Below are 71,204 nucleotides of genomic sequence, written 5' to 3' on the forward strand. Positions count from 1 at the left end.
CACAGCACCACACGCACTCTGTTTATTTGCACACTTCTTATAATTTCTTTCTTAAATTGTTTATTTGGACATCCTATTTTTTATCTTTATAATTTACCTCTAACTCTTAGTTTAGTCTTTAATTCTTAGGTTAAATTCTTAATTTATTGTTTACATCTGTTAGACCCTTTCTTATTTAACTGCAATTTTTTTTTGTAATTTTCTCTAAATTTCTAAATGTAAAATTTGTAATTTTGTAAATTTTCAATTCAATTTCAATTCAATTTTATTTATATAGCGCCAAATCACAACAAAAGTCGCCTCAAGGCGCTTCATCTTGAAAATTTCTGTAGTGTAGTTTAATGGTCGGGCATTGCACAGCAATAAGCATTTCACTGCATGTTGTACTGTGTATGATTATGTGTGTGACAAATAAAATTTGAATTTGAACTTCAACATTTCAAGGCCTGAAGAGTCATCTATGTGCATGGGCAAGACAACCTGTTGCAAGTCAGACTGAGAATCAGGGTGAAGATTAAAGCTCATTTAAGTGACTTTGGGCATGAAAGTAAGGTTTAAAGTAAGGTGACTTTGCCCCCCCTTCTTACACCCCTGTTTCCTGCACCTTGTCTGGGGCTGGGGTTGGCTGGGGATCTGGGGATGGGGACAATTCTAAAAGGGAGAGCATATTTTCCATAGTGTCTTCTCTTCATTGGCTCCCTGTTAAATCCAGAATTGAATTCAGAACTGCTCATAGAGGGTCATTGGATTGTTGGGGTTTCTTTGTATTATCTCAGAGCCTTTACGGTACAATATAAAGGGTTTTGAGGCGACTGTTAAGCTGCATTGATTCATTCACAGACACTCACAATTTTATACTCTTCTTACTGTACTGATATTCATTTGTGTGTGCATATATGATCTAATAAATGCATCTAATTCAAACGGACACACTATAAAATGAGGAAGAAGGTACAAAGCAATGTGAAAGCTAGGCAATTATTGCCAAAAGCAAAAGAGGAAATATACTTGTCAATTTTCAGTAACAGTTCATCACCCTAACAGCAGCTCAAAGAAAACGCTAGTCAATCGAGCATTTAGCCATTTGTCAGCATCCTGATTTCATTCAGCACAATGGAGACTTTAGTGGGACTGTTGCTTTTGCTTCTCACTTATTCAGCCTCAGCAGGTATGTATGCTTACTATCCAACAGTTTTTACAGCTGTAACACTGAACAATGTATGTTTTTTCTAGTGTAAACATCAAAGATTTTGTATATCCAAGGGAATTACACATCTTTAAAATGTGCGCAATATAAAGTAAATGTTTAAATGGACGTAGGGTCCGCAACAAGTAAAAAATATTTAACCAAAATATTTAGAATTGTGAATCAGTACCTTGATATTTCTCTCAATATTTCAACAGCTCCATCTGTCAGTGCTACAGCAGTCAGTGCTACAGCCGTCAGTGCTTCTGCTGTCAGTTCTTCAGCTGTCAAGGCTCCAGCTGTCAAGGCTCCAGCTGTCAGGGCTCTAACCATCAATACTTCAGTGGTGGATGGAAATACCAGTAAGAGCATTTTATTGAACTCAATTTGTATAATTAAATTTAAAAATGTTTTTAAAAATGAATAGAATGAATGAAAATAACATTTATCCATGTTTTACCAGTTATCTGGGTCGAAGTCACAGGGGCAGCAGTGTAAAGCGCTCAGCAGGGGTTGTAAATGGGAAATGGTGTGTGTGTTCGCACAAGCACATTTTTTCTAAGTGCTTTCCTCACTATTATCCACATGCATTCATATACCGATGGATGCATCGGAGAGCAATTTGGAGTTAGTATCTTCCTCATGCCTATTTGGCATTCAGCCTAGGGGAAGCCAGGAATCAAACCACCAACCTGCCAATCAGTAGATGACCTGCTCTACCGCCTGAGCTACAGCCATAGAACAGAATGAAGGCTGAGATAACCTTTGGAGAAAACTAATTCCCCACTAACATCTAACCTTATTTAGTTATAGTGTTAGACTACAAGTAGTTCAACAACAGATGAGAGTGAGAAAAGGATTTTAGTAGTTAAACATTTCTCACATTGTTTCAACAGCTCCAAGAAACATGTCAAAAAGTCTAAATTTACTCTGATTGTGGTATTTTTATTTTTAAATATTAATAGAGCAGTTATGACAACAAATTCTTCTTTTTGTGAAAAAATATTATTTTACTTTCAGTGTGATCCCAGCAGACATTAAACAGATGTAAGTGTTTCAGTTGGTGATCCAAAACCAACAGGAAGTTTAATTAACTATGTTGGGAAACCACATTATTTATATATTGAGGCAAAATAAAAATAGTAATTGCAATATGTATTTATTCAAATAATTATTAAGGAAAATATACTTGGCATAAACTGAATGTATTCCAGTAAAGTAAATATTTAAACAGAAACCAGAATATTTGGTTTCATTTGATCCGATTCCATGAAGTATAATATTTGACATTGTGCTTTTGCTACAAAATTACATAGAAAATTTATACGTAATCAGATTAATTGCATTTAAGTAAAAAGTTTATTTTCCAGCCACTTCTTACATATATTTTTCAGGTTCTCAAGCTAACACACGCCTTAACCTTGCCATCATTGCTGGCACTGCCATTGCTGCCGTTGTGGTCGTGATAATCTTCTATGTAATTGCCCGGGGATTTGGTAAGTTTATTCTTGCATTAGGGAGATTTTTTGTTGTTGCCGTTGTTGTGTGCTAAATGTGTGCATGTTAACGACTTTGTTATAAGTAGAATTAAACAAGCTAAAAAGGAAAAAAAAACATGCAAAAGAATTACAGGATTATATGCCATGATATCAAATACACAAAATAATACATATTCATATTTTACCAACATCACTAATATGAAAAAAAATACATCAAAACAAAATCACTAAGTTATTTTGTGATTATTATAAGGTAACTTCTAAAAAGTATCCAACTGTGCTAACCTGCAACACAGTGAATTTTACCTTTTTTAGAACCTGTACAAACTAAAATACACCGGCTTCTTTGTTGCAAAGTAATATTCACCTTTTGGCTAAATTTGACATTTTGAGCCTTTCAGATAAATCTCTCATTTTAATTGTGCTATGAATGATTATTTTTAAGCTTTCTGTTTATCCAAAATAACAAGCTACTATAAAATGTCCATGCATGACTTTTGACTGTCTGTGTGTGTGTGTGTGTGTGTGTGTGTGTGTGTGTGTGTGTGTGTGTGTGTGTGTGTGTGTGTGTGTGTGTAGGTGCAACGAACGAGCAAATCTTAGAATCTTGTGGCAAACCCTTTTTTAAGCTCGCAATGGCATGCTGTGAGCTGCTTCAAAAAACTGAATAAAAGGGTTTGATCTTTTCTCTTTTGGATACTAAAGATTTTTCATTCATACTGTTTTTAATATCTTTTAGCACACTTGTTATATCTGTCTTTCTTATATCTCTTTTGACAAAAATCTGTATGCTTGAATGTTGTAGTCAACCAATTTTCTGTTTATGCTTAACCTCTTAAGCCCCAAGCTTAACTGATCTCCTGCATTTTACCCCCGTATGAGGGGGCGTTTGGGCTTAAGAGGTTAAAAAAATGTTCTGTTTAAAGATATTCATGAAAGTGGATGGTATGTATAACCTGCTTTTCTATAACTAATGAGCACTGTGGTGAAAATGGTCACTTCTGCTTGCGTGACGTTTCATCAAATAGACCAAATCAAATGTTCCTCACATTACATATGATCAATAAGACTGAGATCCCTCGGCTCAAGACAAAAGCTTGTATGTGTGTTAGGATTTAGCCTAAACAGCAGGCACAGATACACAGAAATAGGAAGGTTATAACAATGGGAAGAAGTAATTTGTGTTGTGATTGATAAACACTAAAGTTCAACTAAAGTTCAATAATGGGTGTTAAAAAGAGACAAAGATAAAATAAGTACTCAGAAAAAAAAAAAAAATGCATAGAATGACGGAAGGGGAATAATAAATTTCTGTTTGAGATTATAAGAAATCATGAAATGCAGTTATGCATAAAATGGGGGGGGGGGACGATGATTGTTAACATCGGCTGTTGTTCGTATCAGAGGATTCATAAAAACCTCTGCAGTTAATGATTATTCGCAGTTTCCCTGGGGGCATTTTCAAAGTCAGCAGAAGACTGGAAGACTCTGGTTGACATAGTTGTTTTTTTTTATACCCACTAGAGATACATTTTTTTAACTTTTCTTTAAACTCTTACATTTTGAATGTGAATATTATTAACTGATTGAGCTGTTTCATTTGTTGTTTCTAAATTGCTTAATAAAGTATCTTTTTTTGCGATTAAAGTTAATTTTGTGGACATTCCATTCTTTTGACGTAAAGATCGAACTTGGGCATGATTATTAACATCTACTTTTTTAAGGTTCTTATAGGTTATTCTAGTGTTTTAAAACTAACAGATCCCTGCGGTCTATTTTAGACCGGGGGGGAATAATGAATTATGCTAATAGTGAGTAAAAAGTAAACAGTATAATACAGATGAATAAAAAACACTCCCAAAACAGAATAAATTATTACAAATAAATTACAAAATATTAATAAAAACTATAAAAATGGAGGCAACTTTGCCTGTGTTTTGCTGCAGATACTAATTTTGTGTTTTAAGATTTATGAGTTTCATGCTTTCATAGTGGCACATGGGAGAACTGACATTTTCTCAGGTGGTGCACACTCTAAAAAGTTTGAGAAACACTGATAAGGTAAGTGTATGTGTGCTTTTGGAAAACATTTAAAGCTGCAGTACAGAATCTTTGAAACAAGCTAGCATAAAACATTTTTAGAATATAAAAAGAGCACTCTGCTGTAGCTCCTCACTCCACCAGGGCTCTGTTTGGCATTTTCTGTGCAAATGTGATGTATGTACTGCGGCAGTCATAAGTTTTAGTAGAGTTGTTGCTGAACCACATAAAAATATATCATTCATTTTAATCTCCCCAATCAATGATAATGTTATGTTGGAATGTTGTTAAATAGGGTCAAAATGTTTCAACCCAGTTTGTTTTGCAGATTCTGTATAGCAGCTTTAATATAGGGAGGACACAACTTCCAGATTGTATGAGGAAAATCAGGTTTTTTTCTCTTTGTCAGTTCAACAGTTTCTGTTGTGCCTGTCACTTTTCCCTGTCTGTTTTCTTACCTGGTTCTTCCTGACCTTGTACTTTCTCGTCACGTTCCCCTCTTTCCTCTCTCCCTCTTTGGACTGACAATCATACACAAATAGACTCTATTCAATTAGATGAAAAATTACATTAATATGAAAAAAAAAAACTATTAAGATCACTAACAAAAAGTTCTCTCTCAGTGTACTTTAAACCAAAAGGCAAATAACCAAACCACATGTACATCTAATAAAAAAATCTAAATATTGAAACACTGATCCAACATTATTCTTGAGAGACAGATCATTTGACTTCACACTTTTACCTGAATGTGGCTCCTTTTTTTGGAAAAAACTTCAACACACACACACACACACACACACACCAGGGGTTATAAGGTTGATGGGCATCCAGTCAGTTAGCTAGTTAGCATCCATTTCAAACAGGACAGTGGTAACAACAGTAGGCTATGGACAGTTTTAAGTTTTAGATTTTAAATAGGCTGTATACATTTCAATGGGAGCAACAAGACGGTCAAATGTCACTGATTTTACTACCGAGTAAGACGGATTGTAGGGTAGCAAACATCGTCGTTACCTGGGTGTAATGTTTTTCAGCTAAAAAGAAACATGGTGTGACTCCTACCTAAAGAGTAACTGAAGGTTAAATGCAGCTAATATGTCCTGTTTTAAGCCAGGCACTTACACCTCCGCTCCGCTGCGTCTCAGCGGACGACGCGAGCTGGCTCCTTATTGGGAGCCGTGGGTGGTGTTTTTTTTTTTTTTTTTTTCCTCTTCCTTCTCTCACCCTCTCTCTCGCTTCCGCTTCACTCCGCATGCTAGCCTTGTGCTTTGCGCTGGGATGAGGGGGGAGGGGCGGTAGTTACACTCGCAGCAGCACAGGAACAGAGTGGGAGGGAGAGACAGAGAAAGAAAGGTATAGTAATCATCCACATTTTCAGTTGCGGATGATAAAGGATTCAGAAAGTTTATTCATGCAGGCCCATATGACAGAGAATGTGCATCTTTTTGTTTTCATATTATAATTTATATTCAATTGTGTTGTGGTTTGCAGTGTTTTGTGTTGTTTAAATTTGTTTAAAAGGAAAAAGCTGAAAATTTAAATAGTTAAAAGTTGAACTGTGAATAGATGGATTTTGTATTACATGATTTATTTATTACATTTTATGTGGAGTGAATAAATAAAAGTATATTTACGGTGGCCCCTACAGACAAAGCACATACAAACTCCGAAACACGTACAAACTCCGAAACACGTACAAACTCCGAAACACGTACAAACTCCGAAACACGTACAAACTCCGAAACACGTACAAACTCCGAAACACGTACAAACCCCTAAGGACGTACAAACTCCAAAACACATACAAAACACAACAGAAGTGCCCCAGAATGCTAGTTACAGTGTTGAACTTTTGTTACCTAGTGGCTACACAAGCCAGCAAGTACCAACGACCAGATCTGGTGTGTGGTAGTAACAGGTAAATGAACATTTGTTTAAATTATTTGAATATATATGAGTGCTTGTGCATAAATACACAAACCATACACATATGCTTTCAATTGTGTAATTTAAGTGATCTAGGTAGCTCTGTTTTGGAAGTTCAGTTAATGCTAGAAATGTGTTTTGGAGTTTGTACATGCTTTGTCTCTAGGGGCCACCGTAAATATTTATATACAAACATATGTAAATAAAACCACTTGTTTTTACATTAGTAATTCCTTTTGTGCATAATTTTATATTATTGTTAATAATAAATTAATTAAAGCAACAAAACAACCTGAAGAGCCGGTTGGGAGCTGAAAGAGACGGCTCTTTTTAGTGAGCCGATCCGAAAGAGCCGGTTCTCTAAAAAGAAATCCCATCACTAATCGCTCTGGCAGCAACAGCGCTAGAGCCAGAGCAGGGGGGAGCTGGAACAAACCATTTTGGGAGGGGGGGGGGGGGTTATCTATGCATTTGTTGTTAAAATATTACAGCTCAACCAGGTATTGTATGCTTTTTATATTTTTAGTAGTGTCACACGAACAGCAAATATTGTCAAAAAAAGTAAGAAATCTTTGGGGGTGCTTAAAATGTGCTAAAATCGCCCCTGGTCAGAAGCGCTCCGTCTTCACTGGACTCAGTGCAAAAAGAGATACAGACTATTAAAATAATAGAGAACAAAGAAACATTTCACAAAGAGTGAAAATAATATCACAACCAAAACCTTCATGTTGTGAATGTTGCTACCTGTAAACTTCATGTATCCAGTGGTTTATACAGTATGAACATTGCATTTAATTTTACTTTGTGTATGTTCTTTTTTTTTTTTAATTAACCTTATATATTTTTAGATGATTTGTTATGTCTCCTACAGAAGAAAAGTTTAAAAGATGGATGTAGTCATAATTTCAACACATGCAGTGATAAGTAGGATGTATTCTAGATGTTGTGGTAAAAACTACAATTACAGACAAAAACTTCTACATGCATGGGCCACTTGATTAGGTACAACTGCACATTAAACTATACTGGAAGTCACTCTCAATTTGCCTATAAAAAAACATAGTTGCACCTGTCAGGGAAAACACTTACTGTGCCAAAAAAAAACCAGACTTAAAATAAATAAAATAATAATAATAAATACAAATAAATAAATAATAAAACTTTTCTTCATAGTCAGCAAAGAACATAAATTATGGAAACATAGTAAAATTAATGAGCATGAGAGTACAGTATTTTCAGCTTTGCAATATATATGAAATATATTCAGTTTTAGAATTTATATTCAGTGTTAATTTTAGCTAGGCTCAAAGTGTTAATGCTAGCTTATTTAAATAAACGACATACTCACATGCAAAAGTGGGGAGGCACCAAGGGTGGAAAGAAGCTAATTTAGGGTGGCACATGCCACCACTGTAGATCTGGCCCTGCTTAGTACATTACTCACTTGATCATGTTTTAGCTACAAATTTGTTCTCTTTTGTAATGGAGACCAGGGGTTCCATTACCTGGTTGGTAGTGTTAGTGATTAATTGTTGGATTAGGAATTTAAAATAGGGTAATAAAAACACATTCGTTCTTATGGAGTCTTTTATTAGGTTATTTGACATACGATTAAATTGACAGCTTGTAACGGAAAAGAGACAGTGGGACTGGCCATCCTACCTGTGTCGGAGAAGAGCCAAAGTTAGAGCTGCTTGCAGTTAATCATTTATCAATAACCTAAACATATGTGAAATGAGAACTTGTAAAGGTACTCACCTGTCCTGGTTGCTTCTTGCAGGATGTGGAGCAAAAGAGTGAAAGCGGCTCAGTCACCTGTTTAAGAGCTCTTGGAGCAGACCAGTGTGCCAGGATAGGGAGTATGGTTAAAGAGGGTTTTAATTTAGATAGAAATGGCTGAAGCTTATGTTATTGGTTTGTTTATAGTACGTGTTGGAAATATTTATATGTATGTGATGTGCTTTAATGTTATTGTATGTTTGTTTGTGTGGAGGGTTATGTGTTCATTTTGATTAGTTAACCCCCATACTTGGGCTATTCCAGATGCTCACCTGAAAAGGTAGAGTATAAAAGGAAGCCATTTTGTTTAGTTGTAGTTAGTGTTTGTGCTGTTATCGCGCTCCTTCTTTAATAAAGTGCCAATCCATGGGTGTCTTTTACTCCAGTCTCGCGTCATATTATTGGACAGAACCTATGACCACCGGCCAAAACTGACATCTTTGTAGAACGTTTGGCGCTCATGAAATGTAGTAAATGTGTCTGTTTGTTTACCAATTTATGAATTCATTCATCCTATTACATGAGAGATGATATTGCAAGATAACTGCACACAATGGCAGTAATTTGTGTCGTGCAATATCTCCAATCACTGCTTGCCTTTAGTTTCTCTAGTGTGTATACAAATGTATTGTAGAATAATTTGGGGTTTAGATTGAATGAACAGAATCCCTGTGTTCATAGTTATTCTAGTGCCTTATGTTATTTTTTACAGTTCATGTTTTCTACTTGCTTTCAAGTAAATCACACATCTCTCACAGGTCCCGTCACACCATGATTCACAGTTGATGGTCAAGCCATCGCTATTACACTCTTTTTGTAAATAAAGTCTTGTAAATCCCATTCAGCAGTGCCTCCGTGTGTGATCTGCATTTGAGTCCGTTTGTCTGGTTCGGCTTTCAGACGTGACCAAAAGACCCCCCTTCTCTAAGGATTTGGGGGGGGGGGGTTGTCTCTGCACTATGGTACGATAAGGTACAAAAGCATGTTTAAACACAAGAGTCACCATAAGTGCATGTGGCACCAGGACACCCTAGGTCACATGTTGATCGGTTTTGTAAACATATCATCAGATATCCGACCGTATGTTCTGGACACTTGAGTGATGAGAGGTGCTAAGCTGTCAAAAGATCCCCACCTGGGGTGAGATAAATCAGGCAGCGTGGGAGGACACTGGACAGACCTAAATGTATAATGATGGTGTGTTGGGAATACTTAGTAGAGGCATCTTCAACTCTCACCTACGGCAGAGCTTTGACAGGAGTCTGTACGACACTGGGGACATTGAGACTGATTGGACCATGTTCAGCACCTTCATCACTGAAGCTGCATTGAGCTGTGGCTGTAAGATGGTTGGTGCCCTTTTGTGGTGGTAACTGCTGAACCATATGGACACCGGAGGTGAAGGGAGCCACCAGGCTGTAGAAGAATTCCTATTGGGTTGGGGTAGCCTGTGGGCCCTCGGAGGCAGCCAGAGGGCACTGATAGGCCAAGTGGAATGTGTAGCACTCATTTTTAACATAAATGGTTGCTTTGTTGTGTAGTGTCATCATGTTTTTGTGAGAGTTTGCTCTTTTTGTAGGGTGGCTACAGTCCGCCTTTCCTCTACAACCGACTCAGATGAAATTCTCTTCATGTGCACTAGTGACTGTAAAAAAACGTAGATGACCTAATAGCTCCCAAAGAATGAAGCCAATCTATATTGCCACCCGGTGTCTCGCTGCAGCATAGGTTAAACACCCGCCTTCTTCATGATAGCAGATGGGACTGGGGCCAGACTAAAATAAAAAGATTCTCCTCAGATAACTTTTCCTAAAGATTTTTTCATTCATTATCAGCAGTTCTCATGATGCATATTTGTCCTCAAGGGCTCTCCTTTATCACATGTTTGATTCTAATTACTAGCATAATGCTGTTAAATTGGGCTGTGACGTCAGCTTTAACTGGCAACTGCAGTCACAGAGAAACTTGAGCCTCTCTGTTTGGGAATAGCAGATAGAGCGGGGACGCTGAGAGGAGGTCCAGTGTTTATGTTACAAAACCACGACCGACTGTTTCAACCTGACAGCCTGAGGTGTTCTTCAGTAAACTGGACTGAATATGTGCAAACAGCAGCATGTTTTCTGTCTCTTGCCACATCTGTAAGGACAGTAACACCAATTTGTTTTATTTTTTTAAAAGCCTCCACTGCAGTAACCCCTCATTAATCATTAACTATGGATTAAAATAGCAAAGCCCAATATTTATGTGCTGAAACCAATTACAGCCATTTGGCAGCTTAAGTTAAAAGTTATGTAATAATCTTTTTTACACACACACAAATCTTTTTTACACACACACAAATTCTTTTTACACATACAAATCTTTTTTACACACACACAAATCTTTTTTACACATACAAATCTTTTTTACACATACAAATCTTTTTTACGCACACACAAATTCTTTTTACACAGACAAATCTTTTTTACGCACACACAAATCTTTTTTACACATACAAATCTTTTTTACACACACACAAATTCTTTTTACACATACAAATCTTTTTTACACACACACAAATTCTTTTTACACATACAAATCTTTTTTACACACACACAAATCTTTTTTACACATACAAATCTTTTTTATGCACACACAAATTCTTTTTACACAGACAAATCTTTTTTACGCACACACAAATCTTTTTTACACATACAAATCTTTTTTACACACACACAAATTCTTTTTACACATACAAATCTTTTTTACGCACACACAAATCTTTTTTACACATACCAATCTTTTTTACACACACACAAATTCTTTTTACACATACAAATCTTTTTTACGCACACACAAATCTTTTTTACACATACAAATCTTTTTTACGCACACACAAATTCTTTTTACACATACAAATCTTTTTTACGCACACACAAATCTGTTTTACACATACAAATCTTTTTTACGCACACACAAATTCTTTTTACACATACAAATCTTTTTTACACACACACAAATTCTTTTTACACATACAAATCTTTTTTACGCACACACAAATCTTTTTTACACATACAAATCTTTTTTACGCACACACAAATTCTTTTTACACATACAAATCTTTTTGACACACACACAAATTCTTTTTACACATACAAATCTTTTTTACGCACACACAAATCTTTTTTACGCACACACAAATCTTTTTTACGCACACACAAATCTTTTTTACACATACAAATCTTTTTTACGCACACACAAATTCTTTTTACACACACAAATTCTTTTTACACACACAAATCTTTTTTACGCACACACAAATCTTTTTTACACATACAAATCTTTTTTACACACACACAAATTCTTTTTACACATACAAATCTTTTTTACGCACACACAAATTCTTTTTACACATACAAATCTTTTTTACAAGTACAAAATATTTATGACCACATTTTGAGCCCATATACCTCATCAAGAATAATTCAAAGCTACATGTGCAGTACGCCATACAGCTTACATCCTTAGAGAGTAACCACTTCAAGCATTAACACTTTGAGGTTCACACCAAGAAAACTGCAATTTAAAAAATATTTCTTTGCATTGTTTATTCCTTTAGAACAACAGCAACAAAGTTGGGTTTTTTCCTTTAATAAGCATGGATGCAGGTAATTAGTCTATCTCTTGTGTGAACCTGGAGCTGTGCGAATGCCTCATATAAGCTGTGCTATTTGGCATCTTTTACTTTTCTATGACAGCTGTATGTGGGTCCCATAGCCTTCTATTGGAGCGGTAGGTCACAGAAAATGTTCCACTTGCGTTTTGGTAATTCGGTAGAGGTTTAAAGTTATTTGTACCCCTGTATGAAGAAAATATTGTTTTATTCCCGCGGAGAAGCTTGTAGTGGACTCCAGTCACCACTTGCCATTACCCTAACCCTAGATATGAAGCAAGGTGGGAGGGATATTCCTGCTGTGGTCAGCTGTTCAGTGTAAGTGATGTCCTGCTTTAATTTAGAGATTGCCGAGCTGCTGCTTTGCCTGGGTGGATTTCTGGCTGCTGGGCCGAGGTCCTTATACACCGGTGGCTATTTTCATTTGTTTTAAAATCGGTTTAACTTGACAGGAGCTGAAGGCTAAGATGGAGTAGATGACCTGCTCCACCTCCTGAGCTATAGTCACCTCAGTAGTGTTGCTAGCAGAAGTTGAAGTAAATTATGTAGAAATATTCATATTCATTCATATTCTTTTCTACTCACAAAAAGCATGAATTCAGTCTCCTTGAAATTAAGGGACAATTTATTGATATCAAACCACATCTTAAAAATTTCCAGTTCATTTTCAATTGTATACAAGAGATCCTTTACATTTTATGTCCAGAACACAATAAATTTGTATCATCTGTATAAACAACACAGTTGTCCATTTTCTAACCAGGAATAGGCTACACATCTTATTCCATATCTCTCTAGTTTCCTGAATAACTGATATGATCTACTGTATGAAAAGCTTTCTGTAGGTCAAGATAAAAACCATCAGAGAATTCATCATTTTATTGATTTTAAAAGACTATGAAACTTAGATTTACTCTCATCAACACAGCGTCAAAGCGGTTTGAGAATTATTCACAACGTTTAATCTATCAGTTAATTTCTGCCACAAACTCCCCTCCATCAATCTTACTCAGTTCACGAGACATCACACACTGGACTGACTGAGAGACATGAACTACTTTTTGTGGTACCTTTTCTCTCATGTCACTCTGATCTGTTCACAAAGATTCAACAGAGAAAAAACGCTGCATTGATTTTTATACAATTTCAGGTAAATTTACGGGTAATTACAGACAATCAATCATAAGATTTAAGATACCATAAAGTGATCTCTGTGCAGAGAAGAAACAGCACAACAGTGAACTCTCCACATCAAAGATAGACAAGAACAAAAAACTGGAAGCTCAAAGATCTATTTGACTTTAATCAACTTTGCAGTGTCTCCATTTTGATAAAAACCAACTCCAGCATAGAGCGGCTGAGTGAATGTGGTCTGGACTCTGTGGAGGAGAGTCATGGTTTCAGAGACGCTGTAGAAAGACAGAATACCTGCTCTGTGATCCAGGTACACTCCTACTCTGGAGGACCGAGGACCTGAAACTGGAGTTTGGACTTTGTTGTGCCAAAATTGAAAACTGTTAGTGTCACAATATAGTGCCCAAGATTTGTCATTAGATCTAAATTCGCATTCATTACCTATCCCTGCTCTGCTGATATTCTTGTATGCAACTGCTATGTCTAGGTTTCTCCCTCTCCACTCCACCTCCCAGTAACAACGTCCAGTCAGACTCTCTCTACTCAGGACCTGAAGCCATGCAATGAATCTGTCTGGATGATCAGAATAAGATTGTTGTTGGAACATAAATGTTGCTTTTCTGTTCCCCTCAGATAATAACAGCCATCTGTGTGCTGTGTTTGGATCCAGTGTGAGTTCAAATGAATATTTTAAGAATTCAGCTCTGGTCTTTGGCTCTGGTGGTGACAGTAAAACATCCACTTCAGTGACTGTCAGTGAGATGTTTGTCCATTCCTCTCTCAGAATGTCCTGTAGCTTATCTCTGGTCTCTGACACAGCTGCTGTCACATCCTCAAAGTAGCTCAGAGGACGAAAATTGATGCTGGATGAGTGTGTAGACTCACTGAGTGCTGACAGTGAGGGGTAGTTGTGTAGAAACTGGTTGTGATCCTCTGTGTGTGAGAGCTGCTCCAGCTCGCCGTCTTTCCTCTTCAGCTCAGCGATCTCCTGCTCCAGCTTCTCCTGAAGCTCTTTGACTCGACTCACTTCAGTTTCCTGCTGGGATCTGACCTGCTGCTTCACATCAGAGCTTCTTTTCTGGAGAAGACGGATCAGCTCAGTGAACATCTTCTCACTGTCCTCCACTGCTTTATCAGCAGAGCCATTGATGGCCTCCACCTCCTGTTGAAGAAGCTTCACATCTTTCTCTCGCTCCTGGATTCTCTGCTGGATGTTTAGTCGTCTCACCTCGAGCTCCTTCTGCTTCTCAGTCCTTTCTGCTGCAGCTGGGACTGTTTCATGGCCTTTATGTTCATCCATTGTGCAGAGATAACAGATACTCTGCTGATCAGTACGACAGAAAATCTTCATCACCTCATCATGACGAGAGCAGATGTTCTCCTGGAGCTTCTTAGAGGGGGCCACCAGCTTGTGTTTTTCAAAGGCAGGAGACTCAAAATGAAGCTGAATGTGTTTCTCACAGTAGGAGATCAGACACACCAAACAGGACTTGATGGCTTTCAGCTTCCTCCCAGTGCAGACATCACAGGCCACATCTTCAGGTCCAGCATAGCAGTGATCAGCTGGAGCAGCTTGGAGTCCAGTCTTCTTCAGCTGCTCCACTAAAGCTGCTAACATGGTGTTTTTCTCCAGGACAGGCCTCGGTGTGAAAGTCTTCCTGCACTGAGGGCAGCTGTGGATTCCCTTCCTGTCCTCTTCATCCCAGAAACTTTTAATACAGTTCATGCAGTAGCTGTGTCCACAGGCTGTAGTCACCGGATCCTTCAGTAGATCCAAACAGATGGGACAAGAAATTGTGTCTTTGTCCAGCTGAACTCCTTTCTGCGCCATTTCTCCTCTCAGTTTCTCTCTGGCAGAAACGAAAGTATTCTGACCTCTGATCTCATAACATACTTTTCTGTAGTGAATGGAGCCTGTCGGCTCTGAAACGTTACAACATGTTTGTTACACCCATCTTCAAACTGCAGATCTAAAGGGGAGGGAACAAGGAAATACATTTACAGTGTTTCAGGAAGAAGAGGGAGGAGTTATCAGGCTTTGACACAGTGCAGGAAGTGCAGCAGTTTGACGTAGACACTGTTTGTTTAACCCATTGAACATGAACAAAGGAGGCTGATCAGTTTTTACATTTATAATATACGAATGATAAGTAAATAAAAAAGCTGCCACATTGTAACACCATGGCACATATTATACCATGAATTGTTTTTCATTTCAAAAATGTTTACATTCAGACACAAAAATCATTAAATATCACACAGTTATTAATCCTTCAAATATGAGACATTTGGCTTTCAGACACAGAGCCAGTGTCTTTATCTTTACTGCAAGTATTTTTGTGTTTCACGCCGTTGAATATCAAGTTAAATATGCTGCAAAATGTGAACATTTACAGAATAAAAGTCAGAATGTGTAGAACAGTTTTTTTCACTTATAAAATGTTTTCACATTCTTGTCTTTTAAACTCGCAGATACAGGAAAAAATATTTGCAATCAACTGATATTTTCAGTTGACTTGCAATTCAAATTTTACTCTTATTTATTATTTGTACTACTTGGAACCACAACTCTGTTATTCCAGCCTCTCAGATCAGTGAATACAAGTGCTGGTGTCATGATCCAGGGTGTCGGTGGTGTTTTGGGGAATGTTTTCTTACTCTGTTCAAAGCTCAGGTCCTGCCTCCAGGTGAAGTTCTGGGTCCACATCTGCCTCTCTCCACATGTGGCTCATTGTCTGCAATCAGCGATGAAGTTTTAAGGACCACCTCAGAGTATTTATCAGATTGTCATCTAAACAGTAGTTTTAAATCAGCCTCCATGTTCTGCTTGCTCCAAGCAAGCTCTGTTTAATTTCGCCTCCTTTGTGTCTCCTGTTTCCTGCACCTACAGATCATTATCCACTCACCTCGACTCTTATCTGGATTTCTTCTGTCACTGGTCCTTCCCTCCAACCAGCTGCCTGCCTGAATCTTACCTGCCAGGAACCGTCGCTCAGTTTCACCCAACTTCCTGTGGAGAATCTGTAAACCTGCCTGCTTTCCTGCTCACTTTTGCAGCTCTTCTTAAGAGAAATCTGGTACAAAACTTGCACTTGTAGCTGAAGGGGGACAGGTGGTGGTGAGGGGGTTTGTGTGATTGAAGGCAGAGAGAATAGGAATGGAGGTCAGCCAATCAGAATATTGATAACTGGCACGCATTGCAGCTCTTTGTGTTGTGTCTTTCTGGGGGTGTCAATCAGAACAAGCAGCAGCCAATCAAATGCAGTGCAGTCATTTATTTCGTTGGCTCAGATATTTACACAGCACAGTAATGAAGGGCACAGTACAGGTTTTACAGTCTTTGTAATCTGTGAGTGTGCATAGGTTTGCTCTGAAAATGAAATAAACAACAAGAAATAACATTTAGTTTCATGTCATGTCTGTAGGTTTATATAACAGTTATAATTAATTAAACTAAATGGCCTGCATTTGTATAGCGCTTTTCTAGTCCCTAAGGACCCCAAAGCGCTTCACACTACATTCAGTCATTCACCCATTCACACACACATTCACACACTGGTGATGGCAAGCTACATTGTAGCCACAGCTGCCCTGGGGCTCACTGACAGAGGCGAGGCTGCCGGACACTGGCGCCACCGGGCCCTCTGACCACCACCAGTAGGCAAACATGGGGTTAGTATCTTGCCCAAGGACATTTGGCATGCAGCCAGGAGGCAGCCTGGGATCGAACCACCGACCCCAGGCTGACCTGCTCTGCCACCTGAGCTACAGCCACCCCAGTAAACTAAAACTCGTACACATATTTCTGTGTTAAACTAAGTAGATCCTAACTCTGACGTTACAGCGTTCACAAAGACAAACACAGTCCAACAGCACCATCTACTGACTACACAGGTTTACAGCAGAGTGATCATGTGACTCCACATTTGCACAAACATGACTATCAAGCTAGTTGCAAACTGTCTGTATCAGTGTTTCCATTCTGAAAGACGTGGAGAGGTTTTACAAAATAAAATACGTATGAAATAAAATAAACTAATAAATCATAACACTTTTAGATTCAAATATTTGATTGATTAAGCAATTCAAGATTTCCAACTTATGAGGACAACATAAAGTTTATTCATATATTTTAATGACACAGTAAGTATGTTATATTACTGTGAACATTTAAATATTTAAAGACATGATTAAAGAGATCATCAAGAAATCCTTATTGAACCTCTTTTAAATGTAAAAATGCTGCAGATGTTTGCTAAAAGTAGATCCACAACGACTGCATCCCTGCATCTGTTTATTTCCTGCAATAATTAAAGCAACAATAATGATGATACAGTTAACAAAACAGTAAAAACAAACCAAAAAAACGATAAAAACAGAAATGCTACTCAAAACATAAACCTGCTTAACAGATGCTGATCAGTACGACAGAAAATCTTCATCACCTCATCATGACGAGAGCAGATGTTCTCCTGGAGCTTCTTAGAGGGGGCCACCAGCTTGTGTTTTTCAAAGGCAGGAGACTCAAAATGAAGCTGAATGTGTTTCTCACAGTAGGAGATCAGACACACCAAACAGGACTTGATGGCTTTCAGCTTCCTCCCAGTGCAGACATCACAGGCCACATCTTCAGGTCCAGCATAGCAGTGATCAGCTGGAGCAGCTTGGAGTCCAGTCTTCTTCAGCTGCTCCACTAAAGCTGCTAACATGATGTTTTTCTCCAGAAAAAAAAGGTGCAGTTTGAACCTTGGCATCATTTATAACCCTACATGTAAATATGTATCACTCTGAACTTTGCCAAGATGTGTCACCTTCATTTAAATTGTAGAAGACTGAACTTTGTTTATATAAGAAGATAAGAGAAAATCATTTATCTAAATTTACTGCGATGCATTTGCTCTTTTCTGCCAACAAGTAACATTGATAAACCCAGCTAAACAAACCATGCAAACAAACAGTAACATCTCCACATAAACTAACAACACCTGCAATTAAATACACCTTAAACCATAGCAATACCTACAACTGCAGATCACAACATTTGCATCTTAACTAAACACTTAAATACAACACTTAAAACACAAGACAGGAACTCCTAAAGCTTGACTGCCTCTAATAAACCACCTTAGGAGCTGCAGCACCTTCATTGTAGATTTTGCAACTACTGCAACACATACAATGAATCACTGCAACTATTTCCACTGAACCTGCAAATGATAACTCTCCAGAGCAACCGTGCAATCATCAATGCGAGAACAGAACACTATCACTTCTGCAACAAAATAAATCCTAAAACCAGCAATCTTAACCAAAGGTTGTCCTGCATTTATCTTTACAGAATATCGTGACCTGCTCAACCTGTAAGCCAAACCAGCTCCCCACGCCTCTCTTTTATGAGTTCTCAGTAGTGATTTTTTATTTTTCTGAACAACCATTGACAGACTCTGCCACACAGTGACACATGTCAATGTTTTGATCACCAACAATGCTGAGAAAACATAAAGGAAGAAGGTGCTAAATCTGGCAGCTTAGTGCTTGAAAGAACTTCTGCAACTAAACAAACTTTGGTCAGCTCAGTTCTTATGTTCAAAATGATGAGCATGCTGAGGCAACTTGTGATTTGGCACTATAAAAATACAATTTAATTGAATTGATCAGTAAATATTATCAGAAAGAACTGATTAAAACCTACTTACAGAAAACATGTCAACACTGTGGGGTCAAAGGTCAGTTAGTGAGTCTGATCCCCTACAACATCGAAATCTTTCACAAAACTAAAAAATCTTATTGGCAAAGAAAACACTGAGTTTTATTATTGCGTGTATATTTTTTGTATTTGTTTCCTTTCCTTCTGCATATAAATTAAGTAGAAGCAGTTTTGGGTGTAGTGTTTTAAAGATAATTATAGATTTCTTGGTTTAAACAACAAGTACCAGCAGTCAGTGTAACTCACATGTGATCTCTGTACAGAGAGATAACGGCAAAACAATGAATGATGGTGACCAAAGAAACTGGAAACTAAATCACACATTTTAAGCAACTGTCCCTCTGTGGTTTCTGTCTATTTCAGTTTAATGAACTCTGCAGTGACTTCGTGGTATAAAAGACAAAGTCCAGCATAGAGCGGCTGAGTGAATGTGGTCTGGACTCTGTGGAAGAGAGTCATGGTTTCAGAGACGCTGTAGAAAGACAGAATACCTGCTCTGTGATCCAGGTACACTCCTACTCTGGAGGACCGAGGACCTGAGAGGTTAATATAGTCAGTGTTGTGTAAAAATTCAAAATTGTTTCGGAAACAATAATCAGTGAATCTGTCTGGATGATCAGAATAAGACTGTTCTTGATTCATAAATGTTGTTTTTCTGTTCCCCTCAGATAATAACAGATGTCTGTGAGCTGTGTTTGGATCCAGTGTGGATGAATATTTCACATGAATATTTTAAGAATCCAGCTCTGGTCTTTGGCTCTGGTGGTGACAGTAAAACATCCACTTCAGTTACTTTCAGCTTCATGGCTTTCAGCTTTCTCCCAGTGCAGACATCACAGTCCTCGGTGTGAAGGTTTTCCTGCACTGTGGATTCCCTTCCTGTCCTCTGCATCAAAATATATTTTAATACAATTCATGCAGTAGGTGTGTCCACAGCAAATAGTCACTGGATAATTCAGTAGATCAAAACAGATCAAACAAGAGAAGATTTCTTCATCCAGCTGAGCTACTTTTTGTGCCTTTTGTCCTGGCAGTAACAAATGAATGTGTTACTCGGTGTGTGTCTGTGAGTTTCTGTTTTGTCGAAGTGAAACTAGACTTAACAACCTGTGTCTGTGCAGTGAGTGGGGCTGTCAGCTGTCAGATATGTGTACAGAGTGGATCTGGTGTGTTTATTGAAGAGTAGAGAAGCGATATCAAGCTTTGACTTATTCCGAGAAGAGAAGAGGTTTAAAGCACTTTAACCTTTTTTAAAAGAACACCCCATCTTTAAAATGTTTGTAGGCTCAGTTTTAAGTGATAAATTTCAATCAGTTCCAATGCAATAAATAAAAAATCAGAAAAATACAAAATCTGTAAAATCATATGCTTAAAGAAGAGACTTTCTATGAATCAGTCACTGCAGTACCCGAAAATAAATGAGTTCTGCAATCAAAAAAACAATGCAACTAAACACTCAACATAATAACTACTAAACACTGTGACGTGATGACAGCATGAGGACTTTTATCATAATATCATATCATAGTCAAAGGAGCTTGCAAAGAAAAGCGTCTGGCCACGCTCTCCAGTGCCAAAGTCCCTCCATCCAACCTCACAATACAGGAAAAGAAGGCCGTCGCTTCCCTGAGCAAAGACCACAACATCACTGTTTTACCAGCTGATAAGGGAAGATGCACCGTGGTCCTAAACACTACAGATTACCATACAAAGATCACTACTCTCCTCAGTGACAATAATACCTACGAAGCCTTAAAGCGAGACCCCACAAGCAGCTACAAAAAGAAAGTTATAGCTTGCCTTCAAGACTTTGAAAAGGACAAAATTATTGACCGCCTTACATATCACCGCCTTTACCCAGGGGATGCCATACCCTGCATCTACGGACTTCCTAAAATCCACAAGGAAGCTGTCCCACTCAGACCCATAGTCAGTAGCATAAACTCAGCCACTTATAACATTGCTAAACACCTTGCTACCATCCTTGCTCCCCTTGTGGGGAACACCCCACACCACATCAAGAACTCCACCGACTTCACTGACAAGGTCCAGAAACTTACCCTGGACCCAGATGAAACCATGGTGTCCTTTGATGTAGTCTCTCTCTTCACTTGCATACCCACCACGGAGGCCGTGGAGACTGTCAGAAAACGACTACAAGAAGACAGCTCCTTGGAGGACAGGACCAACTTCACACCCGATCAGATTTGCACACTGTTAGACCTCTGCCTCACCACTACATATTTCAAATACAACGAAGGCTTTTACAGACAAAAACATGGCTGTGCCATGGGCTCCCCCGTGTCACCTATTGTAGCCAACCTTTACATGGAGGAAGTGGAAAGGAAGGCTCTTGGCTCTTTCAAAGGAAGAGTACCCAGCCACTGGTACAGATATGTGGACGACACCTGGGTCAAAATCAAGACACAAGAAGTGGAATCCTTCACTGCGCACATTAACGCTGTGGATAAAAACATCAAGTTCACCAGGGAAGACACAAAGGACAACTGTTTGCCTTTCCTGGACTGCGCTGTGCACATTGAAGAGAACGGCAAACTCAACATCGAAGTTTACCGGAAGCCCACACACACGGACCAGTACCTCCTCTTTGACTCCCATCACCCTTTGGAACACAAACTTGGAGTAATTAGGACCCTACACCACCGGGCAGAACATGTTCCCTCTAAGCCTGAAGGAAAAAAGAAGGAACACACACATGTAAAGGAAGCACTCAAAACGTGCGGCTATCCTAAATGGGCGTTCTTAAAGTCAGCAAAGAGGCACAGAAAAGAAGACCAGACACCAGCGAGGGAGGATAAGAAGGACAGACGCAACAACATTGTCATCCCCTATGTAGCCGGTGTATCAGAAAAACTTAGGAGAGTTTTCTCCAAGCATGACATCCCGGTGCATTTCAGACCCAGCAACACGCTCAGACAAAAACTGGTTCACCCGAAAGACAAAACGCCAAAACACAGACTTAACAATGTGGTGTATGCTGTACAGTGCAGCGAGAAATGCCCAGACCTCTACATTGGAGAGACCAAACAGCCACTTCACAAGCGCATGGCACAACACAGAAGAGCCACCTCCACAGGACAAGACTCAGCAGTCCATCTGCATCTTAAGGATAAAGGACACTCTTTCGAGGATGCCAATGTTCACATTTTGGACAGAGAGGACAGATGGTTTGAAAGAGGAGTGAAAGAAGCCATCTATGTCCACTGTGAGCGACCATCTTTGAACAGAGGCGGGGGTTTACGACACCAACTCTCTGCCATCTATAATCCAGTTTTGAGATCCCTTCCCAGACGCCTTAACGCCCACTCACATCCTGGGCCATCTGACCTCAGGAATTCGCATGATAAGGTGGGGCCAGGTTTCACAATGAACACACCCGAAACTCTGGCTGATTGGGACCCACACCCGCTTTCACACCTTGGCTCAGGCGATTAGAGGATCATCAGGGGGTCCTTTTGTCCCTCTGTGGGGGGATACTCCCACTAGGTTTATATCTGGGACTCTCCACCATTTGACCTTAGAACTGAAGAAGCTTCTCGGATGAGAGGTGAAACGTCTTCAAGTAACTTAAAGAAGTCCAGACGCTTTTCTTTGCAAGCTCCTTTGACTACGATGACCTGGATGACTGAGAACCTTCACAGACAATATCATATCATAATTAATAAATGAATTCTTAATTTGTATACTTTAATAAAGTTTACCGAAGACCCGCTCATCCCATGCAGGGCTTCAGTTCCCCATGGAAAAAAAATAAAATAAGTTAAGCGTTCACAAGAAACTATCAGCTCCCTAAGTTAACTCAGGGTCTTTCCAGAGCGTTCTTATGAAAGTGTTGGCAGCATCAAACTAATCTAACTGTCATCTATGAATCTAATTCACGGGTCAGAAAATGATCCTTATTACTGCCAACTCTTCCAGAGATGTGAAAATCGACAATATAGAGATCATTCAAATCTACCAGTCAAACACAACACTGTTGTAAAAAGAAAGAAGAGAGACGGGCACTTGAGTTTGTGCAAATCAAAGTGGAATGAATGTGATTGGTTGAACAGGTGTTCTTGCTGTGTGTTCTGTGTTATCCATCAGCGTCAAAGAGACTCAGCAGCAGATTAAAATGAAACAGAACAGCATTTATATATTATAATAAATCACCAATATATATATATATATATATAGAGAGAGAGAGAGAGAGAGAGCAAACAGTGCGTTGCATTTCCACATGAACATGGGCAAAAGTATCCACATATATATATATATATATATATATATATATATATATATATATATAGAGAGAGAGAGAGAGAGAGAGAGAGGGGGTTCAGTCTAATATGTGCGCTCCAGTGAGACATTAGACTTCAGTAAAACTATGCAGTTACCTAATTATGCCCAGTGTTTAATCTCCACTGAGAGGTAAAACTCAGCGAAGTTTTAAAGCTGTGTGCTGGTGAGCGTAAACTCTGACTATCACCATGTTACATGGGCGCTACAGAAACATGAAACAAGGCGGAATTATTATTAAAATGATTTCATTGTTGTCTGAAGACAATACTGATTCTAACACATCCATATCTGCCACACAAAGCTCTACATTTACTGCTCATTTAGAACAAATGACTGTCAGCAAACGAGGACACAATCACACAGTCCACTGTCTTTGTTCGATGCGCCTGTTTCAGCAAAGTTCACAAACTCCCTCCAACACAACGTCCGGCCCACTGTGCGGCTCCACCAATGAGATCCGAGGGCCTGCGCAGTGGTATTAGCATACAGCCTGTATAAAAAGCGCTGCTCTCGGTCAAACAGCTCATTCGTTACTGTAGAGTATCGAGGAACGAAAATGCCTGAACCCGCCAAGTCAGCGCCCAAGAAGGGCTCCAAGAAAGCCGTGACTAAGACCACCGGCAAGGGCGGCAAGAAGAAGAGAAAGACTAGGAAGGAGAGCTACGCCATCTACGTGTACAAGGTGCTGAAGCAGGTCCACCCTGACACCGGGATCTCCTCCAAAGCCATGAGCATCATGAACTCGTTTGTCAACGACATCTTCGAGCGCATCGCTGCCGAGGCATCTCGCCTGGCCCACTACAACAAACGCTCCACCATCACCTCCAGGGAGATCCAGACCGCAGTGCGCCTGCTTCTCCCCGGTGAGCTGGCCAAGCACGCCGTGTCTGAGGGCACCAAGGCCGTCACCAAGTATACGAGCTCCAAGTAAACTGACTGGATCTCAGACGTCAACACAACGGCTCTTTTCAGAGCCCCACACACTAAACTGACGAGCAGAATTCCTACCGTTAAACATGCAGCTTACTGTGTTGCAACTACTAGAATCGCGGATGTGCATCTTTGTGTCACTGGGTGGTATCAATCCGCTGTACCGACCCCAGTCAACAGGAATGTGTTCCGGTTTTTCACTTTGTGGAAAGACAAAGTCACTACAAACAGAATTAATGCGACTTTGTATTAAACACTTGGTTTTACTTCAGAGTACTCATATTTTTTTTTTTTCTTCTAATATGCAAAGTTGAGCTAGTCATTAGATTAAAATGCTTGGGTACAGAAAACTAGTATCAACATTCATGTTGCAGCTTTTTCTTGCACGGTCGTGTCTATCGTTTGTCTGTATTCATTTTGTTGCAGTTTTCTGCTTCTGCTGTGAGGTCCTACCTCCATGCACTTATACAATTAATCGCTAGACGGCTATTTTTTTTATAAATAATACTATATTAGGGAAATTTTCCCATACATATTTTTGACCTGGGGGTAGAATTGATTGTGAAATGGAAAGAGAAAATGGTTATGAAATTGCAAATGAACAACATGATGCATTTAAGGTAACCCTTTTCCATCTTTATTTAAGAAGAGAATTTGTTCCACTGTCTCGAAGAGGCTGGAGTGCAGGAAAAACTGGTAGAGATGCAGTTATACAGTCTACCTGGGCCCCGCAAACTATCAGCTAAAGAGAAGAAATAAATTAAATTGCTGCACATTTTCTAGACCCATCTGTGGTCCTGTCTGTTATATGCAGCACCATGCTCTTGCTTCACTGTGTACTGTACTGCACCTGGTTGAAATGACAAACCCACCTAACTTGATGTGTGTTAAAGTGCACAACTAGACTAACTAGGATACAAAGGGCTCGTTTGTTGGACTATTAGAGGGCAAAAATTGGCTAATTAGATGCCAAAGTGTATACTAAGAAAGATCTGAATTGGTATCATTTTTTTATTTTTATTTTTTTTTGTATTTCCTCACTTGTGGTGCCCCTGGATGGATGACACTGTTATCATTTGCCTATACTGCCTATGCCACAGGTAGGCCCTGCTGTGTCCTTCACATCCAGCTTTCCTAGCAATTCCAAAGCTTTCTTCAGTCTAATTCCTAATGTGGTAGCTCCGTGGCCACCTTTCTGTCTTTATATAATGCAACTATTGTAGGAAGTGCTGTGCCACCACTCTCTCACTCAACAACGGCTCTTCTCAGAGCCACCACAGCAACACACAAGAGCTCCTTCTCACTCACTCACCACTCTGTCATTCATAATAATATCCTTATTATTAAAGCACACAATTTCCCCTCATTTTACTCATTACATTTATGACCTTTATTAGTATTGTGATACACATTAGTGCTGTCTTCACAAGTCTGCAACTCCAGAAAAGACAACAATACAAATATTAACTCAGTATTTACAATCATACCTTCATAATACAAAACATCACACCAATTCTTTTACTGTGAAACATTATCATACAAGAAATAAACTGTTAAAAGTTATCAACTACATTTTAAAATATTCTATTAAACAACACATAATACATTTATAGATGCATATTATTATTCATGTATGAAATATGAGTTCTATTTTTATTTTTTTAAAGCCTACACTGGCTGTTATAGTGGAAGTAAACTGTATATTTTAATGATACCTGGCCAACATAATGCACTTGAAATGCTCTACTTTACAACCTTACCTGACTAAATCTAGGCCAGTTGAATTGACATTCGGTGATTTCAATGACACATTTTATTCCAAGCTGAGCCCGTACTGCTATTTATTTTACCATGTATTTATTTTATTACTCGTTTCATAACCATGTTGATTCATGTACATTTGAACAAATGGAGTTCTGTAGTGTTAAGGCTGCGGGGAAATCCATCATATCCCAGTTGGAGGATATCCCTGAAGAAGAGTCAGTGGCTGCCCTGTGTCCCCCTCCTCAGTAGTTTTCCACTAAAGCTGAGGTTGAAAGTTGTGATTTGGTGTGAGCCTCCCTTCGGTTAGACTTAATTTGTCATTAACAAAAGACAACATTTCCACATTTAGAGAATAGAAGAGTGGGCGGAGCCACTGAGCTTCGAGCCGTCCAGCGAACCGTCTGTTTTCTTTTACGTCCGCCGAGCAAGATAATAACACGGCTCCGTGGGGTTAAAATTCATTCGACTTTGTTCGTTCAGAGAAGAAACTTTAACCATGAGTGGAAGAGGCAAGGGTGGCAAAGGACTCGGTAAAGGAGGCGCTAAGCGTCACCGTAAAGTTCTCCGTGATAACATCCAGGGCATCACCAAACCCGCCATCCGCCGTCTGGCTCGCCGTGGCGGAGTGAAGCGTATCTCTGGTCTGATCTACGAGGAGACCCGCGGTGTGCTCAAGGTGTTCCTGGAGAACGTCATCCGTGACGCCGTCACCTACACGGAGCACGCCAAGAGGAAGACTGTGACCGCCATGGATGTGGTGTACGCTCTGAAGAGGCAGGGCCGCACTCTGTACGGCTTCGGCGGTTAAACTCATTCGCCTTAATCCACCAAACGGCTCTTTTAAGAGCCACACACCTCACTTAAAGGGCTGTGTTCTGCAATCTTGTTTTCGTCGTATTTTGGCAGAAACACCGGAAAACATTAGTAAACCATCCGCCAGTATCTTTCCAGCAACTTCTGAAGTACTAGTAGTAAGGTTGTCTGTTGTATTTGTCAGAAGGAAAAATTAAAATAGAAAACAGCAAAATATTAATAAGAGGTAGTGCAGGGGGAAAAAAGTTTGGTGTGTGCTGTATTGCGCACCATAAGCAACAGCACAAAAGTTTTTGGGTTTTTCTTTTTTAGTGGCAGTTGTTACAGTATTGAACTTTTTTTTTTTTTTTTAATAAATATCAGTGGAGTGACCAGTGCAGATTATAGAGTACTTGTGAAGCTGCAGGTTGGCTTCTGAGTGCATCCTGTGGACTGTGTTGTGGTTGAAGTGTCATATGGCTTGATGGTAGAAACTGTTTTTAAGTCTTGTAGTCAGAGCAGACAGACTCGTGTAACGTCTGCCAGATGGTAACAAGGAGAAGAGCTTATGTGCTGGTGGCTGTGGTCCTTGATGATGCTGTGTGCTTTACAGAGGCGTCGCTGGAGATAAGTGTCCTGAATGGCAGGAAGCCTCATTCCAGTGATGTGATCTGCTGCCTTCACCACCCTCTGTAGTGATTTACGGCTGCTGGTAGAGCAGCTTCTGTACCAAACTGTAATGCAGCTCGTCAGCAAGCTCTCGATTGCACACCTGTAGAAATGCCAAACTTCCTCAGCCTCCTCAGGAAGTAAAGCTGCTGGCGAGCTTTCCTGATAGCAGTGTCTGTTTGAAGGGTTCAGGAGAAGTCCTCGGTGATGCTGACTCCAAGGAAGGACTCCAAGCTGCTGACCCTTTCGACCTTGGTACTGTTTATGTGGATGGGCTGGTGTTCCCTGACTGGTCGTTTCCAGTAGTCCATTATCATTTCTCTAGTTTTGCTGATGTTGAGAGTCAGGTTATTTTCCACACACCACTCGTACAGTGCCATCACCTCCTCTCTATAGGCCGTCTTGTCGTTGTCTGTGATGAGGCCTATGATGGTTGTCATTCGCAAACTTGATGATGATGTTGGACTCGTGTTTAGCAACAGTCGTGTTTGAACAGGGAATATAGGAGGGGGCTAAACACACAACCCTGTGGCGTACCTGTGTTTAGGATGAGTGGTGAGGAGGTGTGCTTAACAACTCTCACCACCTGGGGCCTGTTTGTGAGGAAGTTTAGAATCCATCTGCAGATCGGTGTTCCCAGCCCAAGGGCGACGAGCTTCGTGGCAAGTTTTGAGGGGATGATGGTGTTAAATGCTGAGCTGTAGTCAATGAAGAGTATCCTTGCATATGTATTCCCTTTTTCCAGGTGAGTGAGGGCGGTGTGCGTTGCCAGGGCAATGGCATCCTCTGTGGCTCTGTTTGTCCGATAGGCAAACTGAAGAGGGGATAGTATGTTATAACTTTAGAATTACTGACTGAGATTCCCAACATATTATATCGACTCTTCGTTTTCCTATAGGCTGTGATTCAGGTGTTTGTAATGCGTGCTTTTCTTCACAAAATTACAATAACTGACAAAACCACAAACTGAACTTCAGAGGTTGGAGACCTATTCAATACTAGTGATGTGCGATACCACTGATTTCCTTTCCGATTCAATACCGATACTTTGTACAAAAACTGTATCTTTTTTGTATCTAACATTATAGCGTCATAATGATTACAGGACATTAGATTACTTGTTCTTATCACTTAATAATGCAGAATTATCATATAGAAATAAAAAAATATTATGTACTATTTGAACACGTTGCCTTCCTGCAGCACTAAAGGACTCCGCAAGAGACGTCTTTCTCGCCCTAGCAGCACCTGTCCCTCTCCTCTTCAGTTTGTCTCAACATACGCTTGTCATATTCTGTGATATGATTTACTCTGAGGTGTTTGACAAGGTTAGTGGTGTTGCCACAACACCTCACTTTCTTGCCACATGTATCGCAAACCACGTCTTGGCTGTTTGTGGCTGTAAAATACGTCCACACATGACTCCGTTCACGTTCAGCCATTGTTGTGAGTGCACACGCCAGGGGCTGCGACACATTTATACAGCCGTTTTTCGCACATTACTATGAAAGGTGGAAGAGGAAGTAGTTCCTTCCAGTGTAGACAATCCGAATGATATAGTTTCTACAAATTTACACTAAATTACTAAAATATCGATATTTTAATGAGAATTGATTCTAGAACATAAATTAATGGTATCGGAGGAATCGATACTTCAGTATTGATCCGCACATCACTATTCAATACCACTGTTTATTTAAACTCACCTATAGAAGGAGTGAGGTCATAGACCAAACGACAGAAAACCGATAGATTTCACTGATTTATCCGTTTATTTGTAAATGTCTTCCTGCCAGAAATCCGCTTAAAGCAGCAGTGCTTATTTAGGGTTTTTTTTTTTTTTTTTTTTTTTTTTTTTTTTTAGATAACCAACCCACCTTTGATCTAGTAAAAGGTGGACATGAGTGGATGAAGCCCGATGAAGCTTTTGAAACCTCTTTCTGATGTGTGCCTGAAATATCATTTTCACCAATCATATCAATATAACAATTTCGATGTGTGATCTTCCTTTCTGACATGCTTACAATCCTGACATAACCTTCATACAAGGAACATTATCAAAGATATGTTTCAGTACCCAGATTTTATGCACTTAAAATGCAACATGTCTGTTTAATAGTGATGTGTCGGTCGCGAATGAAACGGCTCTAAGAGCCGGATCTTTAAAGTGAACGACGCGAGCCGGCTCCTAATCGCAAGCCGTGTTTTTTTTTTTCTTTCTCTCTCTCGCACTTTTTTTCCGCTTCACTCCGCACACGAGCCTTGTGCTTTGCGCTGGGCAGAGCGGCGGTAGTTACACTCACAGTATCACAGGAACAGAGCGGAAGGGAGAGACAGAAAAAGAGCCAGGGACAACAACGTCACATTAGAAAGGTATAGTAATCATCCACAACTATTTTCAGTTGCGGATGATAAAGGATTCAGAAAGTTTATTCATGCAGGTCCATATGACAGAGAATATGCATCTTCTTTTTGTTTTCATATTTTAATTTATATTTAATTGTGTTGTGGTTTGCAGTGTTTTGTGTTGTTTCACTTTAAATTGGTTTAAAAGGAAAAAGCTGAACATTTAAATAGTTAAAAGCTGAACTGTGAATAGTTGGTTTTTGTAATATATGATTAATTTATTGCATTTTATGTGGAGTGAATAAATAAAAGTATATTTACGGTGGCCCCTAGAGACAAAGCACGTAAAAACTCCAAAACATGTAAAAACTCAGAAGCACATAAAACCGGATTTGGTGTGTGGTATATATATGAGTGCTTGTGTATAAATACACAAACCATACACATATGCTTTCAATTGTGTAATTTAAGTGATCTAGGTAGCTCTGTTTTGGAAGTTCAGTTAACGCTAAAAATGTGTTTTGGAGTTTGTACGTGTTTTGTCTCTAGGGGCCACCGCATATATTTATATATAAACATATATAAATAAAACCACTTTTTTTTACATTAGTAATTCCTTTTGTGCATAATATTATATTATTGTTAATAATAAATTAATTAAAGCAACAAAAAAACCTGAAGAGCCGGTTCGGAGCCGAAAGAGCCGGTTCTTTAAAAAGAGCCGTAAATCCCTTCACTACTGTTTAAAGTGCAAAGAAAGTATCAAAGGCTGTAACTGTAAATGCTCTGTGATGGAACAACACACAACACAAACAAGTTTTGCCAGGTTGTCTACATTTATTAGACATGCTTCCAAGTTAAAAAAACAAAAACCCTTTAAGAAAGGCCACATTTACAGATCAGAAAATACACCACACACAAAGTGTGTTTGCATGTAGCACACAGCTGTGGCTCGCTCTCCGTCTAAATGAATCTCAGACCTAAATGAGAGTTTGTAGGGCAATCGTGGCCTATGAGTTGGGTGTTCGTCTTGTAATCGGAAGGTTGCTGGTTCGAGCCCCTGTCTGACAGTCTCGGTCATTGTGTCCTCAGGCAAAACACTTCACCTGCCGCCTACTGGTGTTGGCCAGAGGGGCCGGTGGCGCGATATGGCAGCCTCGCTTCTGTCAGTCTGCCCCAGGGCAGCTGTGGCTACAACTGTAGTTTGCTTCCACCAGTGTATGAACGTGAGAGTGAATGAATAGTGGTATTGTAAAGCGCTTTGAGGGGTCCCGAAAAGCACTACATAAATGCAATCCATTATTATTATATTATTTATAATTATTAGTCTGAACCTCTTTAATGTGCTCAGCTGTCTTGTTTTTAAGTTTTAGTGCAAGTACTTTAAGGAACAAACAATGAGGCAATGTTTATGCTCTTACTACACAGATTTGTTTTTACAGCAGGTTTAAAAAAAAAAAAAAAAAAAAGAAAGTCTGGGTGATAACTTTACAATTTAACTCAGTCAGATTTGTATTCATGTAGTAAAACAGCTAAATGTGTTGCACACATGGACTAACAGGCCCACTTCAGTTCTAGTGTGAACATGAGTTTGACACCTATGGATTAAAGATTTAGTGAAGAGTAAGACATTGATACAACAGTGTGAAGGGAGCGAGCTCTTGATACAAGTGAGGTGGCTCTGAAAAGAGCCGTTGTTGGTAGGAGAGCTTGTAGCGCGCTTAAGCTCTCTCTCCGCGGATGCGGCGAGCCAGCTGGATGTCTTTAGGCATGATGGTGACCCTTTTGGCGTGGATGGCGCACAGATTAGTGTCCTCGAAGAGTCCGACCAGGTAAGCCTCGCTAGCCTCCTGCAGAGCCATGACAGCAGAGCTCTGGAAGCGCAGGTCGGTCTTGAAGTCCTGAGCGATCTCGCGGACCAGGCGCTGGAAGGGCAGCTTGCGGATCAGCAGCTCAGTGGATTTCTGGTAACGGCGGATTTCTCTCAGAGCCACGCTACCGGGCCTATAACGGTGAGGCTTCTTGACACCTCCGGTGGCCGGGGCGCTCCTGTTAAATCCAGAATGGAATTCAAAATCATGCTCCTCACATAAGGTCTTAAATAATCAGGCCCCATCTTATCTTAATGACCTTGTAGTGCCATATCACCCTATTAGAGCACTTCGCTCTCGCACTGCAGGCCTACTTGTTGTTCCTAGAGTATTTAAAAGTAGAATGGGAGGGAGAGCCTTCAGTTTTCAGGCCCCTCTTCTGTGGAACCAGCTTCCAGTTTGGATTCGGGAGACAGGCACTATCTCTACTTTCAAGATTAGGCTTAAAAGTCGTTTACCTCCCCTTACTTTTTTTTTTTGCCCCCCTTACACTTTTATTCAAAATACATGACAATACACATAATAGTTTAAAACAATTACATGGAAATAAAAAAAATATTAGTTGACCTCCCCAAAGTTGTACTCAAACATTTTAACATTAATCATATCTTTAAAAGATTTCAAGGTAACAGACTATCACCACCCTTACTTTTTTTTTAAAAACTTTTTTTTTCAAAATTCATGGCAATTCATAACAAAGCAACACATAAAAACTTTGCATCAAAATACATGGCAATACACATAATAGTTTACAATTACATGGAAATAAAAAAAATAATAATAATCAGTTGACCTCCCCAAAGTCGTACTCAAACATTTTAACATTAATCATATCTTTAAAAGATCCCAAGGTAAAGGACTATTATTTTTTTGTTCTAGAGTTTTCCTCCTCCTCATGTCTGCAAGAACATTCTTACTAAAAACATTTTTAATAAAATGAATTCTCAAAGTGATACTAAGATCAGGCACACCCAATTCACCACAGTCTTTACCTTTATACATCAAGGTTTGTTTCGTTACCTCTTGGTTTGTTCCCCATATTAATTTAACACACAATTTGTTTAAAAGCATAATTCTTTGCCACTTGCCTCTTCGACTGATGGTTACAGTTTCTTCTTTGAATGAACAAAGACTTAACTCTTCCACTCTCTTTTGCTGTTAAGAAATGAATCTGAAGTGTTGCTTGATGGACTCCTAAATTTATATCTCATGTAAAAGAAGACATAAAAGAAAACATGAGCAGCTGAAACTACCGCCATCTACTGGCCTTTGGCGGAAATGAGGAACAGCATGACTGTGACTGCGAGTGGAGTATCACTGGTTGTCTCCATCGCAGTTTACTGTACACTGAATAAATACACTTGTAGATTTCGCAGAAAAAACATTGACATGACATTCTGGGTGCGATTTGGTGTGAGCCTCCCTTCGGTTAGACTTAATTTGTCATTAACCCTTTGACTGCCTCACCAAGAAAAATACAATGAAAAAATTTTTTGTTCATATTTTCTATTCCTTTAGGTCAATAATGATCACAATCAAAAAAAAAAAAATTATACACACCTTATAGTTTTTTAAATATTACCCTCTACCAAACGGTTGAGATGTCTCTCTATGGTACAACTACATAAAGTTCTACAGACATAACTAGTAGAAAAAAGTAAAGGTTATACTCATTTTGCAAAACAATAACTACCCAATTTTGTGTTTGACCCACTTTGTTGTGGTAGTAAAACATCAAACATTGTTGGATTCCATTTCAACAGCGGGCGTTATAATAACAAACCACAAAATGTATAAAACACAAAAATATTGTAAATTTGATCAAAAACTTGATCTGCAATTACCAAAAATTCATAAACATACAAATTCACTTTTGACTTGTTGTTAACATAAACTTTTCACTGTAGTGTTGGAACAGCACTAACATTTTTTATTTTATTTTCCAGAAAATTCTGGTGGTATATTATATACCATTGCCATTTTGCACTGAAAAATTTGAGAACACACTGAAACAGTTCTGGCTCTTTTCTTTTGCCGTTCATGCAACTTCACCAATACCCCTTGATGATTAGATCTTCTGGTGGTACAGTGCTGATTATCACTGAAATGAATGAACCGGCGCAAAAGCTGGAATCTCTTCTTTGGCATGATATCTGCTATCACACTGAAACGTGACTCATGGTGCCAGTAATCCTCTAGCGATGGAAAGTTGAAAACACCCATGAATAGGAGGATTGCCAGAAAATCTTCAATTTCCTTACGGCTAGTCTTGATTGTGTCCCCCAACTCTTGAGCAGAATACAGATTGGTATGATAGGCAATATGATCAATCATTTCATCAGTGAAGAGCATTTTGAAGTACTGAAATGGGGACTGTAGGGCGTCAGGGGTTTCGAAACTTGCATCTGGAACTTGAAATTCTTCAATGTCCTCATGCTTCCAGATTCTTCTTGTGTCTTTTTTTGGGACTAAAGAGGAAGATGGGTCTAATGTATCCTCTGCTTCATCCAAGGGAACTGTTTTTAGGATAGGTTTCCCTTTTTTGCTCATTTTATGCTAAAGTTTATTAGATCTACTTGTTGAAGGAGCATCTTCATCCAGGGAAACATCAAAGCAGCTTTCATTACTATCATCTGCAAAATTGGGTTGAAAATCTGGATCCTCTATTGGGTCATCATCACTCAGTTCACCATCGGAGTCCTGAGAATTTTCAGGTACAAGGGCCAGATAGGTGCGTTGTCTTGCTCCATAAAAGGATTTGCAATCCATCTAATAAACATTAAAAAAAATAAAATTGTAGAAATATAGTTGGTTTGATTTCCATGTGTCATTTAAAACTGTACTTTAAAAAATAATCACAGAAAGTGAGTAAATCTTTAAACATTAGAACATTTTGTAACATACAGTACTTGTCATGGAAAAATTTAAACATGTCATATTTACATGTATAGATCATTAAATTATTTATATTCAATAGTAAATAGTCAATTTCATATGTTAAAACAACAGTTCTAAACATTAGCTGAGTTTTGCTACTCTTACCATCAATTGACAAATCAACCGTTTGGTTGAGCATGTTTTTAAAAAAATATTATGGATTTATTACAGCTATTTTCTGGTATCAAATGACATAATCATGTTCAGTAAAGCCTCTGACATGTTTATACTGCAGAAAAATGTACTTACCTTTAAAATTTTTAGCCAAAACAGTCCATGTGTCCAGAGTGATTTTTTGCTTTCTGATTTCCTGGTTGGAGGGTGGCAGATGAGGCCTGCCATATCCTGACACAGTGCCATCTAGTGTTTTTTTTTAGGATAACATAACTCAACCAAGTGGTAGAGATGGCTCAATGAGGTTAAGCTAAGTACTCCAGTTCATTATATATAGTCTCTCAAAATATGCTAAACCAAATGGTTGAGCAGTCAAAGGGTTAACAAAAGACAACATTTCCACATTTATAGAACTGAAGAGTGGGCGGAGCCACTGAGCTTCGAGCCGTCCAGCGAACCGTCTGTTTTCTTTTACGTCCGCCGAGCACAGATAATAACACGGCTCCGTGGGGTTAAGATTCATTCGACTTTGTTCGTTCAAAGAAGAACCCTTAACCATGAGTGGAAGAGGCAAGGGTGGCAAAGGACTCGGTAAAGGAGGCGCTAAGCGTCACCGTAAAGTTCTCCGTGATAACATCCAGGGCATCACCAAACCCGCCATCCGCCGTCTGGCTCGCCGTGGCGGAGTGAAGCGTATCTCTGGTCTGATCTACGAGGAGACCCGCGGTGTGCTCAAGGTGTTCCTGGAGAACGTCATCCGTGACGCCGTCACCTACACGGAGCACGCCAAGAGGAAGACCGTGACCGCTATGGATGTGGTGTACGCTCTGAAGAGGCAGGGCCGCACTCTGTACGGCTTCGGCGGTTAAACTCATTCGCCCTAATCCACCAAACGGCTCTTTTAAGAGCCACACACCTCACTTAAAGGGCTGTGTTCTGTGATTGTTATTTTAGTCATGTTTTGGCAGAAACTTTCAAAAGCATTAGTGAAAAACCTGCAAACGTCTGCCCACCAACTTATGAAGTAGTGGTAAGAAGTAACTTCACATAACTTACTGACTTGCATTCCCATCATATTTCAGAGATGAAGGTGTTTGAAATGAAAGGCACACGTTAAAAAAAACTATTGACTCTGCCACAAACTAGTCTAAAGCTCTTACAGACCTGATCAATACCACTGTTTAATTACTCCCCTACAGCAGGAGTGTAAAGAACAGTCTTAAAAGCACTCCAAAGCACTTTGAATAACCTCGTAGTTGAATTGTGCTATATAAATAAACTTGCCTTGCCTTAAAATCCTGACATAGCCTACATAAAAGGAACACTATCTAGCAGAGATATTTTAGTACCTACATCTTATGTGTTTGATATGCAACATGTCTGTTTAAAGTGCAAACAAAGTATCAAAGGCTGTTACTGTAAATGCTCTGTGATGGACAAATGCACATCGCAAACAAGTTTTGCCGCGAATGTCTACATTTATTAGAAATGCTTCCAGGTTTAAAAAAAAAAAAAAAAAAAAAAAAAAACCTTTAAGAAAGACCACATTTACAGATCAGAAAATAGACCATACACAAAGTATGTTTGCATGTAGCACACAGCTGTGGCTCGCTATCAGTCTAAATGACTCTCAGACCTTTGTAGTGATTTATAATTATTATTAGTCTGAACCTCTTTAATCTGCTCAGCTGTCTTGTTTTTAAGTTTTAGTGCAAGTACAAACAATGAGAATGTTTATGCTCTTACTACACAGATTTCTGTTTTTACAGCAGGTTTATAAAAAAAAAAAAGTTTGGGTGATAACTTTACAATTTAACTCAGTCAGATTTGTATTCATGTAGTAAAACAGATAAATGTGTTGCACACACTGACTAACAGGGCTGTCCCACTTCAGTTCTAGTGTGAACATGAGTTTGACACCTATGGATTAAAGATTTAGTTTCATTACTTTAAGCAAGTGTACTCTCAGAGGTTGTGAGTGGCTCTTAAAAGATCCGTTAGTTGGTTGAGGACAGTCGCTGGATTTTCTTTAGCTTTCTCAGTCTTCTTGGCCTGGATGTTGGGCAGCACACCACCCTGAGCGATTGTCACTCAGCCCAGCAGCTTGTTCAGCTCTTCGTTGCTGCGGACGGCCAGCTGCAGGTGGCGGGGGACGATCCTGCCTACATATGCTATTCTACATGCTTTTAAACCATTTAAAATTACAGCTCATAGTTTTATATGTGAATTATATAATGCTAAATTACTATTAAACAAACAGACTGACTAAGTATTTTAGACTTTAGTTTACTTCAGCCATATTCCATATAAAAATAGAGCCATGACAATAAAAGAATATGACTTTACAGACTTAACAACATTACTTCAGTTATAGTTGTCAGATTATAATATTATTTTATGCCATGTTAGACCCTTAATTAAAGATGGTGAATTATTATATAGTTTTAGTTTGCATTATTCTCCTGAATTAGAAGAAGGTGATAACTATTGCATTTGTTAAGCTGAGTTGCATTACATTAGACTGCTGGTTGATTGTGAATGAATGATATTGTTTTATGATGCATTATACTGCTGAGTTATGAGAAATACTGTTTGCAGAAAGTCATCGCCTTATTTGTCTGATTAGAAGAGAACAGAACATACTGGAGTTTTCTGCCCCATCTCAGCAGGAGCAGATAAACAGGGAGCCAAGGTTGTAGCTTAGACACTGTGTGAGAGAAAGAATGTGAATGTTTAGGCTTTTATGATTAGGTGGGGGCCACTAGAGGTTATAAGAGTTTGATCAATGCTCCACCATTTTGAGATCTGATGCTGTCTGCGTACGGTGTCCATCTCCCACGCGTGTGATCATTAAAATCATCGTTTGACTCAACCCGGCCGGACCAGTGTTGTTATTGTGGTTTTTCCTCTTGTATCCATCCCCAATATTTGAATCCGTAACATAGTGCACCAACATCTCTTATACATTAGCACTAAGGGAACACTGAATGACCTGGTGGTTTTTGTCCATAAAACTACTCATCTAAGATTACCTAAGTAAGTAAGTAAAAGATCTCTCAGCAAAATTATGCAATATTTTAGGCACACTATTGCCCTGATCAAATCAGTCAGATGGGATTTTTTTTCTTCTAAACATGAACTACTGTTACAGAAACAGACATGGACTACTGGTGCCCCACACAACAACTCAATGTCCACTATGTGAAGCAGCCAAACACATGCCTTCTCCTCTCGGTAACTGAGATAAACTGCTGGCATATTGGTTTTACATCTTTACTGTCCAGTCTCTCCTGGTGGACATGGCACACAGCAGCATTGTTTAATCTCATTTGAGTCATTGTTGACCATAGCCATGTTTTTCGTCTTGTGAGAGCACTGAAGCTTCTTTCAGCCTCAGCCGAGGATACTGGGATGACTAAAAACAGCCCGACAATTGTCACGATAATAAATACTAGTTAATCTATAGCAGGGGCGGATCTAGAGAAATTTTTTAAGGTGGCAAAGAAATCAAATGGGGTGGCAAAATCAAAGCCTTTTTTTTCCCCAAACACATGCAGGTGGTTACATATGGTTAAAATGATTCAAATTCAGTAAGTATACATGTTCTTCATGTGAATATAGTCCATAACTTAATTGTCCGTAGCCCACATAATTATACGCTTTAGTTACATAAAACATGTGAGTTTTGATCTTATGTACTGTATAGCCTGTATAATAAATAAATATGTAGCCCAATAAGTATAAAATCCAGAAAGCTACACAACATGGGGCGGTTCATTTACAAACACAAGTCTAACTTAAGTTTCACACTGTTTTTGTTAGAAAACAATCACATTGTTACATGATTAAATTACACAAAATGTCAGAAATCTACAGTCATGAACAAAAATTTAAACCTAATTTTTCATGATTTGTTGGATTAACCCACTGTGGTCTGAAATAACACCGGCCATTTTTGATTCCTTTTGAGTTTACGTTTGTATTTCACCCTCAAATTGTTTCATTTTATTTTTTTCCCCTTGCCTTGTTTGGTATCATTCTTTTCAGCTCAACTGGATTTAGTTGTTTTTCCCCTCACTGACATACTGCATTAGTATTACTGATCTGGAATCACACAGATCTTTAAATCCTAGTATTTTTTACAATTAAAAAACAAAAACAAAATAAAACAAAACCAGAAAAAAAAAAAAAAAAAAAAAAAACCCAGACATGTTGAGTAAATGTTTATAACTTGAAATGCAAATATAAAGTGTACATTTTGTAAACATATGTCAGTACCATTACGATGACATTCTTGAGTCACCAACATTTTAACGTTAGACGCAAGTTTAACAGCCTCTGTAAACCAATATCCTGGCTTACTTGAGGCTGCCGTTTTCTCTGACAGTTCAATCAAAATTAGAAAGGCTACTCTGGGAGACTGAGAGAACTTAATAGTAAATGGTCTGTATTTGTACAGTGCTTTTAGTCCCCAAGGATCCCAAAGCGCTTTACACTACATTCAGTCATTCGCCCATATTAAGACACTTATGATGAATTCAACATTGATGCCAACTGTGGTTTCTAGTATAGAAGCCACAAGAACATTGAAGTGCGAATACGAGATTAATATAAAAACAATACTAATGAAAACAATAAAGGAGCGAGCTCTTGATACGAGTGAGGTGGCTCTGAAAAGAGCCGTTGTTAGGAGAGCGTGTAGCCTAAGCTCTCTCTCCGCGGATGCGGCGAGCCAGCTGGATGTCTTTGGGCATGATGGTGACCCTTTTGGCGTGGATGGCGCACAGATTAGTGTCCTCGAAGAGTCCGACCAGGTAAGCCTCGCTAGCCTCCTGCAGAGCCATGACAGCAGAGCTCTGGAAGCGCAGGTCGGTCTTGAAGTCCTGAGCGATCTCGCGGACCAGGCGCTGGAAGGGCAGCTTGCGGATCAGCAGCTCGGTGGATTTCTGGTAACGGCGGATCTCTCGCAGAGCCACGGTACCGGGCCTATAACGGTGAGGCTTCTTGACGCCTCCGGTGGCCGGGGCGCTCTTACGAGCAGCCTTGGTGGCCAGCTGCTTCCTGGGGGCTTTGCCGCCAGTAGACTTGCGAGCGGTCTGCTTGGTTCTTGCCATTCTTTGTCTCTTTTCTTTTTACCGTGCTAACAGCAGAAAATGTAGCAAACAGACGAGACTCGCCGCTCTTAAAGCGTGTGACTGCCTGTGACGCGGTGCCGCTGCGGCTCGTGATTGGTGAGGGGCTCCACGTGGTGCTCAGCACCGTTCAGAGGAGCACCGCCCCGCCTTGGTGTGTGCCGCTCATTGGAGAAAAGTGCATTGAATTTGCGCGCTGCCGCAAGCCTCTCTGCGATTGGTGCGTGACGAAGCTGCGCGCGCTCTGCGGAAATATAAGCGAGGCTTTGAGCCGGTCGGGCCACATTTCCTCTTAGTCTCGATACTACGAAGAGAAGAACCTGTCAAGATGAGTGGTCGCGGCAAGACCGGAGGTAAAGCCAGAGCTAAGGCCAAGACTCGCTCATCCCGTGCCGGGCTTCAGTTCCCCGTGGGTCGTGTCCACAGACTGCTGCGCAAAGGCAACTATGCGGAGCGTGTGGGAGCCGGTGCCCCCGTTTACCTGGCAGCTGTGCTCGAGTACCTGACCGCTGAGATCCTGGAGCTGGCTGGCAACGCAGCCCGCGACAACAAGAAGACTCGTATCATCCCACGTCACCTGCAGCTAGCTGTGCGCAACGACGAGGAGCTCAACAAGCTCTTGGGGGGAGTCACCATCGCTCAGGGTGGTGTGCTGCCCAACATCCAGGCTGTGCTGCTGCCCAAGAAGACCGAGAAGCCCGCCAAGGCCAAGTAAACGCAAAGCGCTCGGCTTCACCAAAAACAAAGGCTCTTTTAAGAGCCAAACACTTCTCTCTCTCAGCAAACATTCTTCTTGCTAATGTGTTTTTTTGCAAGTTGTGTACTGGGAAATTTAGCTGAGATGCATTTTAAAAATGTACATTCTTCTTCTACCTGCCAGTGCTGCCAACTAAAGTGGTAAATTGGTTTGGCTGAGATTAAAGTTATTAGATTAAATTAAATCTAACTTTATTAATACCTCAGGTGGGTTTTCACACAGCTGAATAAACATCAAACAGAAAATGATTAAACAGAGTGAGGCGGTCGAGAGTTTAGGTCAGCGCCTGTTTATATTTTAGACAGCAAGGAGCAGATGGCAAGTTTCACTCCACCGAGGGAGCTCATGACGTACTACCCGGCTTTCTTTAGACCGCAAAGGCCGGGTCCTCAGGTGGAAGCAGCCTCTGAATTTGGACACCCCCGCTGTTTCCGGGCCGGCCAATAATAACGGTGACATTTAACGTATGTTATCCGATAAATAAACACTGTAAAATGTATTTATCACCCCCCAACAGCCCTTTTGAATGTCTCCCTAATTCTGAGGTCTCAAGGTTGGCATGTATGGCCACAACACCTCACTTTTTTGCCACATGTATCGCAAACCATGTCTCAGCTGTTTGTGGAGGTAAAATACGTCCGCACATGACTCCAACTACGCTCAGCCATTGTTGCAACCTGTAGATCATCACTAGCTGGAACCCTGAACCCTCATCCTCTCACCCGGGCCACTTACCCCTCCTGTGCCAATAAGTACAGTTATAGTTCATGATTCATTCACAACCGTTCTTCACAGAAACACCTTATGAACTTTGCCTCCTCTCATTGCAGGGATTCAGAAACTTCTGGTTTCGTTCCCTGGCCTGAAAACTCCCTTTTCCCTCACCTCACAGAATCCCTGTGTTCATAGTTATTCTAGTGCCTTATGTTATTTTTTACAGTTCATGTTTTCTACTTGCTTTCAAGTAAATCACACATCTCTCACAGGTCCCGTCACACCATGATTCACAGTTGACGGTCAAGCCATCACTATTACACTCTTTTTGTAAATAAAGTCTTGTAAATCCCATTCAGCAGTGCCTCCATTTGTCTGATTCAGCTTTCCGACGTGACCGAAAGCCCCCCCTTCTCTAAGGAACTGGGGGGGGGGGTGTCTCTGCACTAGTTATGGTACGATAAGGTACAAAAGCATGTTTAAACACAAGAGTCACCATAAGTGCATGTGGCACCAGGACACCCTAGGTCACATGTTGATCGGTTTTGTAAACATATCATCAGATATCCGCCATATGTTCTGGACACTCGAGTGATGAGAGGTGCTAAGCTGTCAAAAGATCCCCACCTGGGGTGAGATAAATCAGGCAGCGTGGGAGGACACTGGACAGACCTAAATGTATAATGATGATGTGTTGGGAATACTTAGTAGAGGCATCTTCAACTCTCACCTACGGCAGAGCTTTGACAGGAGTCTGTACGACACTGGGGACATTGAGACTGATTGGACCATGTTCAGCACCTTCATCACTGAAGCTGCATTGAGCTGTGGCTGTAAGATGGTTGGTGCCCTTTTGTGGTGGTAACTGCTGAACCATATGGACACCGGAGGTGAAGGGAGCCACCAGGCTGTAGAAGAATTCCTATTGGGTTGGGGTAGCCTGTGGGACCTCGGAGGCAGCCAGAGGGCACTGATAGGCCAAGTGGAATGTGTAGCACTCATTTTTAACATAAATAGTCATTCACATAATTTGTAATCTATGCCATTTTTTTCATGTCACTGTTATAATGAAGTACTTTGTCATGTAGTTTTCATCTGTCATACATTTTTTTTGTTTTTTATTATTCTTTGTTGTGTAGTGTCATCATGTTTTTGTGAGAGTTTGCTCTTTTTGTAGGGTGGCTACAGTCCGGCTTTCCTCTACAACCGACTCAGATGAAATTCTCTTCATGTGCACCAGTGACTGTAAAAAAACGTAGATGACCTAATAGCTCCCAAAGAATGAAGCCAATCTATATTGCCACCCGGTGTCTCGCTGCAGCATAGGTTAAACACCCGCCTTCTTCATGATAGCAGATGGGACTGGGGCCAGACTAAAATAAAAAAAAATTCTCCTCAGATAAATTTTCCTAAAGATTTTTTCATTCATTATCAGCAGTTCTCATGATGCTGATTTGTCCTCAAGGGCTCTCCTTTATCACATGTTTGATTCTAATTACTACCATAATGCGGTTAAATTGGGCTGTGACGCCCGCTTTAACTGGCAACTGCAGTCACAGAGAAACTTGAGCCTCTCTGTTTGGGAATAGCAGATAGAGCGGGGACGCTGAGAGGAGGTCCAGTGTTTATGTTACAAAACCACGACCGACTGTTTCAACCTGACAGCCTGAGGTGTTCTTCAGTAAACTGGACTGAATATGTGCAAACAGCAGCATGTTTTCTGTCTCTTGCCACAACTGTATTTACATGCTGAAACCGATTACAGCCATTTGGCAGCTTAAGTTCAAAGTTATGTTTAATGTTTTCACTGATCAATAATTTTAGAACTGACTCTGTGTGTGTTTGTTTGTTTATTTATTTTACTGAGTTTTTATTAAATACTAAGGTTAAAAAAAAAGTCTATGAGCAATACCTCATTAAGAATCATTCAAATCTACATGTGCGGTACTCCGCACAGCTTACATCCTTAGAGAGTAACCACTTTAAGCATTAACCCTTTGAGGTTCACACCAAGAAAACTGCAATTTAAGAAATATTTCTTTCCATTGTTTATTCCTTTAGAACAACAGCAACAAAGTTTAGATATTTTTTTAACCAACTCTATAGTTTTTTAAACATAGTCCTCTACCAAACAGTAGAGATTTTCATTCATGGCAAAACTCAGAATACAAAAAATATTTTTTTTAAAGTTTAATAAAACTGTTATAAACTTCTGCAACTTCGCAGCAGAGTACACTGAACAGATAAAAGAGAGTTGTATTGCTACAGAACCCACTGCCATTGAGATTTAGAGGCGTTAGATTTCCTTTATTTCTGGTGATATGCAACAAAGCACTGCTGGTGGGCATTCTTCACAGAAACACTTTGCACTTCTGACAATTTCACCTTGACACTCCCTTTGGACAGAGGTTACACCGGCCTCAGTTGTCAGAGTGAAGTGGCAGGTGTCCCAAGTTGTCATAACGCACATCTTGTTGTGGATGTGAAGGTCTTGGGGTGAAATGTTTCTGCTGAGGCAACATTTGAGGTGGAGAAGAAGATGATGGTCGACCAACCTTTGATGGAAACTGCTAGACAAAACCTTTTGAGAGGGAGCGGTTTCACATTCAGTAGGGCACAGTCCCTCTTGTGAACAAGCCAGGCATATGAGATGCCAAACAGCGGAAAATACCATCGCCTTGATTTTGCTGGAGTCCTGTACATTATTCCTGCGGAGAAGCTTGTAGTAGACTCCAGCCACCACTTGCCGTTACTTATTAGGGTGTGACCCTAACCCTAGATATGAAGCAAGGTGGGAGGGATATTCCTGCTGAGGTCAGCTGTTCAGTGTAAGTGATGTCCTGCTTTAATTTAGAGATTGCCGAGCTGCTGCTTTGCCTGGGTGGATTTCTGGCTGCTGGGCTGAGGTCCTTATACACCGGTGGCTATTTTCATTTGTTTTAAAATCGGTTTAACTTGACAGGAGCTGAAGGCTAAGATGGAGTAGATGACCTGCTCCACCTCCTGAGCTACAGTCACCTCAGTAGTGTTGCTAGCAGAAGTTGAAGTAAATTATGTAGAAATATTCATATTCATTCATATTCTTTTCTACTCACAAAAAGCATGAATTCAGTCTCCTTGAAATTAAGGGACAATTTATTGATATCAAACCACATCTTAAAAATTTCCAGGTCATTTTCAATTGTATACAAGAGATCCTTTACATTACCTTTATGTTACCTCCAGTAACGCTGTGGGAACCTTGGAGTCATTTTTGACCAGGATATGTCCTTCAATGCACATATTAAACAAATGTGTAAGACTGCTTTCTTCCATTTGCGCAACATCTCTAAAGTTAGAAATATCCTGTCTCAGAGTGATGCTGAAAAACTAGTTCATGCATTTATTACTTCCAGGCTACTGCAATTCATTATTATCAGGATGTCCAAAAACCTCTCTGAAAAGCCTTCAGTTAATCCAAAATGCTGCAGCAAGAGTACTGACAGGGACTAGAAAGAGAGAGCATATTTCTCCTGTTTTGGCTTCCTGTGAAAATCCAGAATTGAATTCAAAATCCTGCTCCTCACATACAAGGTCTTAAATAATCAGGCCCCGTCTTATCTTAATGACCTTGTAGTACCATATGACCCTATTAGAGCACTTCGCTCTCGCTCTGCAGGCCTACTTGTTGTTCCTAGAGAATTTAAAAGTAGAATGGGAGGGAGAGCCTTCAGTTTTCAGGCCCCTCTTCTGTGGAACCAGCTTCCAGTTTGGATTTGGGAGACAGACACTATCTCCACTTTCAAGATTAGGCTTAAAACTTTCCTCTTTGGTAAAGCATATAGTTAGGGCTGGACCAGGTGACCCTGAATCCTCCCTTAGTTATGCTGCAATAGACGTAGGCTGCCGGGGATTCCCATGATGCATTGAGTTTTTCCTTTCCAGTCACCTTTCTCACTCACTATGTGTTAATAGACCTCTCTGCATTAAATCATATCTGTTATTAATCTCTGTCTCTCTTCCACAGCATGTCTTTATCCTGTTTTCCTTCTCTCACCCCAACCGGTCGCAGCAGATGGCCCCGCCTCTCCCTGAGCCTGGTTCTGCCGGAAGTTTCTTCCTGTTAAAAGGGAGTTTTTCCTTCCCACTGTCGCCAAAGTGCTTGCTCATAGGCAGAGGTGGGTAGTAACGAGTTATATTTACTCCGTTATATTTACTTGAGTAAGTTTTTGAAAAAAATGTACTTTTAAAGTACCTTTTTTGAACGATACTTTTTACTTTTACTTGAGTACATTTTTGAAGAAGAAACGGTACTTTTACTCCGCTACATTTTCAAAATTCGACTTGTTCCTTTTTTTTTTTTTTTTTAAAAAAATTAGTTTAACACATTAGATAACATTCCGCCAGTGCAGTTTCCGGTAACTTTTTAGAAGAACCTTGAGAGCAAACTGCTGCTGAAGCTTAACCATCACATCACTGAGTGAAGAAATGGCACATTTTTGCTAAATATGCAGAAATAAATGCACACCCATACAACTTATGGTAAACTGAGCTCCCTTGTATGTACATATGTTGAAGATGCCTCGTTCTAATGTTTTCTCTGAGGCTGCTGTGCCATTTGGAGCAAAAATTAATATAAAGTTTACAGCATATCTTGTCACTGGAAATTGTTTGCACTGTTTATATATTTATATTATTTACTGTAGGTATGTTGTGAAAAACTGAAATCTGGAAATTAGAATTGCTGTGCCTTATTTTCTTGATGTTTTTACATATATTCCTTTTGAAAATGGTAAAATTTGTATATTTATTTATTTTTGTTTGTCTGATCAAATTTATTTAAAAAATAAATCGGACATTTCAAACAGTTACTTACTACTTGAGTAGTCTTTTCGCAAAGTACTTTTTTACTCTTACTTGAGTAACTTTTTTGACAACTACTTTTCACTTTTACTTGAGTAATAATATTTTAAAGTAATGCTACTCTTACTTGAGTACAATTTTTGGATACTCGACCCACCTCTGCTCATAGGGGATCATATGATTGTTGGGTTTTTCTCTGTACCTATGAAGCGCCTTGAGGCGACTTTTGTTGTGATTTGGCGCTATATAAATAAAATTGAAATGAATTGAATTAATTTGCATACTTTAATGAAGTTTACTTTTTTTAAAAAAACCAAAGGCAAAGCTGGAGCTAAGGCTAAGACCCACTCATCCCATGCAGGGCCGTGGGAAAAAAATAAAAATAAAATAAGATAAGCGTTCACAAAACTAATCTAACTGTCATCTATGAATCTAATTCACGGGTCATATATTTGTTCTCCCACAGAAAATGATCCTTATTACTGCCAACTCTTCCAGAGATGTGAAAATCGACAATATAGAGATCATTCAAATCTACCAGTCAAACACAACACTGTTGTAAAAAGAAAGAAGAGAGACGGGCACTTGAGTTTGTGCAAATCAAAGTGGAATGAATGTGATTGGTTGAACAGGTGTTCTTGCTGTGTGTTCTGTGTTATCCATCAGCGTCAAAGAGACTCAGCAGCAGATTAAAATGAAACAGAACAGCATTTATATATTATAATAAATCACCAAATGGATACTTTTGCCCATGTTCATGTGGAAATGCAACACACTGTTTGCTCTCTCTGTCTTTATATATATATATATATATATATATATATATATATATATATATATATATAGAGAGAGAGAGAGAGAGAGAGAGAGAGAGAGAGAGAGAGAGGGTTCAGTCTAATATGTGCGCTCCAGTGAGACATTAGACTTCAGTAAAACTATGCAGTTACTTAATTATGCCCAGTGTTTAATCTCCACTGAGAGGTAAAACTCAGCGAAGTTTTAAAGCTGTGTGCTGGTGAGCGTAAACTCTGACTATCACCATGTTACATGGGCGCTACAGAAACACGAAACAAGGCGGAATTATTATTAAAATGATTTCATTGTTGTCTGAAGACAATACTGATTCTAACACATCCATATCTGCCACACAGAGCTCTACATTTACTGCTCATTTAGAACAAATGACTGTCAGCAAACGAGGACACAATCACACAGCCCACTGTCTTTGTTCGATGCGCCTGTTTCAGCAAAGTTCACAAACTCCCTCCAACACAACGTCCGGCCCACTGTGCGGCTCCACCAATGAGATCCGAGGGCCTGCGCAGTGGTATTAGCATACAGCCTGTATAAAAAGCGCCGCTCTCGGTCAAACCGCTCATCCGTTACTGTAGAGTATCGAGGAACGAAAATGCCTGAACCCGCCAAGTCAGCGCCCAAGAAGGGCTCCAAGAAAGCCGTGACTAAGACCACCGGCAAGGGCGGCAAGAAGAAGAGAAAGACTAGGAAGGAGAGCTACGCCATCTACGTGTACAAGGTGCTGAAGCAGGTCCACCCTGACACCGGGATCTCCTCCAAAGCCATGAGCATCATGAACTCGTTTGTCAACGACATCTTCGAGCGCATCGCTGCCGAGGCATCTCGCCTGGCCCACTACAACAAACGCTCCACCATCACCTCCAGGGAGATCCAGACCGCAGTGCGCCTGCTTCTCCCCGGTGAGCTGGCTAAGCACGCCGTGTCTGAGGGCACCAAGGCCGTCACCAAGTATACGAGCTCCAAGTAAACTGACTGGATCTCAGACGTCAACACAACGGCTCTTTTCAGAGCCCCACACACTAAACTGACGAGCAGAATTCCTACCGTTAAACATGCAGCTTACTGTGTTGCAACTACTAGAATCGCGGATGTGCATCTTTGTGTCACTGGGTGGTATCAATCCGCTGTACCGACCCCAGTCAACAGGAATGTGTTCCGGTTTTTCACTTTGTGGAAAGACAAAGTCACTATAAACAGAATTAATGCGACTTTGTATTAAACACTTGGTTTTACTTCAGAGTACTCATATTTTTTTTTTCTTCTAATATGCAAAGTTGAGCTAGTCATTAGATTAAAATGCTTGGGTACAGAAAACTAGTATCAACATTCATGTTGCAGCTTTTTCTTGCACGGTCGTGTCTGTATCGTTTGTCTGTATTCATTTTGTTGCAGTTTTCTGCTTCTGCTGTGAGGTCCTACCTCCATGCACTAATACAATTAATCGCTAGACGGCTATTTTTTATAAATAATACTATATTAGGGAAATTTTCCCATACATATTTTTGACCTGGGGGTAGACTTGATTGTGAAATGGAAAATGCTTATGAAATTGCAAATTAAAAACATGATGCATTTAAGGTAACCCTTCATTTTTATTTAAGAAAACTTGTACTGTGCGAAGAGGCTGGAGTGCAGAAAAACTGGTAGAGATGCAGTTATACATTCTACCTTGGCCCCACAAACTATCAGCTAAAGAGAAGAAATAAATTAAATTGCTGCACATTTTCTAGACTAACATTTTAAGATTATTTTAAAAATAAAATATCTTTTTATAACATTAAATGTTACGAGTCAAATGGAAGTCTTTCTAAAGTTATTTGATATTTACATTATGAAAAGCAGATTTTTGACATTTTACCTTTTTCCCGTTTCCAGATAAAATAAACACGCACAAAACACAAGCAAACAGCCAGAACACAAAGCTGTAAAACCCACCCGATTGACCAAAATCAACTCAAAATACTCCCACACAACAGAACCTCCTCTATTCCTCGCTAGCTCCAAATCTCTCAGTGGAATGATCAGTGGTTTGCTATCTGTCACCATCAAAACACTCCACAAATCCCGCGAATGATTCACCTGCTTATAAACCATTGAATCAGACACCGAAGCAGTTAGCTTCTAAATGAAGCTTCGGACGTCACTGATCACGTGACTCTGGCCAAACGAATCAAGCTTTGACACAGTGCTTCTGAAGCAGTGTGTTGATTTTTTTGACACACGCACCGGGGCGTCAGCTTCAAGCGAGCCATCACTACTGCACTGCACATGGTTGAAATGACAAACCCACCTAACTTGATGTGCACTTTAACACACAACTAGACTAACTAGGATACAAAGGGCTCGTTTGTTGGACTATTACAGGGCAAAAATTGGCTAATTAGATGCCAAAATGCATACTAAGAAAGATATGAGTTGTTATCATCATTTATTTATTTATTTTTTTGTATTCTTTTCCTCACTTGTGGTGCCCCTGGATGGATGACACTGTTATCATTTGCCTATACTGCCTATGCCACAGGCAGGCCCTGCTGTGTCCTTCACATCCAGCTTTCCTAGCAATGCCCAGAGGAATTTCCATCAAAGCTTTCTTCAGTCTAATTCCTAATGTGGTCGCTCCATGGCCACCTTTCTATCTGCCTTTATATAATGCAACTATTGTAGGAAGTGCTGTGTATAAGATGGAGGAGTTGTACAGGAGGTAGGTAGGAATGATTTCCTGTGGTGTTCAGATGGGACTTTTGGTTATCTCAGTCTCTCACTAAACCCACTCCTGTGACTGGTCAGCACATGATGGTGTGGGTCAGAGGTATTGTTCAGCATTTGACTTATCATGGACAAAAATTGTGGTCACATATTTTTCAGTAGGTGGGAGAATAACAGAATCCTCCAGAAAGAGGAGCAGAGATATACTGGGCATGAGATAAGCTATTAGTGCCAGAGCATGGGCAGAGTAGGATAAAATAAATAACAAATAATAACAACAACCTTATTATATTACAATAATAATTAATAAAATAGATACAATGATAAAATAATGTTTGACTAATAGCGAAAGAGTGATTAACAGTGAGATGGCTGGATGTTCTTAGCAGGTATTGAGTATTACACATTGAGATACTCAGTGATCAGTTTGTGGATGTGTGTATTCACGTGTTCATTCACTGCTGTTGTTTATTGTAGAGTCAGTAACTGTAGAAGGAAACTGAGTCAATGCAGACTAAGAGATCAGAGCCAAAGTGTGGAAGCGAGCTGCTGTAAGGTCACTAATGAAGCTTCTGATGTACAACAATGTGAGTGAAACTGTGCTTTGGTTAGAAGTGAGCAGCTGTCACACAAGTCTCGCTGCTCCGTGGGCCTCCAGCAGCATCGGTGTGTTTGCTGGGAGCTCGCGGCGTCACTTTGTCCCACAGCTGCGCTCACCAGATGCTGATTTTAACTCTGAGTGCGTGAACAAACATGTGTATCAGCTGGAAAAGGCTTTTTACGGAGCTCTGCTGCGGCTCCATCGGTTTTAGCAGAGAAAAGAGTCCAAGAAGCCGCCGAGCAGCGCTGAGCTCCGCACCGAGTCGCTGAGCTTTGGGAGCTCCACGAACCGAGAGCAGAGAGCACGAGAGCCCGACACGAGGCCTGCACGAGGAGACACAAGCCCGCTGTGGACGGCTCCACTGTCGACCTGCAGTGCTGCTCACACACTCACTTTGAGCTCTTTGATCCCGAGACACGAAACACAAAATGAAGCTTTGGAGACACGCGAGAGCTGCGCGCGCTGCCTTCACTCTCCACGGTTCTCATGGTGCGTTTAAGTTCAGCGTGGCGCTTCCGACTTGCCATCACTGTACCGTGAATCTCGATCAGACGCGAAAGAGGAAAATGTCCGAGGAAGCTCCCGCACCTGCTGCCGTCCCGGCCAAGGCGGCCAAAAAGAAGAAGACGACTGCTTCCAAGCCCAAGAAGGTCGGCCCCAGCGTGGGCGAGCTGATTGTGAAAACCGTGGCCGCTTCCAAGGAGCGCAGCGGAGTGTCTGCAGCCGCGCTCAAGAAGGCTCTGGCTGCCGGAGGCTACGATGTGGACAAGAACAAGGCCCGCGTCAAGACCGCCATCAAGAGCCTGGTGGCGAAGGGCACTCTGGTGCAGACCAAGGGCACCGGGGCCTCCGGATCCTTCAAGATGAACAAGAAGGTTACTGAGAGCAAAGCCAAGAAGCCCGCAAAGAAAGCCGCTCCTAAAACCAAGAAGCCCGCCGCGGCCAAAGCCAAGAAACCGGCAGCAGCTGCTAAGAAGTCGCCCAAGAAGGCAGCAGCCAAGAAGCCCGCAGCTGCTAAGAAGTCGCCCAAGAAGGTCAAGAAGCCCGCAGCGGCGGCCAAGAAAGCGGCCAAAAGCCCCAAGAAGGTGGCAAAGAGCCCCAAGAAGGTGCTCAAGAAGGCTCCCGCAGCAAAGAAGTCCCCCGCCAAGAAGGCCGCCAAGCCCAAAGTCAAGAAGGCAGCCAAGAAGAAGTGAGCTGCCACCGCTCTCTCACTCAACAACGGCTCTTCTCAGAGCCACCACAGCAACACACAAGAGCTCCTTCCTCTCACCACTCGATCATTCATAATAATATCCTTATTATTAAAGCACACAATTTCTCCTCATTTTACTCATTACATTTATGACTTGTATTAGTATCGTGATACACATTAGTGCTGTCTTCACAAGTCTGCAACTCCAGAAAAGACAATACAAATATTAACAACTCAATATTTACAATCATACCTTCATAATACAAAACATTACACCAATTCTTTTACTGCGAAACATTATCATGCAAGAAATAAACTGTTAAAAGTTATCAACTACATTTTAAAATATTCTATTGAACAATACATAATAGAATCTGCTTTTATTATAAATTCGCGGTTCTTTCCCATTGCCTACTGGTGGTGGTCAGACGGCCCGGTGGCGCCAGTGTCCGGCAGCCTCGCCTCTGTCAGTGCGCCCCAGGGTGGCCGTGGCTACAATGTAGCTTGCCATCACCAGTGTGTGAATGTGTGTGTGAATGGGTGGATGACTGAATGTAGTGTAAAGTGCTTTGGGGTCCTTAGGGACTAGTAAAGCGCTATACAAATACAGGCCATTTACCATTCATAGATGCAGGTTCTTATTCATGGATGAAATATTGAGTTCTATTTTTTGTAAGCCTACACTGGCTGTTCTAGTGGAAGTACATAGTATATTTTAACGATACCTAGCCAGTATCATCCACTTGAAATGCTCTACTTTACAACCTTATCCAAATAAATCTAGGCCAGCTGAAATGATATTGGGTGATTTCAAGGGCACATTTTACTCCAAGATGAACCCATACAGCTATTTATTTTAGTATGCATTTAATTTCTTACTGATTTCATACGTGGAGTTCTGTAGCTTTAACGATGAGGGGAATTCAGTTTTTTCAAAATATAGTCTTGAGTTTACTTCTTGACCTCACCGATGCTTTGGATATCCCTGAAGAAGAGTCAGTGGCTGCCCTGTGTCCCCCTCCTCAGTAGTTTTCTACCAATTCTATTGTTCAGTCTGGGGGCCTGTCCTCTCCCCAGACTAGTAACTGTGGCTTCCTGTTTATCTGGCTGAGGCAGCGTTCACTCATTTTATAACAGGCAGACCCCCACTGTCAATACATTCTTCCCTCCATACAGTTAAACACCAAAGTTGATAGCTAAACCAACTGATTTGGCACGTCAGAGGTCAGAGTTAAGAAACTTGATGCCATTCTTGAGCGCTTTAAGGTCGTATGAAATGCTTTGTGTTTGCTTGCGTGTTGTCTGCCGTTTCCATGAGCGTAGCTAATCATTAATCAATGAAGTCATAGTAAGCAGATCACCAATGACAAGCTTAGAATTTTCACACCAAATTAAGATATGAGGACAGAGTTGGGACAAGGCACGAGACTTGACCACACAGCGAGAGAGGCTGCAAGTTTGTCTTTAGATCTATTGTAGTACTTCAGTTCTACTCTGATGACAAAACCACAGTAGAAACCATTGACTGGTGAGTAAAGGTAAATTTGAGTCCCTTACTGTGAAAGATGACAAATTAGTGTACATTTTAAAATAAATAGAGATGCATAATATACATTACCCAGTACACAAAGTCCTGATAGAGACTGTAACAGCAAGAAGAATGTTTGCTGAGAGAGAGAAGTGTTTGGCTCTTAAAAGAGCCTTTGTTTTTGGTGAAGCCGAGCGCTTTGCGTTTACTTGGCCTTGGCGGGCTTCTCGGTCTTCTTGGGCAGCAGCACAGCCTGGATGTTGGGCAGCACACCACCCTGAGCGATGGTGACTCCCCCCAAGAGCTTGTTGAGCTCCTCGTCGTTGCGCACAGCTAGCTGCAGGTGACGTGGGATGATACGAGTCTTCTTGTTGTCGCGGGCTGCGTTGCCAGCCAGCTCCAGGATCTCAGCGGTCAGGTACTCGAGCACAGCTGCCAGGTAAACGGGGGCACCGGCTCCCACACGCTCCGCATAGTTGCCTTTGCGCAGCAGTCTGTGGACACGACCCACGGGGAACTGAAGCCCGGCACGGGATGAGCGAGTCTTGGCCTTAGCTCTGGCTTTACCTCCGGTCTTGCCGCGACCACTCATCTTGACAGGTTCTTCTCTTCGTAGTATCGAGACTAAGAGGAAATGTGGCCCGACCGGCTCAAAGCCTCGCTTATATTTCCGCAGAGCGCGCGCAGCTTCGTCACGCACCAATCGCAGAGAGGCTTGCGGCAGCGCGCAAATTCAATGCACTTTTCTCCAATGAGCGGCACACACCAAGGCGGGGCGGTGCTCCTCTGAACGGTGCTGAGCACCACGTGGAGCCCCTCACCAATCACGAGCCGCAGCGGCACCGCGTCACAGGCAGTCACACACTTTAAGAGCGGCGAGTCTCGTCTGTTTGCTACATTTTCTGCTGTTAGCACAGTAAAAAGAAAAGAGACAAAGAATGGCAAGAACCAAGCAGACCGCTCGCAAGTCTACTGGCGGCAAAGCCCCCAGGAAGCAGCTGGCCACCAAGGCTGCTCGTAAGAGCGCCCCGGCCACCGGAGGCGTCAAGAAGCCTCACCGTTATAGGCCCGGTACCGTGGCTCTGCGAGAGATCCGCCGTTACCAGAAATCCACCGAGCTGCTGATCCGCAAGCTGCCCTTCCAGCGCCTGGTCCGCGAGATCGCTCAGGACTTCAAGACCGACCTGCGCTTCCAGAGCTCTGCTGTCATGGCTCTGCAGGAGGCTAGCGAGGCTTACCTGGTCGGACTCTTCGAGGACACTAATCTGTGCGCCATCCACGCCAAAAGGGTCACCATCATGCCCAAAGACATCCAGCTGGCTCGCCGCATCCGCGGAGAGAGAGCTTAGGCTACACGCTCTCCTAACAACGGCTCTTTTCAGAGCCACCTCACTCGTATCAAGAGCTCGCTCCTTTATTGTTTTCATTAGTATTGTTTTTATATTAATCTCGTATTCGCACTTCAATGTTCTTGTGGCTTCTATACTAGAAACCACAGTTGGCATCAATGTTGAATTCATCATAAGTGTCTTAATATGGGCGAATGACTGAATGTAGTGTAAAGCGCTTTGGGATCCTTGGGGACTAAAAGCACTGTACAAATACAGACCATTTACTATTAAGTTCTCTCAGTCTCCCAGAGTAGCCTTTCTAATTTTGATTGAACTGTCAGAGAAAACGGCAGCCTCAAGTAAGCCAGGATATTGGTTTACAGAGGCTGTTAAACTTGCGTCTAACGTTAAAATGTTGGTGACTCAAGAATGTCATCGTAATGGTACTGACATATGTTTACAAAATGTACACTTTATATTTGCATTTCAAGTTATAAACATTTACTCAACATGTCTGGGTTTTTTTTTTTTTTTTTTTTTTTTTTGGTTTTGTTTTTTTGGTTTTGTTTTATTTTGTTTTTGTTTTTTAATTGTAAAAAATACTAGGATTTAAAGATCTGTGTGATTCCAGATCAGTAATACTAATGCAGTATGTCAGTGAGGGGAAAAACAACTAAATCCAGTTGAGCTGAAAAGAATGATACCAAACAAGGCAAGGGGAAAAAAATAAAATGAAACAATTTGAGGGTGAAATACAAACGTAAACTCAAAAGGAATCAAAAATGGCCGGTGTTATTTCAGACCACAGTGGGTTAATCCAACAAATCATGAAAAATTAGGTTTAAAATTTTGTTCATGACTGTAGATTTCTGACATTTTGTGTAATTTAATCATGTAACAATGTGATTGTTTTCTAACAAAAACAGTGTGAAACTTAAGTTAGACTTGTGTTTGTAAATGAACCGCCCCATGTTGTGTAGCTTTCTGGATTTTATACTTATTGGGCTACATATTTATTTATTATACAGGCTATACAGTACATAAGATCAAAACTCACATGTTTTATGTAACTAAAGCGTATAATTATGTGGGCTACGGACAATTAAGTTATGGACTATATTCACATGAAGAACATGTATACTTACTGAATTTGAATCATTTTAACCATATGTAACCACCTGCATGTGTTTGGGGAAAAAAAAGGCTTTGATTTTGCCACCCCATTTGATTTCTTTGCCACCTTAAAAAATTTCTCTAGATCCGCCCCTGCTATAGATTAACTAGTATTTATTATCGTGACAATTGTCGGGCTGTTTTTAGTCATCCCAGTATCCTCGGCTGAGGCTGAAAGAAGCTTCAGTGCTCTCACAAGACGAAAAACATGGCTATGGTCAACAATGACTCAAATGAGATTAAACAATGCTGCTGTGTGCCATGTCCACCAGGAGAGACTGGACAGTAAAGATGTAAAACCAATATGCCAGCAGTTTATCTCAGTTACCGAGAGGAGAAGGCATGTGTTTGGCTGCTTCACATAGTGGACATTGAGTTGTTGTGTGGGGCACCAGTAGTCCATGTCTGTTTCTGTAACAGTAGTTCATGTTTAGAAGAAAAAAAATCCCATCTGACTGATTTGATCAGGGCAATAGTGTGCCTAAAATATTGCATAATTTTGCTGAGAGATCTTTTACTTACTTACTTAGGTAATCTTAGATGAGTAGTTTTATGGACAAAAACCACCAGGTCATTCAGTGTTCCCTTAGTGCTAATGTATAAGAGATGTTGGTGCACTATGTTACGGATTCAAATATTGGGGATGGATACAAGAGGAAAAACCACAATAACAACACTGGTCCGGCCGGGTTGAGTCAAACGATGATTTTAATGATCACACGCGTGGGAGATGGACACTGTACGCAGACAGCATCAGATCTCAAAATGGTGGAGCATTGATCAAACTCTTATAACCTCTAGTGGCCCCCACCTAATCATAAAAGCCTAAACATTCACATTCTTTCTCTCACACAGTGTCTAAGCTACAACCTTGGCTCCCTGTTTATCTGCTCCTGCTGAGATGGGGCAGAAAACTCCAGTATGTTCTGTTCTCTTCTAATCAGACAAATAAGGCGATGACTTTCTGCAAACAGTATTTCTCATAACTCAGCAGTATAATGCATCATAAAACAATATCATTCATTCACAATCAACCAGCAGTCTAATGTAATGCAACTCAGCTTAACAAATGCAATAGTTATCACCTTCTTCTAATTCAGGAGAATAATGCAAACTAAAACTATATAATAATTCACCATCTTTAATTAAGGGTCTAACATGGCATAAAATAATATTATAATCTGACAACTATAACTGAAGTAATGTTGTTAAGTCTGTAAAGTCATATTCTTTTATTGTCATGGCTCTATTTTTATATGGAATATGGCTGAAGTAAACTAAAGTCTAAAATACTTAGTCAGTCTGTTTGTTTAATAGTAATTTAGCATTATATAATTCACATATAAAACTATGAGCTGTAATTTTAAATGGTTTAAAAGCATGTAGAATAGCATATGTAGGCAGGATCGTCCCCCGCCACCTGCAGCTGGCCGTCCGCAGCAACGAAGAGCTGAACAAGCTGCTGGGCTGAGTGACGATCGCTCAGGGTGGTGTGCTGCCCAACATCCAGGCCAAGAAGACTGAGAAAGCTAAAGAAAATCCAGCGACTGTCCTCAACCAACTAACGGATCTTTTAAGAGCCACTCACAACCTCTGAGAGTACACTTGCTTAAAGTAATGAAACTAAATCTTTAATCCATAGGTGTCAAACTCATGTTCACACTAGAACTGAAGTGGGACAGCCCTGTTAGTCAGTGTGTGCAACACATTTATCTGTTTTACTACATGAATACAAATCTGACTGAGTTAAATTGTAAAGTTATCACCCAAACTTTTTTTTTTTATAAACCTGCTGTAAAAACAGAAATCTGTGTAGTAAGAGCATAAACATTCTCATTGTTTGTACTTGCACTAAAACTTAAAAACAAGACAGCTGAGCAGATTAAAGAGGTTCAGACTAATAATAATTATAAATCACTACAAAGGTCTGAGAGTCATTTAGACTGATAGCGAGCCACAGCTGTGTGCTACATGCAAACATACTTTGTGTATGGTCTATTTTCTGATCTGTAAATGTGGTCTTTCTTAAAGGTTTTTTTTTTTTTTTTTTTTTTTTTTTAAACCTGGAAGCATTTCTAATAAATGTAGACATTCGCGGCAAAACTTGTTTGCGATGTGCATTTGTCCATCACAGAGCATTTACAGTAACAGCCTTTGATACTTTGTTTGCACTTTAAACAGACATGTTGCATATCAAACACATAAGATGTAGGTACTAAAATATCTCTGCTAGATAGTGTTCCTTTTATGTAGGCTATGTCAGGATTTTAAGGCAAGGCAAGTTTATTTATATAGCACAATTCAACTACGAGGTTATTCAAAGTGCTTTGGAGTGCTTTTAAGACTGTTCTTTACACTCCTGCTGTAGGGGAGTAATTAAACAGTGGTATTGATCAGGTCTGTAAGAGCTTTAGACTAGTTTGTGGCAGAGTCAATAGTTTTTTTTAACGTGTGCCTTTCATTTCAAACACCTTCATCTCTGAAATATGATGGGAATGCAAGTCAGTAAGTTATGTGAAGTTACTTCTTACCACTACTTCATAAGTTGGTGGGCAGACGTTTGCAGGTTTTTCACTAATGCTTTTGAAAGTTTCTGCCAAAACATGACTAAAATAACAATCACAGAACACAGCCCTTTAAGTGAGGTGTGTGGCTCTTAAAAGAGCCGTTTGGTGGATTAGGGTGAATGAGTTTAACCGCCGAAGCCGTACAGAGTGCGGCCCTGCCTCTTCAGAGCGTACACCACATCCATAGCGGTCACGGTCTTCCTCTTGGCGTGCTCCGTGTAGGTGACGGCGTCACGGATGACATTCTCCAGGAACACCTTGAGCACACCGCGGGTCTCCTCGTAGATCAGACCAGAGATACGCTTCACTCCGCCACGGCGAGCCAGACGGCGGATGGCGGGTTTGGTGATGCCCTGGATGTTATCACGGAGAACTTTACGGTGACGCTTAGCGCCTCCTTTACCGAGTCCTTTGCCACCCTTGCCTCTTCCACTCATGGTTAAGGGTTCTTCTTTGAACAAAGTCGAATGAATCTTAACCCCACGGAGCCGTGTTATTATCTGTGCTCGGCGGACGTAAAAGAAAACAGACGGTTCGCTGGACGGCTCGAAGCTCAGTGGCTCCGCCCACTCTTCAGTTCTATAAATGTGGAAATGTTGTCTTTTGTTAACCCTTTGATTGCTCAACCATTTGGTTTAGCATATTTTGAGAGACTATATATAATGAACTGGAGTACTTAGCTTAACCTCATTGAGCCATCTCTACCACTTGGTTGAGTTATGTTATCCTAAAAAAAAACACTAGATGGCACTGTGTCAGGATATGGCAGGCCTCATCTGCCACCCTCCAACCAGGAAATCAGAAAGCAAAAAATCACTCTGGACACATGGACTGTTTTGGCTAAAAATTTTAAAGGTAAGTACATTTTTCTGCAGTATAAACATGTCAGAGGCTTTACTGAACATGATTATGTCATTTGATACCAGAAAATAGCTGTAATAAATCCATAATATTTTTTTAAAAACATGCTCAACCAAACGGTTGATTTGTCAATTGATGGTAAGAGTAGCAAAACTCAGCTAATGTTTAGAACTGTTGTTTTAACATATGAAATTGACTATTTACTATTGAATATAAATAATTTAATGATCTATACATGTAAATATGACATGTTTAAATTTTTCCATGACAAGTACTGTATGTTACAAAATGTTCTAATGTTTAAAGATTTACTCACTTTCTGTGATTATTTTTTAAAGTACAGTTTTAAATGACACATGGAAATCAAACCAACTATATTTCTACAATTTTATTTTTTTTAATGTTTATTAGATGGATTGCAAATCCTTTTATGGAGCAAGACAACGCACCTATCTGGCCCTTGTACCTGAAAATTCTCAGGACTCCGATGGTGAACTGAGTGATGATGACCCAATAGAGGATCCAGATTTTCAACCCAATTTTGCAGATGATAGTAATGAAAGCTGCTTTGATGTTTCCCTGGATGAAGATGCTCCTTCAACAAGTAGATCTAATAAACTTTAGCATAAAATGAGCAAAAAAGGGAAACCTATCCTAAAAACAGTTCCCTTGGATGAAGCAGAGGATACATTAGACCCATCTTCCTCTTTAGTCCCAAAAAAAGACACAAGAAGAATCTGGAAGCATGAGGACATTGAAGAATTTCAAGTTCCAGATGCAAGTTTCGAAACCCCTGACGCCCTACAGTCCCCATTTCAGTACTTCAAAATGCTCTTCACTGATGAAATGATTGATCATATTGCCTATCATACCAATCTGTATTCTGCTCAAGAGTTGGGGGACACAATCAAGACTAGCCGTAAGGAAATTGAAGATTTTCTGGCAATCCTCCTATTCATGGGTGTTTTCAACTTTCCATCGCTAGAGGATTACTGGCACCATGAGTCACGTTTCAGTGTGATAGCAGATATCATGCCAAAGAAGAGATTCCAGCTTTTGCGCCGGTTCATTCATTTCAGTGATAATCAGCACTGTACCACCAGAAGATCTAATCATCAAGGGGTATTGGTGAAGTTGCATGAACGGCAAAAGAAAAGAGCCAGAACTGTTTCAGTGTGTTCTCAAATTTTTCAGTGCAAAATGGCAATGGTATATAATATACCACCAGAATTTTCTGGAAAATAAAATAAAAAATGTTAGTGCTGTTCCAACACTACAGTGAAAAGTTTATGTTAACAACAAGTCAAAAGTGAATTTGTATGTTTATGAATTTTTGGTAATTGCAGATCAAGTTTTTGATCAAATTTACAATATTTTTGTGTTTTATACATTTTGTGGTTTGTTATTATAACGCCCGCTGTTGAAATGGAATCCAACAATGTTTGATGTTTTACTACCACAACAAAGTGGGTCAAACACAAAATTGGGTAGTTATTGTTTTGCAAAATGAGTATAACCTTTACTTTTTTCTACTAGTTATGTCTGTAGAACTTTATGTAGTTGTACCATAGAGAGACATCTCAACCGTTTGGTAGAGGGTAATATTTAAAAAACTATAAGGTGTGTATAATTTTTTTTTTTTGATTGTGATCATTATTGACCTAAAGGAATAGAAAATATGAACAAAAAATTTTTTCATTGTATTTTTCTTGGTGAGGCAGTCAAAGGGTTAATGACAAATTAAGTCTAACCGAAGGGAGGCTCACACCAAATCGCACCCAGAATGTCATGTCAATGTTTTTTCTGCGAAATCTACAAGTGTATTTATTCAGTGTACAGTAAACTGCGATGGAGACAACCAGTGATACTCCACTCGCAGTCACAGTCATGCTGTTCCTCATTTCCGCCAAAGGCCAGTAGATGGCGGTAGTTTCAGCTGCTCATGTTTTCTTTTATGTCTTCTTTTACATGAGATATAAATTTAGGAGTCCATCAAGCAACACTTCAGATTCATTTCTTAACAGCAAAAGAGAGTGGAAGAGTTAAGTCTTTGTTCATTCAAAGAAGAAACTGTAACCATCAGTCGAAGAGGCAAGTGGCAAAGAATTATGCTTTTAAACAAATTGTGTGTTAAATTAATATGGGGAACAAACCAAGAGGTAACGAAACGAACCTTGATGTATAAAGGTAAAGACTGTGGTGAATTGGGTGTGCCTGATCTTAGTATCACTTTGAGAATTCATTTTATTAAAAATGTTTTTAGTAAGAATGTTCTTGCAGACATGAGGAGGAGGAAAACTCTAGAACAAAAAAATAATAGTCCTTTAACTTGGGATCTTTTAAAGATATGATTAATGTTAAAATGTTTGAGTACGACTTTGGGGAGGTCAACTGATTATTATTATTTTTTTTATTTCCATGTAATTGTAAACTATTATGTGTATTGCCATGTATTTTGATGCAAAGTTTTTATGTGTTGCTTTGTTATGAATTGCCATGAATTTTGAAAAAAAAAGTTTTTAAAAAAAAAAGTAAGGGTGGTGATAGTCTGTTACCTTGAAATCTTTTAAAGATATGATTAATGTTAAAATGTTTGAGTACAACTTTGGGGAGGTCAACTAATATTTTTTTTATTTCCATGTAATTGTTTTAAACTATTATGTGTATTGTCATGTATTTTGAATAAAAGTGTAAGGGGGGCAAAAAAAAAAGTAAGGGGAGGTAAACGACTTTTAAGCCTAATCTTGAAAGTAGAGATAGTGTCTGTCTCCCGAATCCAAACTGGAAGCTGGTTCCACAGAAGAGGGGCCTGAAAACTGAAGGCTCTCCCTCCCATTCTACTTTTAAATACTCTAGGAACAACAAGTAGGCCTGCAGTGCGAGAGCGAAGTGCTCTAATAGGGTGATATGGCACTACAAGGTCATTAAGATAAGATGGGGCCTGATTATTTAAGACCTTATGTGAGGAGCATGATTTTGAATTCCATTCTGGATTTAACAGGAAGCCAATGAAGGGAAGCCAAAACAGGAGAAATATGCTCTCTCTTTCTAGTCCCTGTCAGAACTCTTGCTGCAGCATTTTGGATTAACTGAAGGCTTTTCAGCGAGTTTTTAGAACATCCCGATAATAATGTATTATAGTAGTTCAGCCTGGAAGTAATAAATGTATGAACTAGTTTTTCAGCATCACTCTCAGACAGGATATTTCTGTCTGTCTGGATATGTGTTGCAACTGGAAGAACGCAGTCTTACACATTTGTTTAATATGTGCAGGACATATCCTGGTCAAAAATGACTTCAAGGTTCCTCACAGTGTTACTGGAGGCCAAGGTAATGCCATCCAGAGTAAGAATCTGGTTAGATACCATATTTCTAAGATTTACAGGGCCGAGTACAATAACCTCAGTTTTATTTGAGAGAGATATTCTTTAATACTGTGACATGCATGGAGCGCTATCTTGCTGTTGTTCACCCCATCACCTATATGGGGCTGAGACATTCGGGTGGGGTCAGGATCAGAAACATCTGCATTGGGTGTGTGTGGTTAATGTGCTTTACTTGGATTGGAGTAACAGCTCTATATTACCCTGATGTTCCCTATATTCTATACTTCTCTGTGATGGCGGCCACATTAATTATTGTCTCTTTTTGTAGCCTCTCTGTTCTCTGTGTTCTGATTCGTCCAGGTCCAGGAGAAATGGGAGCAAACAGGGAGAAGATTGATCATTCAAAACAGAAAGCTTTCTACACCATCACAGCAATAATGATAGTGCTGTTGGTGTCTTTTCTAGGAATGCTTGTTACAGTTGGTCTGACTAACTCAAATCTGTTACGTAACACAGACAGGTGTGTCATTTTCTTGTCTTATAACTGGTTCAATTTGCCATTGAGTCTGATTTTACCTCTATTATTTCTACACAGAGCAGGAAAACTATCCTGTAGCTGTTTCAGCAAGAATTAAAAATAAACAAAATCACAATCACAAAAATAATAATAGGTGGAATTTAAGCAGAAGTGTTCAATTTGTGAAAAGTGTGCTTTTCCTGTGTCAGTTTGTGTTGCTCTTTCTAAATACTGTGTTAAGTAGCAGGATTCAATTTGAGTCAAACTTTGTGCACCAACCTAATTCATAGTGATGTGTCTGTCGCGAACGAAATGGCTCTTAGAGCCGGATCTTTGACGTGAACAACACAAGCCGGCTCCTTATCGCGAGCCGTGGGTTTTTTTTTCTTTCTCTCACCCTCTCTCTCGCACTTTTTTCCCACTTCACTCCGCACGTGAGCCTCGTGCTTTGCGCTGGGCAGAGGGGGGAGGGGCGGTAGTTACACTCTCAGTAGCACAGGAACAGAGCAGGAGGGAGAGAGAGAGAAAGAGAGCCAGGGACAACAACGTCACATTAGAAAGGTATAGTAATCATACACAACTATTTTCAGTTGCGGATGATAACGGATTCAGAAAGTTTATTCATGCAGGCCCATATGACAGAGAATATGCATCTTCTTTTTGTTTTCATATTTTAATTAATATTTTATTATGTTGTGGTTTGCAGCGTTTTGTGTTGTTTCACTTTAAATTGGTTTAAAAGGAAAAAGCTGAAAATTGAAATAGTTAAAAGTTGAACTGTGACTAGTTGGTATTTGTATTATATGATTTATTTATTACATTTTATGTGGAGTGAATAAATAAAAGTATACTTACGATGTGTCTGTGAAGGTTCTCAGTCATCCAGGTCATCGTAGTCAAAGGAGCTTGCAAAGAAAAGCGTCTGGACTTCTTTAAGTCGTTTCACCTCTCATCCGAGAAGCTTCTTCAGTTCTACGGTCAAATGTTCTAAAGATACTCCCACTAGGTTTAAATCTGGGACTCCCCACCATTTGACCTTAGAACTGAAGAAGCTTCTCGGATGAGAGGTGAAACGACTTAAAGAAGTCCAGACGCTTTTCTTTGCAAGCTCCTTTGACTATACTTACGATGGCCCCAAGAGACAAAGCATGTACAAACTCCAAAACATGTACAAACTCCGAAACACATAAAAATTCAGAAGCACGTAAAAACTCCAAAACACATACAAAAGACAACAGAAGTGCTCCAGGATGCTAGGGGCAGTGTTAAGCTTTTGTTCATAGAGGCTACACAAGCCAGCAAGTACCAACGACCGGATTTGGTGTGTGGCAGTAACAGGTAAATGAACATTTTTTTTAAATTATTTGAATATATATGAGTGCTTGTGTATAAATACACAAACAATACACACATGCTTTCAATTGTGTAATTTAAGTGATCTGGGTAGCTCTGTTTTGGAAGTTCAGTTAACGCTAGAAATGTGTTTTGAAGTTTGTAAGTGTTTTGTCTCTAGGGGCCACTGTACATATTTATATATAAACATATATAAATAAAACCACTTTTTTTACATTAGTAATTCCTTTTGTGCATAATTTTATATTATTGTTAATAATAAATTAATTAAAGCAACAAAACAACCCGAAGAGCCGGTTTGGAGCCGAAAGTGCCGGCTCTTTTTAGTGAGCCGAGCCGAAAGAGCCGGTTCTCTAAATAGAGCCGGAAATCCCATCACTACTAATTTAATTAAAATATGGACCTCACTGAAATTAAATGAAATAATGGCAGGTATAGAAAAAAAAATAACTGTAACGCCTGCAGTGTGAAATAATTGCATGAAACTGAAGTGTTCACTGAACCTTCTGACAAAAAAATAAATGTATTAAATTACATTAAGTTAAATTAAATATCAATTGCATATGACTTTTAATTTGTATGATTTTTGTTACATTTGGCTTTAAGGTGAAGTTATACGTTAAATAACGAGTAGCACATCTGTTAAATTAAAGGACAAGTTTTTAACTTTCAGATTTAAATATAAATTCAGAGTTACTGTGTGCACAGAAAAACAAATACAACAATCAGAAAATCTCATAAAAATCATTACTGAATTAATCTTTCAGGTGCATTTGATCTATTATCTATTTTGCATGTCTTGTCATCACAGCCTATTCTGTATTATAATTGTGTTGCATTAAAACTTGAAAAGTAAACTTATAACATGTGTGCCTTTGCATTAACTTCTTCTGTCAAATGCATCAATGCAGACTTTTAATCCAACATCCATCCTGTATATATACTGAATTTGTATATATGATCATAAATGTGAGAAAGAAATGTCCAAAACGATAATATCGTGTCTTTAATATATATGTGGCTTGTATCCTATTGATGGTGTAAGACATACTGTATTCCTAGCGACAAAAATACCATCTCTATGGCAACTGTATGCAGCCCCTCAGTTGTTTTTAATGTCAGGTTTTTGATTAGCAGTAGCACTGCAGGTTGAAGTTGAAGTAGTGGCCATTTGATTCACAGTAACCTTCATTTGCTTAAACAAACGAAACCATCACACCTATTACATACATATATATACATATATACATACATACATATATATATATACATACATACATACATACATATATACATATATACATACATACATATATACATATATACATACATATATATATATACATATCTATACATATCTATACATATATATATATACATATCTATATATACATATCTATACATATATATATATACATATCTATATATACATATCTATACATATATATACATACATATCTATACATATATATACATATATATACACATATATATACACATATATATACACATATACATATATATATATATATATATATATATATATATATATATATATATATATACGTATATATATATACACATATATATATATACATATATATTCTTAATGCTTATTTTCTGATTATATTGTTTTATGTATTTTAATAAGAGGGGCCTTTAGAAACCAAGCCCAGACGAGACAAAAACTAGGTCAGAGGGTGACAGTTTGCCCTGGCAACAGACTTTAGAAAGGGGAAGTAAAGAAAGGGGAAGTTTAGTGCAGAGCTGCACAGGAAACCAGAAACAAAAAAAGAGGAACTAAGTAAACAGTATGTCGGTGTGACGTAGTGCAGAAATATATATATGGATTTAGCTGCAGAGAATTCAGACCTGAGCTTGTGTGTTCGTGTGGCGGGTCTCCATTTCCGGAAATGTAAAAATAAAAATTCTTTTTTGAGCTTGACCACTCTGAGTTCAGTCTTTCACTGTCGCCAAACGAATTCAAGAGAATGGAATTTAATACTGTGTATACTTAAAAATCAGTGTGCAAGTGTGAGTTTTAATATGTATCATTTTTGCTTCAGCCTGAATTTTTGTGCAATTTATTGCTTACAGTAGAACAGCACGTGAGATTTTTAGGGTAAAAAAAACAGTCACACTGATGATTTGGAAGTCTCAAAAACATCAAACATGAGACACTTGGTGTTACAGAGTGAAGTTATGAACTAAATAAAAAGTAAAATGTCTGGTTTATTAAAGAAAACGTTTTTTGTTTTCAGATTTTAAGATAAAATCAGTGTTATTGTGGACACAAAATACAACCTTCAAATAACCTCATAAAAGTTCTATTATCACTTATCTCACAACTTGACTCAACAGATCACTACATCATGATTTCATTCATCTCTTTTTCTGTTCATTCTTTATTTTATTTGGATAAAAACACTGTCTTTAAGATGGTGTTAAACCTTTTAGTTGCATTTTATCTGAATTATTTTCGATCTCTTGTTATTACAGAAAAATCTTTATTATAATAATTTTGTGTGTGTTTTGTTACACATGGAAACATAGTCAAATCCTCCAATAGCTTGGTTTGATTCTATCTGCACACCAGTCTTTGTGTAGAGGTCAATCTGCCAAAGAGCAAACTATTTAAACAGCAAGTCTGTTTAGATAGTAAAGAGTAGAGAGTTTGTAACTCTAGTAAAATCAGTCTGACAGTTGACTGTTCATATGAAATGTACATTATTTAAACTTTTTCATAGAAAACAAAAGTTGTGTGTTTGTTTCCTAAACACAATAATAGTCTTGATTATTTATTTATTTTAAAAAGGATTTCTGGTTGTTGTGGATTTAATGGAATATTGTTCCTCTTCTAATTTTTGTATGCACATAATTTGGGTTGGAGTTAAAGACTAAAAGTTTATAAAATGCTGATTTGAAAAAGGAACCTACCTAAGTCTTGTGTGTCCTGTGTTGCAATCAGATCAAGATTCCTGTAACCAGAGAGACTTGCAAAAGCACTGTCCCCAAATCAAAATACTGTTTACTTCATTTTAAGCATTATAATTCTAAGTATTTTTATTTGCTGTATTCATAGTTTTAGAGAAATAAAACTAATTACATCTGGTCCAGGTTCTCATCAAAAAGTTGAGTGAATTTTATTAAGTCTCTTATAGATAAAGTTCACCTATTGGCAAAATTTGATGATTTTAATTGTTTATTTGGCTTGACCTTGGAGCGTGTTTGTTAATGTCGGATGGGGGGTGGGAGTGAAGATGGCACAAAAGTGTCAGTGATTTCAGATAATCTTACTTTTAAAATGTATGATTTAATGAAGAAATGGTATCAAGTATATTGTGATCAGCAAGCACAGAGGTTTGGAGAGAAAAGGTAAAAGAAAGTATAATTCTGAATTAAGAATGAATTATACTACTATTCACCTTATAGTACCATATCACCCCATTAGAGCACTTTGCTCTCGCACTGCAGGCCTACTTGTTGTTCCTAGGGTATTTAAAGTAGAATGGGAGGCAGAGCCTTCAGTTTTCAGGCTCCTCTTCTGTGGAACCAGCTTCCAGTTTGGATTCGGGAAACAGACACTATCTCTACTTTTAAGATTAGGTTTAAAACTTTCCTCTTTGCTAAAGCATATAGTTGGGGCTGGACCAGCTGACCTTGAATCCTCCCTTAGTTATGCTGCAATAAACGTAGGCTGCCGGGGATTCCCATGATGCATTGAGTTTTTCCTTTCCAGTCACCTTTCTCACTCAGTATGTGTTAATAGACCTCTTTGCATTGAATCATAACTGTTATTAACCTCTGTCTCTCTTCCACAGCATGTCTTTATCCTGTCTTCCTTCTCCCACCCCAACCGGTCCTAGCAGATGGCCGCCCCTCCCTGAGCCTGGTTCCGCCGGAGGTTTCTTCCTGTTAAAAGGGAGTTTTTCCTTCCCGCTGCCACCAAAGTGCTTGCTCGTAGGGGATCATATGATTGTTGGGTTTTTCTCTGTATCTATGAAGCGCCTTGAGGCGACTTTTGTTGTGATTTGGCGCTATATAAATAAAATTGAATTGAATTGAATAAAAATGAAAAATAACCATCGGCGCACTGGGCAAATGCCCAGTATGCCCAATGGCCAATCTAGCTAAGCTGACCTAACCCCACCTACTGGGCACCTGAAACACAAAACACACAGCCAGTTTAGCAGCCAACAGATGTCATCACATTTTACAGTGTGGGATCATGCAAAGTCCATCATTAGTTTGAGCGATGCCCATCATTATACCACATTTAGTAATACACTTGCACATAAACTTACACACTGCTGGCTGGTTACCAGTGAAGAGCAGCGTGTGAATGTGGATCTGAAGGAAAAGGACTTAAAATGAGAGCTACAATTGGTAAGGTGGACATCATTAGTATTATTAACTGTATATTATTTTTTTTCAGTAACTAACATCACCTCTACGTTTCATGTCAGTTTTTTCTTCAGTTAGTACCAGTTATACCTCACACAGGTCACCATACAAAGTATAGTATTACTTATTTCTCAGAGACATTAGTTACGTTGGTAAATATCTTTGCAGTTTCTAATATTTTTGGTAGTAGTGAGTTGTATCAAAATTAAAAATATTCAAAATATATCTATTAGTATTATTATTACTTTTAAGTTGTGTTGTGTCTAAAAATAAATAAGAAATTAATGTTAAATTGCAAAGGTAATTTAAAAAAAAATATATATTATATATTTGATATTCATAAGTCAAATATCATGAAGTAAAGTGTCGTTTCCTGACCAACCTTTTTCCCCCTTTTTCTCCACACAAGCGCCAAACGGCACATTAATCAGCATGTCAAATAACTCGTCTTCCTCTGCCTTCGACTGCTTGACCTCAAGCACTGGGATTTCGGTCACCATTTCTTTTCTCATCATCAAGATATCTGTTATCCTTTTTCTCTCCATCTTCATCCTCTGCGTGGCTTACCAACGATGGCAGCAGCAGTCATTCTTGTCAACAACAAGTCACTCTGACATTTTCACCTATAATCTGACTGCCATTGAACTGACAAATGTACTGGGGGTCATTGCTTACTTATGTGGCACATACACGAATAACTCAATGTTGCTTCTAATGGGGTTATATTCAGCTTCTTTTGTCTATCCTGCAGAGATATTCTTTAACATTGTGACATGTGTGGAGCGCTACCTGGCTGTTGTTCACCCCATCACCTATATGGGGTTGAGACAGTCGGGTGGGGTCAGGATCAGAAACATCTGCATTGTGTGTGTGTGGTTGATGTGCTTTGGATTGCTTGGAGTAACAGCTCTATATTACCCTGATGTTCCCTATGTTCCATATTTCTGTCTGATGATGGCATCGTTAATTATCATCTCTTTTTGTAGCCTCTCTGTTCTCTGTGTTCTGCTTGGTTCAGGTCCAGGAGAAATGGGAGCAAACAGGGAGAAGATTGATCATTCAAAACAGAAAGCTTTCTACACCATCACAGCAATAATGATAGTACTGGTGGTGTCTTTTCTGGGAATGCTTGTTACAGTTGGTCTGCATAACTCAAATCTGTTCCGTAACACAGACAGATGTGTCATTTTATTGTCCGTTGATTGGTTCACTCTGCCCATCAGTCTAATTTTACCTCTATTGTTTCTACACAGAGCAGGAAAGCAGTCCTGCAGCTGTTTCACCAAAAAGTAAAAAAAACAAACAAACTATTATTTAAAAACATGGACAATTTAAACAGAACTGAATTAGATTTGTAAAGTGTTTCTCTCAATTGTATGAACTTCAGCATTGCTGCTCTTCCTAAATGCTGTGTTATGTACTGGGATTCAGTTTGAATCAAAAATCTGTTTTATATTGTGCACAAACATTTGTACCAACTGATTTCAATTAAAGTAGGGACATGGTGGAAAATTAAATGAAATAAAAGCAGATTTAGACAAAAAGATTTGGTGTTACAGAGTGAAGTTACAGCTTGTCTTGATTGCTTTGACCTACCTAATCTGGCATCCACTCAGTTTTCAACATCACTATCTCAGCAGAGCAGAAAACACCTCTTGACATATTTTCTCCACCCTTTTGCAAAAACGTTAACATGGATGTCATTCAAGCAGTTCAAACCCCACGGTTTTAGCTATGGTTACCAAACAGAAATAACCTATTTATAACTATTAGAAACTACCTAGATCAGTATGAAATCAGTGAAGCACCTGTTTGACACTCCTTCACACAAATCTTCACTTAGCAATCAGTCTGGTGGCCTTCAAAGATGCCACATTTTTGTTGTTCTTTACCAGCATGTATGGAGGAGGTCTAAGGCAGATGAGAGTGAGTGTCAAAAGTGGCAATTTCTTCTACTCTAATAAATTTTATTTTGGTTTACATGTATTTTCTCTCATATTTTCAGTCTTTCAGTTTTCAGTCACAGTTTTTAAAAAGTCATGCAATCAATAATGTTTACATCAAAGCATTTCTGATTCTGGATCCATCTCATTGCAAGAAGACAAATATGACACCCTCTATATAGAAAGATAATATGAAACGGCACCATGAAGGGTGTGTAATAGGCTAAACTGACAAGCGGTTGTGCACTGATTCACACTGAGTACTGTGTTTGTATTTTGTTGAGCATTGTTAAATGATTGGAAGAGGTTATACACTTTTTTGCAAGTTCTTGTTTGAAGTCAAAATTGGCTGTTGTTTCATATTTTAAATGATTTTAAATGATGAGCCTTTTACAGAAAAATGTGTCACTCTGACCACGAGTGCATCTGTTTAGGCCAGTGTGTTGAAGTTTGTCATTTTCAGATTTCAATATAAAATCAGCGTAATTGTGTACACAAAACACAACAGGTTCAGTTATCACTTATCTCACAACTTGACTCAACAGATCACTACATCATTATTACTTTCATGTCGTGTGGAGTTGTAGATAGGACCCAAAATGCGGCAGCTCTGGTGCAGGTGAGTATTTATAGAACAAAAGTTGATACACACAGAAACGGCAAGGGTGAGCATGAAACTAAGAAAACCTAAACTGAGAAACACTAACAGAAACTAACCAGAAACAGATACGCAGGGGGGTACGAGGAAATACACGGAAGACAGACGGAGAGATGCAGCAAGACCGAGGGG

The 71,204-nt window shown here is 39.6% G+C and overlaps 10 protein-coding genes and 1 pseudogene across 11 annotated transcripts; 7 read left to right on the plus strand and 4 right to left on the minus strand.

Moving 5' to 3' along the window:
- Positions 1-12,692: 12,692 nt before the first annotated feature.
- On the minus strand, positions 12,693-15,062 carry LOC146390227 (E3 ubiquitin/ISG15 ligase TRIM25-like). Of its 2 annotated transcripts, XM_084923277.1 has the most exons (2): positions 14,247-15,062; positions 13,391-13,542 (listed from the first exon to the last, which is right to left on the minus strand). In XM_084923277.1, exons 1-2 carry the CDS (start codon positions 15,048-15,050, stop codon positions 13,486-13,488), a joined length of 861 nt encoding a protein of 286 aa, XP_084779403.1. In that variant the 5' UTR covers positions 15,051-15,062; the 3' UTR covers positions 13,391-13,485. The 2 variants fall into 2 exon arrangements, with proteins under 2 accessions (XP_084779402.1, XP_084779403.1); XM_084923276.1 differs by having other exon boundaries at positions 12,693-15,062.
- Positions 15,063-23,761: 8,699 nt separating this feature from the next.
- LOC146390228 (histone H2B 1/2-like) lies at positions 23,762-24,346 on the plus strand. Its single transcript, XM_084923278.1, has one exon. It carries the CDS (start codon positions 23,785-23,787, stop codon positions 24,157-24,159), a length of 375 nt encoding a protein of 124 aa, XP_084779404.1. The 5' UTR covers positions 23,762-23,784; the 3' UTR covers positions 24,160-24,346.
- Positions 24,347-26,376: 2,030 nt separating this feature from the next.
- LOC146390229 (histone H4) lies at positions 26,377-26,779 on the plus strand. Its single transcript, XM_084918118.1, has one exon. The coding sequence runs from the start codon at positions 26,419-26,421 to the stop codon at positions 26,728-26,730; it is 312 nt and encodes a 103-aa protein (XP_084774244.1). The 5' UTR covers positions 26,377-26,418; the 3' UTR covers positions 26,731-26,779.
- An 8,382-nt stretch (positions 26,780-35,161) lies between these two features.
- LOC146390230 (histone H4) lies at positions 35,162-35,969 on the plus strand. Its single transcript, XM_084923285.1, has one exon. It carries the CDS (start codon positions 35,209-35,211, stop codon positions 35,518-35,520), a length of 312 nt encoding a protein of 103 aa, XP_084779411.1. The 5' UTR covers positions 35,162-35,208; the 3' UTR covers positions 35,521-35,969.
- Positions 35,970-38,861: 2,892 nt separating this feature from the next.
- On the minus strand, positions 38,862-39,801 carry LOC146390231 (histone H3). Its single transcript, XM_084923281.1, has one exon. The coding sequence runs from the start codon at positions 39,763-39,765 to the stop codon at positions 39,355-39,357; it is 411 nt and encodes a 136-aa protein (XP_084779407.1). The 5' UTR covers positions 39,766-39,801; the 3' UTR covers positions 38,862-39,354.
- Positions 39,802-40,053: 252 nt separating this feature from the next.
- Positions 40,054-40,550, plus strand: LOC146390232 (histone H2A-like). The gene has a single exon (XM_084923283.1). The coding sequence runs from the start codon at positions 40,112-40,114 to the stop codon at positions 40,496-40,498; it is 387 nt and encodes a 128-aa protein (XP_084779409.1). The 5' UTR covers positions 40,054-40,111; the 3' UTR covers positions 40,499-40,550.
- A 6,931-nt stretch (positions 40,551-47,481) lies between these two features.
- LOC146390233 (histone H2B 1/2-like) lies at positions 47,482-47,995 on the plus strand. Its single transcript, XM_084923284.1, has one exon. It carries the CDS (start codon positions 47,505-47,507, stop codon positions 47,877-47,879), a length of 375 nt encoding a protein of 124 aa, XP_084779410.1. The 5' UTR covers positions 47,482-47,504; the 3' UTR covers positions 47,880-47,995.
- Positions 47,996-50,735: 2,740 nt separating this feature from the next.
- Positions 50,736-51,444, plus strand: LOC146390234 (histone H1 pseudogene; annotated as a pseudogene).
- Positions 51,445-53,091: 1,647 nt separating this feature from the next.
- On the minus strand, positions 53,092-53,586 carry LOC146390235 (histone H2A-like). The gene has a single exon (XM_084923282.1). It carries the CDS (start codon positions 53,529-53,531, stop codon positions 53,145-53,147), a length of 387 nt encoding a protein of 128 aa, XP_084779408.1. The 5' UTR covers positions 53,532-53,586; the 3' UTR covers positions 53,092-53,144.
- Positions 53,587-53,801: 215 nt separating this feature from the next.
- On the plus strand, positions 53,802-54,781 carry LOC146390236 (histone H3). Its single transcript, XM_084923279.1, has one exon. The coding sequence runs from the start codon at positions 53,878-53,880 to the stop codon at positions 54,286-54,288; it is 411 nt and encodes a 136-aa protein (XP_084779405.1). The 5' UTR covers positions 53,802-53,877; the 3' UTR covers positions 54,289-54,781.
- A 2,785-nt stretch (positions 54,782-57,566) lies between these two features.
- Positions 57,567-58,488, minus strand: LOC146390237 (histone H4). Its single transcript, XM_084923286.1, has one exon. The coding sequence runs from the start codon at positions 58,445-58,447 to the stop codon at positions 58,136-58,138; it is 312 nt and encodes a 103-aa protein (XP_084779412.1). The 5' UTR covers positions 58,448-58,488; the 3' UTR covers positions 57,567-58,135.
- Positions 58,489-71,204: the final 12,716 nt, after the last annotated feature.

The sequence above is a fragment of the Perissodus microlepis genome, chromosome 3 (genome assembly GCF_051167445.1).
Source record: "Perissodus microlepis isolate ML-2025 ecotype Zambia chromosome 3, ASM5116744v1, whole genome shotgun sequence".
NCBI lineage: Eukaryota > Metazoa > Chordata > Actinopteri > Cichliformes > Cichlidae > Perissodus > Perissodus microlepis.

Bases quoted from the DNA above. Each gene is read 5' to 3' on its own strand.
- LOC146390229 (XM_084918118.1), top strand. From the start codon at position 26,419: ATGAGTGGAAGAGGCAAGGGTGGCAAAGGACTCGGTAAAGGAGGCGCT.
- LOC146390236 (XM_084923279.1), top strand. From the start codon at position 53,878: ATGGCAAGAACCAAGCAGACCGCTCGCAAGTCTACTGGCGGCAAAGCC.
- LOC146390227 (XM_084923276.1), bottom strand. From the start codon at position 15,050: ATGGCGCAGAAAGGAGTTCAGCTGGACAAAGACACAATTTCTTGTCCC.
- LOC146390228 (XM_084923278.1), top strand. From the start codon at position 23,785: ATGCCTGAACCCGCCAAGTCAGCGCCCAAGAAGGGCTCCAAGAAAGCC.
- LOC146390237 (XM_084923286.1), bottom strand. From the start codon at position 58,447: ATGAGTGGAAGAGGCAAGGGTGGCAAAGGACTCGGTAAAGGAGGCGCT.
- LOC146390232 (XM_084923283.1), top strand. From the start codon at position 40,112: ATGAGTGGTCGCGGCAAGACCGGAGGTAAAGCCAGAGCTAAGGCCAAG.
- LOC146390230 (XM_084923285.1), top strand. From the start codon at position 35,209: ATGAGTGGAAGAGGCAAGGGTGGCAAAGGACTCGGTAAAGGAGGCGCT.
- LOC146390231 (XM_084923281.1), bottom strand. From the start codon at position 39,765: ATGGCAAGAACCAAGCAGACCGCTCGCAAGTCTACTGGCGGCAAAGCC.
- LOC146390233 (XM_084923284.1), top strand. From the start codon at position 47,505: ATGCCTGAACCCGCCAAGTCAGCGCCCAAGAAGGGCTCCAAGAAAGCC.
- LOC146390235 (XM_084923282.1), bottom strand. From the start codon at position 53,531: ATGAGTGGTCGCGGCAAGACCGGAGGTAAAGCCAGAGCTAAGGCCAAG.